Source organism: Chelmon rostratus, chromosome 24 (assembly GCF_017976325.1).
Source record: "Chelmon rostratus isolate fCheRos1 chromosome 24, fCheRos1.pri, whole genome shotgun sequence".
NCBI classification, from domain to species: domain Eukaryota; kingdom Metazoa; phylum Chordata; class Actinopteri; order Chaetodontiformes; family Chaetodontidae; genus Chelmon; species Chelmon rostratus.
The window spans coordinates 14,291,019-14,363,107 of NC_055681.1; the positions used below are offsets into that span (position 1 = coordinate 14,291,019).

The 72,089-nt window shown below is 42.1% G+C and overlaps 2 protein-coding genes, 1 long non-coding RNA gene and 1 pseudogene across 3 annotated transcripts in view; all 4 read right to left on the minus strand.

The window, feature by feature from the left end:
* Window positions 1-11,447: 11,447 nt before the first annotated feature.
* LOC121627584 lies at window positions 11,448-11,992 on the minus strand. Its single transcript, XR_006008078.1, has 3 exons — window positions 11,900-11,992; window positions 11,711-11,809; window positions 11,448-11,596 (listed from the first exon to the last, which is right to left on the minus strand). It is a non-coding gene; the product is annotated as an uncharacterized LOC121627584 (long non-coding RNA).
* Window positions 11,993-12,155: 163 nt separating this feature from the next.
* LOC121627123 lies at window positions 12,156-25,562 on the minus strand. Its single transcript, XM_041965808.1, has 14 exons — window positions 25,428-25,562; window positions 25,232-25,301; window positions 24,961-25,064; window positions 24,597-24,869; window positions 24,334-24,427; window positions 24,137-24,204; window positions 23,815-24,033; window positions 23,649-23,714; window positions 23,402-23,530; window positions 23,132-23,188; window positions 22,934-23,011; window positions 22,339-22,422; window positions 22,026-22,112; window positions 12,156-12,251 (listed from the first exon to the last, which is right to left on the minus strand). Exons 1-14 carry the CDS (start codon window positions 25,560-25,562, stop codon window positions 12,156-12,158), a joined length of 1,560 nt encoding a protein of 519 aa, XP_041821742.1.
* Window positions 25,563-54,899: 29,337 nt separating this feature from the next.
* Window positions 54,900-60,726, minus strand: LOC121627124 (annotated as a pseudogene).
* Window positions 60,727-66,349: 5,623 nt separating this feature from the next.
* LOC121627125 (anosmin-1-like) overlaps window positions 66,350-72,089 on the minus strand; it is a 20,494-nt gene continuing 14,754 nt past the window's right edge. Inside the window, exons 12-13 of the mRNA XM_041965809.1 lie at window positions 71,663-71,804; window positions 66,350-66,674 (exon numbers count right to left, since the gene is read on the minus strand). Of these exons, the coding sequence (XP_041821743.1) occupies window positions 66,622-66,674; window positions 71,663-71,804 (195 nt within the window). The 3' untranslated portion in view covers window positions 66,350-66,621. The remainder of the gene's footprint in view (window positions 66,675-71,662; window positions 71,805-72,089) is intronic.

Consider the following 72,089-nt stretch of genomic DNA (forward strand, 5'->3'; position numbering starts at 1 on the left):
AGTTGCACCTGTTAAACTCTTCCCTTGAAAAGCGGCTTTTTCGCTGTCGGTTTCTTCCGAACAACTTGCGATTGTGTCAAAACCGTAGCTGCTATCAAAAAACCGATTACACTGTGAGATGCGGACAAGTCTGGGCCAGATGTACGTGTGTTTTATGTCCAGATATTCTTTAGAAAAATGACAAAATGGTCGACTTAAAAAGACTCTGCGACTCAGAGAACGGAGTTTGTATTGTATGCAGTGAGATTTGGGTTCGGCGAACCTCCTGAACTAAATCCTCTGGTGAGAGAACCGTACCTCGTATCAGAGTGTACTATAGATCATCGGACTCCCGGAACTTCCTGAGTCCGACCATCATCTCGTTTTATTCCTGACACAACACTTTTCGTTTTATGGCGATCTAAAGACAGAGGCATTTCTGCTTTGCTCACAAAACAGCTCTGAATTTTACTGGACTTAATGGGAGAACAGGAGGGCGCTGGCTGCACAAAACGTCTCACTATTTAAATTCAGTAAGTCTCTCTCGGCTTTTTCGAGGACATCACACGAAAGAGGACAAGTTTGTCTACAAAAGATCCCAAAATTATGTGTCTCCTATTCACCGTTTGGATTTTACGGCAATTTTTAGAAACACATTTCAGGCGATTTCTCACCGGCTGTCTCACTCTAACTTTTGAATTTATCCACTCTAGGGGGAGAAATTCTGAGCATTTTTGTGAGAAACTGATGGTCTTCAGATGGTCGTAGCTCGAAAACCTTAAGAGATATCAAAATGTGCCTGTTTTAATTTTGAGCTGACAAATTTATCTACGTTTTAAACTTTGAATGAAGTCTCTAGGACAAAGTATGGCCGAGCTGCGGACAATTGAAAAAGGCTGAAATTTGAGGAAATTTTCCCCATTCATTTCTTATGGGAAATTTATCGCAGTTGTTCGCGTCTTACGTCGGCCTTCGATGGTCATAGCTCGAAAACCGTAAGATTTATCAAAATGTGCCAAGGGTCATTTGGAGCCGACAAAATTATCTACGTTTTAAAGTTTGAATGACGTCTCTAGGAGAAAGTATGGCAGAGCAGCGGACAATTGAAAAAGGCTGAAATTTGAGGACGTCCCCATTCATTTCTTATGGGAAATTTATCGCAGTTTTTCGCGTCGTAAGAAAAGTAATAGCACACCGATCCCGAACAAACCGCACGTTTTGATATATAATTTGCAAGGGTTTTCTCAAAGCTGCGGGGCGAGTTTAGGGACAAAAATTTGGAGGATGATGAAAATAATAATAACTAGAAAATTCCCCCTGGGAAATTTTGAAAGGGACACGGGGTGCGTTCGAGCCGACAAAATATCTATGTTTTAAAGTTTGAATGAAGTCTCTAGGAGAAAACTATGGCGAAGCAGCGGACAATTGAAAAGGCTGCAATTGAGAAAACGGCAGATATCAGAGGTAGTCAGTCCCCTGATTAATGAATTGCTCTCAGCTGTGTTTCTGTGGCTTTCTCCTTGTCTGTCTCTGTTGATCACCTCAGCTGTCTGTGTCTGCTTCTCTCCTCTGCTTCATGTCTCTGTTAACATGAATTAATGAACTGAATCAATAAACATGAATGGAGCTAATGCTAACGGAGCTAACAGAGCTAACACTAACGGAGCTAACAGCTAACGGTGCGAATAGAGCTAACGGCGCTAACGCTAACAGAGCTAACTGTGCTAACAGAGCTAATAGAGCTAACGGCGTTAACAAGGGGGCGGGGATGGGGTTTTCATTATGCATTTGTCTGTGTGTGGTGTTTATGTATCTGTCATTGTGTGTGACTGCGTATGTGTGTGTCTTCGTCTGTTTGTGTGTGTGTCTGCTTGAACTACACAAGCGCCCAACCAGCTCCTACATGGAGATGTGTATGGTATATGTGTGTCTGAATGTGTGTGTGTGTGTGTTGGTGGTGTGTGCGTGTGTGCCTGTGTAACTTCTGCCCCACCTGCTGATAATTACCTCTGCACCTCTCCCACTGTTTACCTGTTCCTGTTCAGTTTTGACGTGCTGTTTTTAATCACTTTTTAGCTGTTGGTTAGCCGCTTTTGTGTGTGTGTTTTTGTGTGACTACTGTCTCAACATTTTTGCGAAACTGCTTTCTGAAGCTGAGTTTAACTGTTTGTTGGACGGAGATTGTTTTCAAACATGCCCTTGTTTTGACTGAGCTCGTTAAGATAATCACTCTCAGGCTGTTGTCCTGCAGATGTGTGTGCGTGGTTATTGACCGGTGTGTGTGTAAATGACAGTTGCACCTGTTAAACTCTTCCCTTGAAAAGCGGCTTTTTCGCTGTCGGTTTCTTCCGAACAACTTGCGATTGTGTCAAAACCGTAGCTGCTATCAAAAAACCGATTACACTGTGAGATGCGGACAAGTCTGGGCCAGATGTACGTGTGTTTTATGTCCAGATATTCTTTAGAAAAATGACAAAATGGTCGACTTAAAAAGACTCTGCCACTCAGAGAACAGGAGTTTGTATTGTATGCAGTGAGATTTGGGTTCGGCGAACCTCCTGAACTAAATCCTCTGGTGAGAGAACCGTACCTCGTATCAGAGTGTACTATAGATCATCGGACTCCCGAGAACTTCCTGAGTCCGACCATCAGTCGTTTTATTCCTGACACAACAACTTTTCGTTTTATGGCGATCTAAAGACAGGAGGCATTTCTGCTTTGCTCACAAAACAGCTCTGAATTTTAACATGGGACTTAATGGGAGAACAGGAGGGCGCTGGCTGCACAAAACGTCTCACTATTTAAATTCAGTAAGTCTCTCGGCTTTTTCGAGGACATCACACGAAAGGGACAAGTTTGTCTACAAAAGATCCCAAAATTATGCGTGTAGAGTGTAATTTGTGGCCGTAGCGACGAGAAAAAGAGAAGATTTTCAGATCGTTTTTAGACTCTGTGCCACTCTAGCACGCACTCTAGCACGAACATTCGCGCAATACACACCCATTATAATCTCAAAATTTCCCGCCAAACGATCACTGTCATTGAACAGTGACTGATCAAAAACTATAGGACCAATCAAAATGTGGATGAACACACCAATAGACCAGACTTGGTCTACATTTTAAAGTTGAAATGAAGTCTCTCGGTGAATGTATGCCTGAGCTACAGATGTTTGAAAAACTCCAATTTCAATGTTTTTTTTTTCGCCCGTCCCATTCATTTCTTATGGGAAATTTATCGCAGTTTTTCGCGTCTTACGACGCGAAAAACTGCGATAAATTTGAGAAAAGTAATAGCACACCGATCCCGAACAATACGCACGTTTTGATATATAATTTGCGAGGGTTTTCTCAAAGCTGCGGGGCGAGTTAAGGGACGAAACTTGGAGGAAGATGAAAAATAATAAGAAGAAGAAGAAGAAACGCGCGGGATAGTAATAGTGACTCGGGGCTACGCCCCGAGTCACTGGCTCCTGCAGCTATTTCATAGCTGTAGGAGCCAGTGACTCGGACGTTGCCCCGTGTCCCTAATAACTAGAAAATTCCCCCTGGGGAAATTTTGAAAGGGACACGGGGTGTGTTGGAGCCGACAAAATTATCTACGTTTTAAAGTTTGAATGAAGTCTCTAGGACAAAGTATGGCCGAGCAGCGGACAATTGAAAAAGGCTGCAATGTGAGAAAACGGCAGATATCAGAGGTAGTCAGTCCCTGATTAATGAATTGCTCTCAGCTGTGTTTCTGTGGCTTTCTCCTGTCTGTCTCTGTTGATCACCTCAGCTGTCTGTGTCTGCTTCTCTCCTCTGCTTCATGTCTCTGTTAACATGAATTAATGAACTGAATCAATAACATGAATGGAGCTAATGCTAACGGAGCTAACAGAGCTAACACTAACTGAGCTAACAGCTAAAGGTGCGAATATAGCTAACGGCGCTAGCGCTAACAGAGCTAACTGTGCTAACAGAGCTAACAGAGCTAACGGCGTTAACAAGGGGGCGGGGGGATGGGGTTTTCATTATGCATTTGTCTGTGTGTGTGTGTTTATGTATCTGTCATTGTGTGTGACTGCGTATGTGTGTGTCTTCGTCTGTTTGTGTGTGTGTGTCTGCTTGAACTACACAAGCAGCCCAATCTGCTCCTACATGGAGATGTGTCTGGTATATGTGTGTCTGAATGTGTGTGTGTGTGTGTGTGTTGTTTGTGTGCGTGTGTAACTTCTGCCCCACCTGCTGATAATTACCTCTGCACCTCTCCCACTGTTTACCTGTTCCTGTTCAGTTTTGACGTGCTTGTTTTTAATCACTTTTTTAGCTGTTGGTTAGCCCTGCTTGTGTGTGTGTTTGTGTGACTACTGTCTCAACCTTTTTGCGAAACTGCTTTCTGAAGCTGAGTTTAACTGTTTGTTGGACGGAGATTGTTTTCAAACAATGCCCTTGTTTTGACTGAGCTCGTTAAGATAATCACTCTCAGGCTGGTTGTCCTGCAGATGTGTGTGCGTGGGTTATTGACCGGTGTGTGTGTAAATGACAGTTAATGACACACCTGTTAACTCTTCCCTTGAAAAGCGGCTTTTTCGCTGTCGGTTTCTTCCGAACAACTTGCGATTGTGTCAAAACCGTAGCTGCTATCAAAAACCGATTACACTGTGAGATGCGGACAAGTCTGGGCCAGATGTACGTGTGTTTTATGTCCAGATATTCTTTAGAAAAATGACAAAATGGTCGACTTAAAAAGACTCTGCGACTCAGAGAACAGGAGTTTGTATTGTATGCAGTGAGATTTGGGTCGGCGAACCTCCTGAACTAAATCCTCTGGTGAGAGAACCGTACCTCGTATCAGAGTGTACTATAGATCATCGGACTCCCGAGAACTTCCTGAGTCCGAATATCATCTCGTTTTATTCCTGAGACAACAACTTTTCGTTTTATGGCGATGTAAAGACAGGAGGCATTTATGCTTTTCTCACAAAACAGCTCTGAATTTTTACATTGGAGTCAATGGGAGAGCTAGAGGGAGGTGGCTACACAAAAAGCCTCACTATTTAAATTCAGTAAGTCTCTCGGCTTTTTCGAGGACATCACATGAAAGAGGACAAGTTTGTCTACAAAAGATCCCAAAATTATGTGTCTCCTATTCACCGTTTGTATTTTACGGCAATTTTAGAAACACATTTCAGGCGATTTTTCACCGGCTGTCTCACTCTAACTTATGACATCACCACTGTAGAGGGAGAGATTCTGAGCATTTTTGTGAGAAACTTGATGGTCTTCAGATGGTCATAGCTCGAAAACCGTAAGAGATATCAAAAAATGTGCCGGTATTAATTTTGAGCTGACAAATTTATCTACGTTTTAAACTTTGAATGAAGTCTCTAGGACAAAGTATGGCCGAGCTGCGGACAATTGAAAAGGCTGAAATTTGAGGAAATTTCCCCATTCATTTCTTATGGGAAAGTCTTCGCAGTTGTTCGCGTCTTACGTCGGCCTTCGATGGTCATAGTTCGAAAACCGTAAGAGATATCAAAATGTGCCGAGGGTCATTTGGAGCCGACAAAATTATCTACGTTTTAAAGTTCAAATGAAGTCTCTCGGTGAATGTATGCCTGAGCTACAGACGTTTGAAAAACTCCAATTTCCATCTTTTTTTTTTCGCCCGTCCCATTCATTCTTATGGGAAATTTATCGCAGTTTTTCGCGTCTTACGACGCGAAAAACTGCGATAAATTTGAGAAAAGTAATAGCACACCGATCCTGATCAAACCGCACGTTTTGATATATAATTTGCAAGGGTTTTCTCAAAGCTGCGGGGCGAGTTCAGGGACAAAAATTTGGAGGATGATGAAAAATAATAACTAGAAATTCCCCCTGGGAAATTTTGAAAGGGACACGGGGTGTGTTGGAGCCGACAAAATTATCTACGTTTTTAAAGTTTGAATGAAGTCTCTAGGACAAAGTATGGCCGAGCACCGGACAATTGAAAAAGGCTGAAATTTGAGGAAATTTCCCCATTCATTTCTTATGGGAAATTTATCGCAGCTGTTCGCGTCTTACGTCGGCCTTCGATGGTCATAGCTCGAAAACCGTAGAGATATCAAAATGTGCCGAGGGTCATTTGGAGCCGACAAAATTATCTACGTTTTAAAGTTTGAATGAAGTCTCTAGGAGAAACTATGGCGAAGCAGCGGACAATTGAAAAAGGCTGCAATTGAGAAAACGGCAGATATCAGAGGCAGTCAGTCCCTGATTAATGAATTGCTCTCAGCTGTGTTTCTGTGGCTTTCTCCTTGTCTGTCTCTGTTGATCACCTCAGCTGTCTGTGTCTGCTTCTCTCCTCTGCTTCATGTCTCTGTTAACATGAATTAATGAACTGAATCAATAAGCATGAATGGAGTTCATGCTAACAGAGCTAACAGAGCTAACACTAACGGAGCTAACAGCTAACGGCGCGAATAGAGCTAACGGCGCTAACGCTAACAGAGCTAACTGTGCTAACAGAGCTAATAGAGCTACCGGTGTTAACAAGGGGGCGGGGGGATGGGTTTTCATTATGCATTTGTCTGTGTATGTGTGTTTATGTATCTGTCATTGTGTGTGACTGCGTATGTGTGTGTCTTCGTCTGTTTGTGTGTGTGTGTCTGCTTGAACTACACAAGCAGCCCAACCAGCTCCTACATGGAGATGTGTATAGTATATATGTGTCTGAATGTGTGTGTGTGTGTGTGTGTTTGTTTGTGTGCGTGTGTAACTTCTGCCCCACCTGCTGATAATTACCTCTCTACCTCTCCCACTTTTTACCTGTTCCTGTTCAGTTTTGACGTGCTTGTTTTTAATCACTTTTTAGCTGTTGGTTAGCCCTTTTTGTGTGTGCATTTGTGTGACTACTGTCTCAACCTCTTTGGCAAAGAGCTTTGTGAAGCTGAGTTTAACTGCTTGTTGGACGGAGATTGTTTTCAAACAATGCCCTTGTTTTGACTGAGCTCGTTAAGATAATCATTCTCAGGCTTGTTGTCCTGCAGATGTGTGTGCGTGGGTTATTGACCGGTGTGTGTGTAAATGACAGTTACACCTGTTAACTGAAAAGCGGCTTTTTCGCTGTCGGTTTCTTCCGAACAACTTGCGATTGTGTCAAAACCGTAGCTGCTATCAAAAAACGATTACACTGTGAGATGCGGACAAGTCTGGGCCAGATGTACGTGTGTTTTATGTCCAGATATTCTTTAGAAAAATGACAAAATGGTCGACTTAAAAAGACTCTGCGACTCAGAGAACAGGAGTTTGTATTGTATGCAGTGAGATTTGGGTTCGGCGAACCTCCTGAACTAAATCCTCTGGTGAGAGAACCGTACCTCGTATCAGAGTGTACTATAGATCATCGGACTCCCGAGAACTTCCTGAGTCCGACCATCTCCTCGTTTTATTCCTGACACAACAACTTTTCGTTTTATGGCGATCTAAAGACAGGAGGCATTTCTGCTTTGCTCACAAAACAGCTCTGAATTTTAACATGGGACTTAATGGGAGAACAGGAGGCGCTGGCTGCACAAAACGTCTCACTATTTAAATTCAGTAAGTCTCTCGGCTTTTTCGAGGGCATCACACGAAAGAGGACAAGTTTGTCTACAAAATGATCCCAAAATTATGCGTGTAGAGTGTAATTTGTGGCCGTAGCGACGAGAAAAAGAGAAGATTTTCAGATCGTTTTTAGACTCTGTGCCACTCTAGCACGCACTCTAGCACGAACATTCCGCGCAATACACACCCATTATAATCTCAAAATTTCCCGCCAAACGATCACTGTCATTGAACAGTGACTGATCAAAAACTATAGGACCAATCAAAATGTGGATGAACACACCAATAGACCAGACTTGGGTCTACATTTTAAAGTTGAAATGAAGTCTCTCGGTGAATGTATGCCTGAGCTACAGATGTTTGAAAAACTCCAATTTCAATCTTGTTTTTTTCGCCCGTCCCATTCATTTCTTATGGGAAATTTATCGCAGTTTTTCGCGTCTTACGACGCGAAAAACTGCGATAAATTTGAGAAAAGTAATAGCACACCGATCCCGAACAATACGCACGTTTTGATATATAATTTGCGAGGGTTTTCTCAAAGCTGCGGGGCGAGTTTGAGGACGAAAACTTGGAGGAAGATGAAAAATAATAACTAGAAAATTCCCTCTGGGAAATTTTGAAAGGGACACGGGGTGTGTTCGAGCCGACAAAATTATCTACGTTTTAAAGTTTGAATGAAGTCTCTAGGACAAAGTATGGCCGAGCAGCGACAATTGAAAAAGGCTGAAATTTGAGGAAATTTCCCCATTCATTTCTTATGGGAAATTTATCGCAGTTGTTTGCGTCTTACGTCGGCCTTCGATGGTCATAGCTCGAAAACCGTAAGAGATATCAAAATGTGCCGAGGGTCATTTGAGCCGACAAAATTATCTACGTTTTAAAGTTTGAATGAAGTCTCTAGGAGAAACTATGGCGAAGCAGCGGACAATTGAAAAAGGCTGCAATTGAGAAAACGGCAGATATCAGAGGTAGTCAGTCCCTGATTAATGAATTGCTCTCAGCTGTGTTTCTGTGGCTTTCTCCTTGTCTGTCTCTGTTGATCACCTCAGCTGTCTGTGTCTGCTTCTCTCCTCTGCTTCATGTCTCTGTTAACATGAATTAATGAACTGAATCAATAAACATGAATGGAGCTAATGCTACGGAGCTAACAGAGCTAACACTAACGAGCTAACAGCTAACGGTGCGAATAGAGCTAACGGCGCTAACGCTAACAGAGCTAACTGTGCTAACAGAGCTAATAGAGCTAGCGGCGTTAACAAGGGGGCGGGGGGATGGGGTTTTCATTATGCATTTGTCTGTGTGTGTGTGTTTATGTATCTGTCGTTGTGTGTGACTGCGTATGTGTGTGTCTTCGTCTGTTTGTGTGTGTGTGTCTGCTTGAACTACACAAGCAGCCCAACCAGCTCCTACATGGAGATGTGTCTGGTATATGTGTGTCTGAATGTGTGTGTGTGTGTGTGTTTGTTTGTGTGCGTGTGTAACTTCTGCCCCACCTGCTGATAATTACCTCTCTACCTCTCCCACTTTTTACCTGTTCCTGTTCAGTTTTGACGTGCTTGTTTTTAATCACTTTTTAGCTGTTGGTTAGCCCTGCTTGTGTGTGTGTTTGTGTGACTACTTTCTCAACCTTTTTGGCAAAGCGCTTGGTGAAGCTGAGTTTAACTGTTTGTTGGATGGAGATTGTTTTCAAACAATGCCCTTGTTTTGACTGAGCTCGTTAAGATAATCATTCTCAGGCTTGTTGTCCTGCAGATGTGTGTGCGTGGGTTATTGACCGGTGTGTGTGTAAATGACAGTTGCACCTGTTAAACTCCTCCCTTGAAAAGCGGCTTTTTCGCTGTCGGTTTCTTCCGAACAACTTGCGATTGTGTCAAAACCGTAGCTGCTATCAAAAAACCGATTACACTGTGAGATGCGGACAAGTCTGGGCCAGATGTACGTGTGTTTTATGTCCAGATATTCTTTAGAAAAATGACAAAATGGTCGACTTAAAAAGACTCTGCGACTCAGAGAACAGGAGTTTGTATTGTATGCAGTGAGATTTGGGTTCGGCGAACCTCCTGAACTAAATCCTCTGGTGAGAGAACCGTACCTCGTATCAGAGTGTACTATAGATCATCGGACTCCCGAGAACTTCCTGAGTCCGGCCATCTCCTCGTTTATTCCTGACACAACAACTTTTCGTTTTATGGCGATCTAAAGACAGGAGGCATTTCTGCTTTGCTCACAAAACAGCTCTGAATTTTAACATGGGACTTAATGGGAGAACAGGAGGGCGCTGGCTGCACAAAACGTCTCACTATTTAAATTCAGTAAGTCTCTCGGCTTTTTCGAGGACATCACACGAAAGAGGACAAGTTTGTCTACAAACTGAGCCCAAAATTATGCGTGTAGAGTGTAATTTGTGGCCGTAGCGACGAGAAAACGAGAAGATTTTCAGATCGTTTTTAGACTCTGTGCCACTCTAGCACGCACTCTAGCACGAACATTCCGCGCAATACACACCCATTATAATCTCAAAATTTCCCGCCAAACGATCACTGTCATTGAACAGTGACTGATCAAAAACTATAGGACCAATCAAAATGTGGATGAACACACCAATAGACCAGACTTGGGTCTACATTTTAAAGTTGAAATGAAGTCTCTCGGTGAATGTATGCCTGAGCTACAGATGTTTGAAAAACTCCAATTTCAATCTTGTTTTTTTCGCCCGTCCCATTCATTTCTTATGGGAAATTTATCGCAGTTTTTCGCGTCTTACGACGCGAAAAACTGCGATAAATTTGAGAAAAGTAATAGCACACCGATCCCGAACAATACGCACGTTTTGATATATAATTTGCGAGGGTTTTCTCAAAGCTGTGGGACGAGTTTGAGGACGAAAACTTGGAGGAAGATGAAAAATAATAATAAGAAGAAGAAGAAGAAACGCGCGGGATAGTAATAAGTGACTCGGGGCTACGCCCCGAGTCACTGGCTCCTGCAGCTATTTCATAGCTGTAGGAGCCAGTGACTCGGGACGTTGCCCCGTGTCCCTAATAAGAAGAAGAAGAAGAAGAAGAAACGCGCAGGATAGTAATAAGTGACTCGGGGCTACGCCCCGAGTCACTGGCTCCTGCAGCTATTTCATAGCTGTAGGAGCCAGTGACTCGGGACGTTGCCCCGTGTCCCTAATAACTAGAAAATTCCCCCTGGGAAATTTTGAAAGGGACACGGGGGGCTACTGCCGGGGGAAACCATCTCTGTCAATATACAAATGATCATCTTTCACTGAGCAATGATTGAGGGGCTGTAATCACATTAAGTCTTCTGTGTGTGTGTATGTCTGTAATCAAGTTACCTGTATGTGCGTGCATGTGTGTGTAATCACATAAAATTGCCTTTGTTATTGTGTGGGGGAAGGAATGTGCACACTGGTGTGTGTGTGTGTATATCTGCAACTGTATGTGTGTATCTATAACACACACTAAGTGTGTGTGTGTGTGTGTGGACAATAATAATAATACCATTTCTGCCCTATCACCCTCAGATGTTTCAAGTCAAAAAAAAAAAAAATGGAACAAAACTTTGAAGGAGCAACAGAATATTAATAATAACAACAATATTTATTTATACAAAACCTTACAACATCAGACAGATGATCAAAGTGCTTTACAGAGAAATTACGAAAGATACAAAGAAAAAAAACCCCTTTACAGGGAAAAAATGGAATAAAACTTTGAATGAGCAACAGAATAATAACAACAATATGTATTTATATAGAACCTTACAACATCAGACAGATGATCAAAGTTATTTACAGAGAAATTACGAAAGATACAAAGAAAAAAAAACCTTTTACAGGGAAAAAATGGAACAAAACTTTGAAGGAGCAACAGAATAATAATAATAATAATAACAACAATATGTATTTATATAGAACCTTACAACAAGAAATTACAAAAGATACAAAGAAAAAAACAAAAAGGAGCCTCTTTTTGGGGCAAAGGCTCATTTTGAAGAGGGAAGTTTGGCTTCAGGGCAGTGGTCCGCTTCATGTTTCTCTGAAAAATCATACAGTAGACACCAGTAAGGAAAACAGGCATAAATTAACTCACAGTGAACTAATCCAAATAGATGCTACAGTCAGCAAAAGCACCTCTGTAAATGTTTCTTACTTGTGTTCTGCTGGGTTTCTGTCTTCAGCTGTGGCTCTCTAGTCTGTAGGTCGACATCACACGCAGGCATACTCAACAAAGAGGGGTGTGGGAATTCGGCTGCAGTGGTACAAAAAGACAGTTAGGCATGCAACACAACAGTGTACATTAATACAGTAGTTTAGTGTCCTATTGGTAAAGACTACTTACTTGTGTGCTGGGTTGCACTTTCTTCTACAGCTGTCCTTTCAAAGGTATTCTTCCTGGATCTCTGGTCATCTTGGTTGGATCTCTGGTCATCTTGGTTGGATCTCTGGTCATCTTGGTTGGCATCTGCAGCTTAACTGTTGTGTTTGGCATGAAAAAGTAAATAGATAACAAAATCAGTTTTGCCATTGGGAGGAGCGCCTGGATCAGTTGTAGAAAAAAAAACATAATGTCAAGTTCTTTATGTGTGTGAATCGTTTCAAGAAAAAGAAGGAGAGATAATTATCTTGTTGATGGTTGTGGTTGGCATCAGCAGCTTGGTCTGCATCTCCTCTGCTGGGGCTGGCATCCTCCGCTACAAAAAAGCAAGTAGAAGATTAAATACAACTGTTTCAGTGTGACGGTTTTGACTGTAGAGTATCATTTGTTTCATGTTTCACATCAATTCAGAAAGAGAACAACTGAGTGATCCAAAACTGGACTTAACCTAATATTTGCTTTTACCTGAATGTCCTCTTTTGTGGTTCAGCCTCCTCCCTAACATCGCTGTCCCTATCCAGTCTGCATCTGCAGGATTTATCATCACAGCAACTCTGTGGCACTCAAGAAACCTGCTGCAGTTGCAGTTTCCTGTCTTGAACACGGCACTGTCCTTATCATCTTACTGTCTCATATTTCTGACCCAAAATAAATACATAAATAAATACATAAATAAATAAATACAGTTGCACCACTAAGACTTGATTTGTAACATTATGTAACATACAATGATTGTTATTTCCAGCCAACACATACCACCGTGATGTCATCATTAATGTGTACAGAAAAATGGATTCTCATGAAACAAAAAGACAATTAAAAATAAAATTACATGCACCCTTTGAGCATGCTCAGACACTGATACGACATATGGAAAATAAACTTTGGTCAAGCAGCCAGGCAGAAGTGGAGGGACAGCCGTTACCGGACCTGTACAGGCCGTCGGCCGACACCATCACTCTCCACTATCCACTCAGCTACCAGATGCAACATGAAGACATAAGTGTAGCAAAACCCCAGGAATGAATTGTATGTGGTAACCCACATAAAGAAAAACATAAATGTAAATAAAATAAATGCACCCAGAGTACATCCACAAAAGCTAGAAATACATGCATGATCGGCTAGCAAATGTAATTACACACATATATTTTGCAGACAGAAGACAAACATTTAAGACTTAATAAGTGTTGGCTGGATAGGCTATTAGCCAGTCAAAATACAAAACACAGGACTGTGATAGCTATAGTATGTTTGAAGAACACCTGACTGAACACATTTATCAGGTTGTGAAATGTAAATGTGATCAATCAGAGTGTTCTTGTCTGTCGTGGATTCTGTAACTAATTGAGTGTAACCTCTGGATTGAAACAAATCTCTAATACTTTTTTTTCCTTTTGAGAGGAGATCCTCATTGAAGTCACCACAAACAACAATTGGCTAATGATTCATTAAATCCAATGAGTCCAAGAGGCTTTTCAAGTTTGGTAAGAATGTTTGCAAACCAAAATCTGGTGGCTTGTACACAGTCGCTATGAGTAGTTTGACTGGCGCCTCAATCTTTAAAACAACAAATTCCAGGTCTGTAACATCTTGCATGTACCTACGAGCCTCTGCTTGAACATTGCTCTTAGAATACACTGCAACTCCACCTCCAGCTTTTTTTGCCATGTCCACACAGCTGTTGTAAGACACCTGTCTGCTGCGTGTGAACATGGTGTATCCCTCCAGATGGAAAGTTGGGGATACAGAGGACCCTGACAGATGTGTCTCTGTCAAACACAACACATCTGCCAACCTGAGTTCATGATGGGCTTTCAGGTCCACAAAATGAGATGGAAGTCCTTGGGTGTTGTGGTGGATAATAGTCACAGTCTGAAGTGATTGGTCCATTGATTTAAAGTGGTGCAACAGTGGTCTGGCTCTCTGGAAAGATGCATGACTCATATTTTCCAGAGCTGTCGTGATTTGAGGGTCAGAGAATATCTTTTTCTCATCAAAGTCTGTGATGGTGAGACCTTGAAGTGAAGTTGTGCGGCTGAGTGCAACATATGCCATTCCTGGCTCAAACACATGCTTTAAGCTCACAACCGCTGACGTCATTGTCATGCCTTGCACTTTGTGGGCTGTACATGCAAAGGCCAACTTTAGGGGGAACTGACGTCGAACAACTCCTTTCTTGCTGCCAAGTCTCTCCTCAGACCTCTCGATATAGACCAAGTTATCTGAGGGTCCCAGGATCTTTTTGCGGAATGTCTGTCCTGCTGTGGGATTGTCCAGCTGCAGTCCAATCAGCCTCACGGCTTTTGGTGCACTTTGACTCGTCACAATGTGTGAGATTGTTCCAAACGTCCCGTTGACAATCCCATCCTCTACATTGAGATTCCTGGTCAACATAACGCGTACTCCTTGAGCAGCCATTATGTTGTCAGGCAAGTCTCTTCTGTTGCCCTTGATGTTGTTGTCCAGGATCGCCATGTTGCCTGTTCTGGGGTCTTTTCTATAATCCTCAGCTGCAATGTCAATGAAATCCTGGTGAAGAGAGGGCACAGTGACTGTATTGTGACTGTCGACCTCTTTGTTTGTGGCGTAGATGTGTAGCCTATCTGCCGGACAATCCTTTGCGTCAGCCACAGCCTGTGTGAGCAACTCCCTGTCTTCACTGCTCAAAGGATCCTGCTTTTGCTTCACTCTGAGGCGGTTCAGAAGTTCAGCAAAAACTCGATCGTCTTTCTGTCGCATGATCTCTGTCAAGTTGGCCATTTTGAAGTTGTCTCTCCAGAGATCAAACTGATTGTCCTCGTACACACAGAGTGGCTTGGCTCTACTTAAGGGTGGCAGTTGGTAAAAGTCACCTACAGCAAGGACAGACATTCCTCCAAATGGTTTCCTGTTTCCTTTAATCTGCTGAAATCGCCAGTGGACATAGGCAAACAGCTCTTTGGAAACCATGGATATCTCGTCGATGATGAGAATCTCAGCATTGGACAGTGCCGCTCTGACTTCATCGAGTGCATTTCCAAGGCCCTGATATGGTGGCTTTAAGGTCCTTGGGAGCTTGAGGATGGAGTGCAACGTTTTGCCTGAGATGTTGAAGGCTGCTGTGCCAGTGAAGGCGGTCAGCAGCACGGCAGGCTGGGACATGTCGGCTTGGTCCCGGAATCTGGGGAGCTCACGCAGAATCCTAGTTGCCTCCTGATGAATGCACTTGATGACATGTGACTTGCCACATCCAGCTCCTCCAGACACAAAATAATAAAATGGTTCTGGATTGAAGCCCCACAGGCGATGGAGGCACCACTGACGCACACTGTAAAAGATGGATGCCTGTGTCTCATTCAGACCTTGATACAATTTTCTCACAAAGTCTGGACTCAACTGTGGTGCGTCTACTCTTGGCATGGAGTCCCTGCTATATCTTTGGACTTCATAGTCAGGGATGGTGTCTTCTTCATCCTCTGGGGGTATGGCTTCACGCTGGCCGAGACACTCCAACCGGTCCACTTCTACTTCTGGTGCAAAGGTGTTCCAAGCGTTAATAACTGGACCGTACTGCTGATACTGTTGGAATGCTTCGTCAATTTTTTTGCTTTGTCCTTCATATCGCTTCATGTTGTAATCCACGATCTCTCGGACGGGCCTTCCCCACCTATTTGCACATTTGTAAAACTGTTCATATGTTGGATAATCCTCGTCTTTCAGCTCATTATCTGACCTGTGAGGGAAGTAAAGTTTCAGCAGCCGTCTGAAGTACTTCTCTGGTGTTTTCTTCTCTGAGAAGCGAGTGAATCTGATGACTGCTGGTTTGCCTGCAGATCTCTTCGCAATGAACCCTTTGCCATTTTGGAGGGGTATAGCACTTTGGCGTTCTATTGCCTGGCTGTATACTACCCTGTACTCTGATGCGAACTCAGCCAGACACATTCCGTTAAACTGTGGACTAACAGGTCTGTTGATGTATTTGTCTGGCAATCCTGACATCCACACCTCCTCTGAATCTGGTGCCATGCCCTTCAATCTGGTAATGGGATGGCTCATTTTTAGACCATCCTCATCGGTTTGAATAAACACACAAGAGCGGGAGCACTTTTTTAGGGGTAAACTACAAGTGCGAGCCACAGCCTCTTGAGCGCTGACTTCTCTGTGTTTGGCATAAGCCTGCATAATCTGTTTCATCTCGGCAGACTCATTGACGTTGGACTTTTTAATGTCTTTAACAACTGAGTTAAGGAAATCCGTCATCTCGTGCTCTGGTTTGGTGACATATGACATCATATACATTACGCAACTGTAATCATCTATTATGTATTGTATGTCCATGTTGGCGTTCCAAGCTCGGAGCAGGTCTGGATTGTAGGCATTGATCCAGCAGTCGTTTGGATGACGCTTCAGCATTACCACATTGCCACTGCTCAGATGTTGAACGTGTTTCATGTACTCCTCGTGTTTTATGTTGCAACGGTCGAGCAGATCTGACAAGCTTGTGAATGAGGAGTTTGGATCCATGAGCAAGTCTCTAATTGGCTGAAGCTTTGCCTTAGCGTCCTTTTGCAGCTTTGCGACCTTTCTCTTATGCTCCTGTAATTGTTTGGACAAATCTTTGATGTCTTTGTCTTTGCTATCAGAAACAACAGGCATGGTGATCCATGTGTCCGTCATTGGGAGTTTAGGGAAGCCAAATCTGCAGGAAACATTACCTTTTCTACACGACTTTGAGTGTTTCCGGCTGTGCATCTGAACCTCGGATACAATTTTGTGAAGTTCGGGGTCTGTCTTGGGGTCAGGCGTCTTGCACGTTATGTATTTGTCGATGAACTTGTAGATGTTTGATTCAAGATTATCTCCAAACACGGGGGCATCTTTAATCCAGACCAGCATGTGAATGTGTGGGCTTCCCCTGGCTTGAAATTCCACACGATAAAAGTAATCCAATACCTCACCGATGGGCTGTGCTGGTGAGAGGATTAGGTTTGTCATCAGAGCATCTACTCTCTTTTCAAACATGCGCATAACTGTGACAGGGTTGCTGCGCAGAATGTCCCATTTAGCATTCCAGTCGAGCTCTGAAAACTCCACCAGTTCACCCTGCTGAGCTTTAATGACCTCTATGACTTCAGGCCATCTCATCTCAGCAGCAGAGAACGTCAAAAAGAATGTCGGTTTGCCTAATTGTCTGAGCATAGCGTGGACGTCTTTCAGTGTTTTGTTCCAATAAGCTGGAGTGCCTCTGAGGGGTTGCATGAATCGTGTTGCCTCTTTAGTCTGAATGAGTCTTTCCAGCTCTTCTTTGTCTTGGAGCATGGAGTTATTAATTTTGCGACCATCTCTAGTCCTAGATTTTCCTTTGCGCATTTGAATAGACATACTGTTCCTGGCTATGTTTGTCTCTGTAACAAACTGGGCAAAGAAAAGATAGCTTTGGTCTTCGGCAAACCTTGTATCTGCAGAAAGCAGCCTAGCATTGAAGTACATGCTGGGGGACAGTTTGATTGTTCTATCTTCGTCTAAGGTGTTCTGTCCCGTTGGAAACTGCACAGGAAAGGCCATGGCTTCTAGTTTTGGTATGGCGAAGAAACCTACTGGTTTGTTGCCTTGGGCAGGTGCAATACTGAATACACCATCACCATACGAAAGGATTTCCTGTGCAATGTCTGGAGGCTGCATGCAGGTGTCCAGAGCCAGACCAGGTCTCAGCTGCTCCTTATCTTCCTCTGCTTCCTTGGGCTGCTCACTCTGCTCCGTCTGTGCTGCTGCATTGGACTGGTCTGGCTCATTTTGGCTGTTGAACACCTCCTCTAGGTCTATGTCGGTGTCAATATTTTCCCCCGCATCACTGTGCTGCTCTGGCTGCGCGGCAACAACAGTGTTGTGCTGTGAGTCTTCTTTGTCGGCTGACTCATCAGCTTGTAGACTCTCATAAGTGGCACTGTCATCAATAGACACATTTTTATACTCAGAGTGCAGCTGTTTGAGTTTAGCCAGGCCAGCTAGCACATTCTTCATGTTGACAGTGTAGAAGTGCTGGTGGCCTCTGTATCGAATGTGTCTCTTTAGTTTTACTTGCAGTAGCTGTGCTTCAGTGTTGGGCCTTGGGAGACTGTTCACAACTGTTTCCATCTCGGATGGAACACACACAACAGCTCCGTGTACAGCTCTCTGTTGTCCTTTTGGCAGAGCGATTATTTTAGCAAAAGGCAGGATTTTAGCAATGAGCTGCCTTTCAAGCACATTAAGTATAGCCAATTCTGGGGGTATGGGTGCTAACTCTAGATTGTTTGCTACTGCAATGGGTGGCATTCTGCCTCTGTTCAGGTGGTTGTCGCAGTTGTGGCAGATCCACTCCTGAAGTCTCTCTTGTGGAACAGAGCAGGGGGAAGAGCAGTCATCATCACAGAAATGAACATAGTTTCCTGTCAAGCACGCTGCTGCCATCTGAGTGTGTCTGCTATATTTGCCTCTTTTGCATAGCTTGACCTGATTGGGAAACATTGTTCTGTTACAGACAGTGCAAACATATGTGGGTCCATGTCCAATAGTCTCACGGAAGGCTGCTATGGCTGCTTCCATCACAGGATCCATCAGGGGCTGGGGAGGTTCCTGGTGATGGGTAACAATTTGTCTATATTTTCTTTTAATTCTCAGTGCTCTCTGAAACTTGTAATGGATGTAAAGGGCAGTATTTGCAGCCAGTTTGGATTTTCTCTGCTGGCTAATGTGTTGTATGCATCGTAGTCTAAACTCTGGGTCATTATGATATTTTGTCTTAAATTGTTCCTTTTTTTTTTTGCCTGTAGCTCTGGTTGCCAGTGTACCTCTGGGACATGTACATTTTCTTATTTTTCTGGACTTCAAGATTCATGTTGTACCTCTGGGACATGTACATTTTCTTATTTTTCTGGACTTCAAGATTCATGTTGTACCTCTGGGACATGTACATTTTCTTATTTTTCTGGACTTCAAGATTCATGTTGTACCTCTGGGACATGTACATTTTCTTATTTTTCTGGACTTCAAGATTCATGTTGTACCTCTGGGACATGTACATTTTCTTATTTTTCTGGACTTCAAGATTCATGTTGTACCTCTGGGACATGTACATTTTCTTATTTTGTTGGACTTCAAGATTAATGTACCTTTGGGACATGTACATTTTCTTATTTTTTTGGACTTCAAGATTCATGTTGTACCTCTGGGACATGTATTTTTTCTGTTTGCTTGGGAAAGCAGGATCCGTCTTGTACTTGTCTGTGATGTTCTTTTTCTGTTTGCTCCGGAAAGCAGGATCCGTCTTGTACTTGTCTGTGATGTTCTTTTTCTGTTTGCTCCGGAAAGCAGAATCTGTTGCATATTTTCTATTGAGTTTTTCCTTCATTTTTGTTTGAATTTCAGGATCTGCATAATAACGCTTGAATGACATTAGCCGTTTTTTGCGATGATGACTGTCTTGTGCAAATGTGGTTTTTGCAGTCTGCTTTTTTTTTCTTTCTAAATTCTGGACAGCTGGCATACTTGTTCTTCTGACGTAGGATTCTTCTTGTCCTCTTCAGTTCATGAGACAATGGTGCACAGTCATTTTTGTTGTCACTTGCATTCCGCCTTGCTTTTTTTCGTCGCTGTTTACTCAGCTTGGAGACATTTACTGTTTGTGGGACAACTTGTGGGATTGCTGAGGATGTATTAGGGACGTCCAAACATTTGTCACTGATGCGAGCTGTCGGAACCTCTTCTTGCGGTGGGGAGGGGACAATTTCATACTGGGTGTCTTTTGATTGTTCAAAGCGTGCACCGAAACCGACAGCTTCAAATGATACAGGCACAAACTCGTAGCTGGCATAATCTCCACGATTTTTAAACAGTTTGTCCAGGTGGTCAGCCAGGTCACTGAGTTGAGAGAAGGTAATCATGATTGCAGTTCCGTAGTGGTGTGGTAAGCCTGCTGCATTTCTTGTGTGTGAATCAAACACTCCATATCTCCCTGATTTGTCACGGAAAACTGCAATGCACTCTGGAGTTATCAGGATTAAAGCCAGGCTGACTTCTGCTGACAGGCACTCTAGCTGTGTGGCAAGGGACAGCCCCCACTGCTCTCCTCCTGAGCTGGGTGCTTTGGCTTTAAGGGGGCCTAGTCTGGGAACAGACATGTGGACGTCGTACATGTTTGTGTCTGTCAGCACTTGTTTTGGCATTTCCTCTAATGTCAGGTGGTTACTTTGGAATTTTTTGTCCAGAATTAGCTGTTGTTTAATTCCAATATAAAGTGAGTCTCCTGTTGCCAAAACTTTGTCAAGGGCAGTCGTGTTGAACTGACTGCCCTCATTCTGGTAAGCCAGGAAAGTCAGGGACATGCAAGTGCACTGGTGATTTCTGGAGAATTTTTTATATCTGCTGTCACTCTGACTATGACTTGCCCTCACAGTTTGAACTTGTTGTTTCTCTGCCCTGGCTGTGACCTGAAATTATGTTATAAAAAGGATTGTTACCATTAGCATTACTCTGTTTTACATATTATTAGCACTGCTATTATTATTATTGCTGTGATAGTAGTATAAATAATGTATTTTAACTAATTTAATAAAGAAAAAGTAAACTAAGGCTTTCTGTAACATTTTACAAGACCTTAAAGGGACAGTTTGTTGAAGTGGGGTTGTATGAGGTACAAATGGCCATTCAGTATAGTATCTGCAGTACAAAGGTCTCTGCTGAGAACTCACCTGCAACTCACTCACCAGTCCTCCACACAGGCAGGCTCCTTGTCGAGCTGTATCACACTTCAGCTGTTTGGATCAGCAGTGTGAGGAAGAGGTGGAGTGACACAGTATTGAGTGAGTTGCAGGTGAGTTGGTTAGTTACTTTTTTCTCCTCCAGGTGATGCATTGGAAATTTTCACTTTGTATCATACTTTGTATCATTAAACTGGTGTATTATTTTGAGGCAGTGAAAATATGTTGTCCCTCATTCACAAGAGTAAACTGCCTGTGTCTTGGTGCAGCTTGATGTGCCGGTGTTTCTCAGTGGGAAGGTGGGCAGGAGACCTTTCTACTAGGGGTGGGCGATATGGCAAAAACATTCTATCACAATACAGTGAAATTAGTAAACAGTATAATCACAATCTTGATTTTATCATGATTTTTATACATTGATTATAACTATTCTTGTTTTGTTTTTTTTTACTATTTTGCTTGTTACTGTGCAACAGTGCATTCCAATACAGCCCTCAAAAAAATAAAATATAACAGCATTTAGCACAAAGAACCTGAACAGATTTTAATCAGACAGTGAAGATCTGACCGAGTTACCTCATGTGGCTCCTCAGGCTCCTCCACAGGCTGCTACAGCTGATCTCAGCTGTTCTGACTTAAAAAGGCTGGGCCATGCCTCATTCGGCTAAACTCTCAACTCCATACTCAAGTCTGATTCGAAGCTGCCACATCAATGATAATGACAGAGCGCGTGAGCAGATCGTTGTTCTAATCGATCTAATATTGTCATATCGCACACCCCTACTTTCTACTACAGATAATATACTGGATGGCCATTTGTACCTCATACAACCCCACTTCAAAAAAGGTGAACTATCATTTTAAAATGTCAATATATTTAACAGCATGTTCAACAGTTTACTTAAAGACATGTCTGTGTCATTTGATGATAATTAAATTAAGGCATCTTCCACACACACACACACACACACTCTCTCTCTTTTGTCTTGTATAGTCTATAACTTAGCACCAGTAGTAGTAGTCATAGCGGTAGCAGCAGTGCTAGCAGTTTAATAAATGTAATTTCAGCTAACTAAAATAAATAAATGCTTTGTCTAACATGTAACCAGACATAAATATATAAACATATTGAACATATTTTACAAGCACTTTGCATACTTATCTTTAACCCACAAGGCCAGTTGAAGTACTTACCAAAAGAATAATAATGTTCATAAAACCTCTGTTCCAACTTAACGGTGATAAAACATGCCCGTCATTGTTAATTGTGTTTTTGAGTTGAAGTCAACCACACACAGTCACTTTATTTAACCCCAGATGTACCCAAATGTAAATGTCCTGCGTGTCAGCAGGGGAATAGAGAAACTTACTTCATTAGCTGGGGAACGAGAGGTGGAGGGTGCATCACAGTTAAACCAGGGCCAGCTAGCTGATGAGGGAATCGGTGATTGGGCCGCCTATAACAAAACATAATACCAATGAATCTTAAACACATGCGGCAACAGAACTGACTACACTGATACAAAAAGTTGACCAAATTAATTTGAATTAGCCAGTACTATTTGTGAAATGCAGAGAAAGATAATGCTATCAGAGATTTAACATGGACCACAGTTTCATTTAGATGCAGCACATAGTACTGTAAACAATTTTTGTGTGTGGATTGAAGAGGGAAGAAAATACCTTCGCTGGGGAGGGGGGGTCGCAGCCTGTGTCTGTAATGGTCCAGGATGGCACGGTTGGAGAAGGTGTCTTGATCCTGGCCACCTGACAACATATTATAGCACATTCAGTGAAATTGAAGACTTTAATGAAACAATGCACTTTATTAAGATGGAGTGAAATTTACCTTTGCAGCCGGTGAACAGCAGGGCGTTGCTGCATCACCCACACTCAAGGACATTCTGGTTGGGGGTGATCGAACCAGCTGTTGACATGAAAACCAATATCTCAGACAAAGTGGACAGTCTAGTAATGCTTCGGTGAGGACAGTGTGTATTCTGGAAGTGTATGTTGTTTCTGTTAGCTGTGAGGAAAAGTAGCATACGTTGCTCACTGCTGGAGACCTGCGTTGGGGTCTGGCTGTGGTCTCAGGTCGTCTGTCCACCTACACAATGAGAGAAAACATGATACCAATTAGGCTTTAATCATGGTCCAGGATGGCACAGTTGGTGAAGGTGTCTTGATCCTGGCCACCTGACAACATATTATAGCACATTCAGTGAAACTGAAGACTTTAATGAAACAATGCACTTTATTAAAATGGACTGAAATTTACCTTTGCAGCCGGTGAACAGCAGGGGGTTGCTGCATCACCCACACTCAAGGACATTCTGGTTGGGGGTGATCGAACCAGCTGTTGACATGAAAACCAATATCTCAGACAAAGTGGACAGTCTAGTAATGCTTCGGTGAGGACAGTGTGTATTCTGGAAGTGTATGTTGTTTCTGTTAGCTGTGAGGAAAAGTAGCATACGTTGCTCACTGGAGACCTGCGGTGGGGTCTGGCTGTGGCCTCAGGTTGTCTGGCCACCTACACAATGAGAGAAAACATGATATCAATTAGGCTTTAATCATTACAGTTACACAGGTCACCCACTGAATATCCATTAGATATATGTTTGAGAATAGCTTGAATTTGTCCAACTACCATTATTATTTGTATCAATGCACATTTTTAGAAGTCTACGCAGTATGTAAGCCTGAAATAATACATAATTGATAAAATGTGAACCACTCAAATTACCTTCTTGTGCTTTGGAGGGGTCTGGCAGTCCACTGGGCAAGACAGATGAGAAGGAGACACTTCCTCCATAGCACTTAATGCTGTGCTGCTGAACCAGACTGGGTTCAGTGGAAAGAAGCACTCCTCCACCTGTGAAACAAAGAGCAAAATCCACTGACAATATGTCATATCAAATACATAAATTACACAATAATAACCAATTAAGATATTTTAAGAAATATAAAAAACAACAAAAAAACAAACAAACCTGCTGCTGAGCCATCCTGGTCTGGGCTGAACCCTTGGACTTGGAAGGTTCACCAGGCTGGCTCGTCTGAAATGAAAAATAGTATTGCATTGCATTAAACAAATTGTAAACGACTTAAGAAAAATTTTCACGCACTCTCATACACACATTCCACTGTAAAAATTACCTTGCGGCAATGACTGGCTGGCTGCCACTGAAAGGGGTCAGGTGACCGTGGAGCGGGGGCCTCTCCCCTCACAACCAGTTTAGGAGAGAATTTCCTAACTGGTGGTGAAGGCCTGGGAGAGACCTGGGGTGCTGGTGGTGGTGTCTCCAGTTGCTGCATGGTGGCTGACCACAGCAAATGGACGAGGATCCCCATCCCATCATGATCGCTCAGATGGACCTGCAGAAATTACATAACCAAATTCATTTACAGACAAAGTTTTACCCACAAAAAGCAGCTGCTGTCAAACATTTCTTTTTCCACACAAGGACATTCTACTTACACCATCACTGCTCCACAGCTGCAGCCGGTCATGGGGGAAGTACTCCACAGCTGAGAAGTACCGCACACCTAAAAAAATAAAATCATTCAGTATAATCTCCATGCATGTAATTGTGACTTTTTACTCATTACTACACCTCAATGCATATTGCATTTTAAAAACGTAACTCCATTTAATCTAAGAGTCTTTTTACATACCCATGCGTGCTGAAACACGGTGGTATTCCTGACGAAGGAGGTCCTGGTAAGACACTTCACAGTTCAGGCGGGGAGGGAAGTCAACAACAAAAACCTGTAGAAAACAAAAACATGTTCATTTCATCTGTCATCATTTCATCACATCCAATTACAATACATAAACATTATGATTTAAAAGTTAATTCAATCTAATTCGACTAGCTAATGTACTATTGCTAATACTATTAAGAATGAAGATTGAAGCAGGCCATGAAAAAGCTTACGTTGGGCCAGCGGCTGCGAATGCCGATGAGGAGCTTGGTGTAGTCGGCGGCAGCCTCCTCGATGGTCCTGCTGGCTGTCAGGTTGTTGCTAGGCGCCAGAAGACAAACGGCGTCAGGGATCCGAGGAACCACAGCATTCAGCACCTCGGTCCGCAGGGCAGAGGCAGCAGCCCCTGGGGTCGACATGAAGCCAAAGGAAAAGGGTTCCTCTGGCATCTGGACCAAACCATCTACAATGGCTCGTAGATGGGAGTCTCCGACAATCAGAACAAACTGCAACAACAAACATAACTTCTTTAGCAACAAAGTCATCAACCCCTCTCAACATCAGCTGTTTGCTTCATTAACTGGACAACAATAATACCTTCTTGTCAGGAGACTCAGGTGGCATGACCAATTTGTGTCTGTGCCCAGTGAAGGCTGAAACTGGCCATGGCAGCACTCTGTGGCGGTAGCCAGTACCGCGGCCTGTAAGGAAATAAACAAAACAAATAATGTAAAAAGTTAATGAATCAAGCAAACCTGAAAATAAACGTAAACTAACAGAAGCAGTTTATAAGCTTTAACCAACAGAATATGAATTGATGATTAATTACTTTAGTTATAACTTGAAGATAAAATAAGTGGATACTCACGTGCACGAAAGTCGGCACGCACATCATCCAATCTCCAGAACTGTGCACCTGGGAGTGATGTTCCAAAGATCTGAAGATAGATAATCAAGACATTAATCCTAACACAGTCTGGACAGTCTTGCAATGTCTCAATTTATACAAAGTCTGTTGTTCAAAACAAGTTTCTGTGTGTGTGTCGGTTGTGATGAGAACATACGCTGTTAACTGGAGATCGGGAGCAGGGGGGTTGGGTCTCCATGGTCCTTGACCCACCATCCGGTGGGGACTCTGCCTGGTCGAGCTTCCTCCATCGCAGCTTCGCCGCCTGGGAACGCCTCCCCTTCCTCGGCATCCTGCTGGAGACAACTCAGACAAAAGAGCTACTGCACAAAATTAGAGGATTCAAAAATAACTGTCTGCTGTATTATAATATCTAATATGTAAACAGGAAGGATAGAGTAGAGATAAGGTGACAGAGAGAAAGATGTGTTTAGATGTATGTGGAAGATGATGATGAAACTCCAGGAATCTCAACGACGATCTCCAAATGCTGCCAACAAGCGGTTTGTAAATCTCTGACCGTGACCAAAGGGAACCTGCAATAAGAAACAAGCTAGGGGCATTACGGACACTTCTTAGACATCTTTTCATGCTATGTGTGTGTGCACCCACCTAACTTCAGCAAATATACCAGTAGTAAGTATGAACATGCACAAGCAAAAAATGTAATATTTGTAGTATTAACTGTGTTAATTTACCACACTGAAAGTTAGTTTTTAAATCTGATGTCTACTAGTTTGGCCAATAATGAATGAATGAATTTGTTTAAAGGAACATGTCTATAAAAAACACACAGACGCACACCAGAACACACCATTCTCCATTAACAAAAGCATTATATTTACTTATTTGACATAAAACACTTTGCCTCACTAGACAGTCTAAATACTCATTCTACTACAGGGATCAGCAACCTTTGTGACATGGGGTGTGATTTTATTGTATCAATATAGGCCACATATTTTTTGAAGATATGTTCCTGTTATTCACAAAAAACTGGTTCCTATTTCAAAACACTGCTTTTCAGAAACGTGTAGAAAATATGTAGCAACCGCATACTGCACTGGGAACATTTAAAAAAGTATTTATTATATCAGAATGAAACAGCCACGACATTTCAACCACATGTACAAACCCTGGACACAAGTGACAAACAGCCAATCATTGAACAGCTGTGTGGTCTGGTTGCAGCGTCATCTCCAGGTGTGTTCATTAACAACACAACATATATGTATGAGATGAGATGTATGAGAACGTGAGCGCTGCAGGAGCGGAGACTATAAACAAAACGGCACGTCAGTCTGGCCCAACTCTGAAGCAGGTGGTAATAATGAGACCGGCCGCTCTCTTTCAAAATAAATGCACAAAACGTCCCCGGCGGTGAGCCATTTAGGTGGCGGTGCCAGGTGTCGCTGGGCGACGTGCCAAAGGTTGCCGAACCCTGTACCCCTGTACAGCCATCTTAAATCACTGTTTTCTTAAATGGAGTCTGGCAGCTATCACACATAACGGCAACAGGTGACTGTAAATGAGCGCCTGGCCCAACTATTAAGCAGGTGGTAATAATGAGACCGCTCTCTCTCCAGCTCTCCTTTCAAAATAAATGCACAAAACGTTCCCGGCAGTGAGCCATATAGCGGTGCCAGGTGTCGCTGATAATGCGGCGACGTGCCATCTTAAATCACTGTTTTCTTAAATGGAGTCTGGCAGCTATCAAACATCTTAGTCAAAATCGAAAATGACTTATCTGTGTAGAAATCATACGTACAATTGTTTTAAGCAAGCACAATAACTTGAACCAACAGAAGGAAATATGAAAACATAAATTAACCGAGTTTGAGTTCAGACGTTCGCACATTTTCCCGTCGTTTGAGCGGCTGTAATATTCTTGCACAACCAACTGAACATATTTGAATGTTTTTCAGGCAATTGCAGTCGAAACACGATAGAGTCACGTCAAACATAATCCCACAATTTCGGACTAGCAGTGACGTTCTGGTACTGCTGTGTGTTCTAGCTAATGCTCTGACGCTAGCAAGTTAAAAAGACAAAGCGTATTCTTACCTCTGATGCGATCAAAGGGGAAGAGCAGAGCCGCGGAGGGGTTTTATATGACCGCGCCTAACAACAAACTCGCGTGAATCAAACTTACCAATAGGACTCGTCTTGTATTGACTGTCAAATCAGATGATGGATGGCCTGTACACGTCATTCCTGTTTGCCTGACAACAGCTGGAGAACAGTGTTTTACGAACCAGCCGAAATTCTCGTAAATTCTTGGACGTCCCGCAAGATGTGTGTGCGTGCTGTGCGTCGGTAAAACTTAACACAAAGCCCAACAATTAAAAAGCACATGCATGCTCCTGTCCTTGTAGGATTGCGCATACTCCAATGCACAAATACTGAAGGTGAAATAAAGAAACGATCTGTTAGTCTAAGAGTGATCACTAATTTTAATGGCCTATTATTTATGACTTTGTTATTACGCCAGGCTCGCTCCGCCAGCGTGAGCTCGCGCGCCGGAGTAGCGTGAGGTCGCGCGCTGGCAGCAGCAGAATACAGGACTGTGAATTACTGAAGTGTCCTTTGAACATATTTTCTATCAGCAATTATGTGTAAATATTAAAGTTGATGGCGTTCACGCGTGTCTCCCACATAGCCAATTTTCAACCTTCTCAGTGCCAGTGTTTCTGTGGCTTTCTCGTGTCTGTCTCTGTTGATCACCTCAGCTGACGGAGCTAACAGCTAACGGCGCTAATAGAGCTAACGGCGCTAACGCTAACAGAGCTAACGGTGCGAACATTTCTAATAGAGCTAGCAGAGCTAACGGCTCTAATGTTAACGGCAGTAATAGAGCTAACGGAGTTAACAAGGGGGCGGGGGATGGGGTTTTCATTATGCATTTGTCTGTGTGTGTGTCTACATGGAGATGTGTCTGGTATATGTGTCTGAATGTGTATGTGTGTGTGTGTGTTTGTCTGTGTGGATATGTGGGGCTCAGCAGGCTTTAGCTCAGAGGTTGCCATGAAATAGCTGTAGGGGCCAGTGACTCGGTGCATTGCCCCTTGTCCCTAATAATAATAAGAAGAAGAAGAAACGCGCAAGATAACGATAGTGACTCGGGGCAAAGCCCCGAGTCACTATCGTTATCGTCCCGAGTCACTGGCCCCAACAGAAGAAGACAGAACAGAAGAAACACGCAAGATAACGATAGTGACTCGGGGCAAAGCCCCGAGTCACTATCCCCACCTGCTGATAATTATCCCCACCTGCTGATAATTACCTCTCTACCTCTCCCACTTTTTACCTATTCCTGTTCCTGTTTCTTCCGAACAACTTGCGATTGTGTCAAAACCGTAGCTGATATCAAAAAACCGATTACACTGTGAGATGCGGACAAGTCTGGGCCAGATGTACATGTGTTTTATGTCCAGAGAAAACTGACAAAATGGCCGATTTAAAAAGACACTGTCCGGCAGGCTGCGACTCAGAGAACAGGAGTTTGTATTGTATGCAGTGAGATTTGGGTTCGGCGAACCTCCTGAACTAAGTCCTCTGGTGAGAGAACCGTACCTCGTATCAGAGTGTACTATAGATCATCGGACTCCCGAGAACTTCCTGAGTCCGACCAGCTCCTCGTTTTATTCCTGACACAACAACTTTTCGTTTTATGGCGATGTAAAGACAGGAGGCATTTCTGCTTTGCTCACAAAACAGCTCTGAATTTTAACATGGGACTTAATGGGAGAACAGGAGGGCGCTGGCTGCACAAAACGTCTCACTATTTAAATTCAGTAAGTCTCTCGGCTTTTTCGAGGACATCACACGAAAGAGGACAAGTTTGTCTACAAACTGATCGCAAAATTATGCGTGTAGAGTGTAATTTGTGGCCGTAGCGACGAGAAAAAGAGAAGATTTTCAGATCGTTTTTAGACTCTGTGCCACTCTAGCACGCACTCTAGCACGAACATTCCGCGCAATACACACCCATTATAATCTCAAAATTTCCCGCCAAACGATCACTGTCATTGAACAGTGACTGATCAAAAACTATAGGACCAATCAAAATGTGGATGAACACACCAATAGACCAGACTTGGGTCTACATTTTAAAGTTGAAATGAAGTCTCTCGGTGAATGTATGCCTGAGCTACAGATGTTTGAAAAACTCCAATTTCAATCTTGTTTTTTCGGCCGTCCCATTCATTTCTTATGGGAAATTTATCGCAGTTTTTCGCGTCTTACGACGCGAAAACTGCGATAAATTTGAGAAAAGTAATAGCACACCGATCCCGAACAATACGCACGTTTTGATATATAATTTGCGAGGGTTTTCTCAAAGCTGCGGGCGAGTTAAGGGACGAAAATTTGGAGGAAGATGAAAAAATAATAACTAGAAAATTCCCCCTGGGAAATTTTGAAAGGGACACGGGGTGCGTTCGAGCCGACAAATTATCTACGTTTTTAAAGTTTGAATGAAGTCTCTAGGAGAAACTATGGCGAAGCAGCGGACAATTGAAAAAGGCTGCAATTTGAGAAAACGGCAGATATCAGAGGTAGTCAGTCCCTGATTAATGAATTGCTCTCAGCTGTGTTTCTGTGGCTTTCTCCTTGTCTGTCTCTGTTGATCACCTCAGCTGTCTGTGTCTGCTTCTCTCCTCTGCTTCATGTCTCTGTTAACATGAATTAATGAACTGAATCAATAAACATGAATGGAGCTAATGCTGACGGAGCTAACAGAGCTAACACTAACTGAGCTAACAGCTAGCGGTGCGAATAGAGCTAACGGCGCTAACGCTAACAGAGCTAACTGTGCCAACAGAGCTAATAACGGCGTTAACAAGGGGGCGGGGGGATGGGGTTTTCATTATGCATTTGTCTGTGTGTGTGTGTTTATGTATCTGTCGTTGTGTGTGACTGCGTATGTGTGTGTCTTCGTCTGTTTGTGTGTGTGTGTCTGCTTGAACTACACAAGCAGCCCAACCTGCTCCTACATGGAGATGTGTCTGGTATATGTGTGTCTGAATGTGTGTGTGTGTGTGTGTTTGTTTGTGTGCGTGTGTAACTTCTGCCCCACCTGCTGATAATTACCTCTCTACCTCTCCCACTTTTTACCTGTTCCTGTTCAGTTTTGACGTGCTTGTTTTTAATCACTTTTTAGCTGTTGGTTAGCCCTTTTTGTGTGTGTGTTTGTGTGACTACTGTCTCAACCTTTTTGCGAAACTGCTTTCTGAAGCTGAGTTTAACTGTTTGTTGGACGGAGATTGTTTTCAAACAATGCCCTTGTTTTGACTGAGCTCGTTAAGATAATCACTCTCAGGCTGGTTGTCCTGCAGATGTGTGTGCGTGGGTTATTGACCGGTGTGTGTGTAAATGACAGTTGCACCTGTTAAACTCTTCCCTTGAAAAGCGGCTTTTTCGCTGTCGGTTTCTTCCGAACAACTTGCGATTGTGTCAAAACCGTAGCTGCTATCAAAAAACCGATTACACTGTGAGATGCGGACAAGTCTGGGCCAGATGTACGTGTGTTTTATGTCCAGATATTCTTTAGAAAAATGACAAAATGGTCGACTTAAAAAGACTCTGCGACTCAGAGAACAGGAGTTTGTATTGTATGCAGTGAGATTTGGGTTCGGCGAACCTCCTGAACTAAATCCTCTGGTGAGAGAACCGTACCTCGTATCAGAGTGTACTATAGATCATCGGACTCCCGAGAACTTCCTGAGTCCGGCCATCTCCTCGTTTTATTCCTGACACAACAACTTTTCGTTTTATGGCGATCTAAAGACAGGAGGCATTTCTGCTTTGCTCACAAAACAGCTCTGAATTTTAACATGGGACTTAATGGGAGAACAGGAGGGCGCTGGCTGCACAAAACGTCTCACTATTTAAATTCAGTAAGTCTCTCAGCTTTTTCGAGGACATCACACGAAAGAGGACAAGTTTGTCTACAAAATGAGCCCAAAATTATGCGTGTAGAGTGTAATTTGTGGCCGTAGCGACGAGAAAAAGAGAAGATTTTCAGATCGTTTTTAGACTCTGTGCCACTCTAGCACGCACTCTAGCACGAACATTCCGCGCAATACACACCCATTATAATCTCAAAATTTCCCGCCAAACGATCACTGTCATTGAACAGTGACTGATCAAAAACTATAGGACCAATCAAAATGTGGATGAACACACCAATAGACCAGACTTGGGTCTACATTTTAAAGTTGAAATGAAGTCTCTCGGTGAATGTATGCCTGAGCTACAGATGTTTGAAAAACTCCAATTTCAATCTTGTTTTTTTCGCCCGTCCCATTCATTTCTTATGGGAAATTTATCGCAGTTTTTCGCGTCTTACGACGCGAAAAACCGCGATAAATTTGAGAAAAGTAATAGCACACCGATCCCGAACAATACGCACGTTTTGATATATAATTTGCGAGGGTTTTCTCAAAGCTGTGGGACGAGTTTGAGGACGAAAACTTGGAGGAAGATGAAAAATAATAAGAAGAAGAAGAAGAAGAAGAAGAAGAAACGCGCGGGATAGTAATAAGTGACTCGGGGCTACGCCCCGAGTCACTGGCTCCTGCAGCTATTTCATAGCTGTAGGAGCCAGTGACTCGGGACGTTGCCCCGTGTCCCTAACTAGAAAATTCCCCCTGGGAAATTTTGAAAGGGACACGGGGTGCGTTCGAGCCGACAAAATTATCTACGTTTTAAAGTTTGAATGAAGTCTCTAGGACAAAGTATGGCCGAGCAGCGGACAATTGAAAAAGGCTGAAATTTGAGGAAATTTCCCCATTCATTTCTTATGGGAAATTTATCGCAGTTGTTTGCGTCTTACGTCGGCCTTCGATGGTCATAGCTCGAAAACCGTAAGAGATATCAAAATGTGCCGAGGGTCATTTGGAGCCGACAAAATTATCTACGTTTTAAAGTTTGAATGAAGTCTCTAGGAGAAACTATGGCGAAGCAGCGGACAATTGAAAAAGGCTGCAATGTGAGAAAACGGCAGATATCAGAGGTAGTCAGTCCCTGATTAATGAATTGCTCTCAGCTGTGTTTCTGTGGCTTTCTCCTTGTCTGTCTCTGTTGATCACCTCAGCTGTCTGTGTCTGCTTCTCTCCTCTGCTTCATGTCTCTGTTAACATGAATTAATGAACTGAATCAATAAACATGAATGGAGCTAATGCTAACGGAGCTAACACTAACGGAGCGAACAGCTAACCGCGCTAATAGAGCTAACGGCGCAAACGCTAACAGAGCTAACTGTGCTAACAGAGCTAACGGTGCTAACAGAGCTAACAGAGCTAACGGCGTTAACAAGGGGGCGGGGGGATGGGGTTTTCATTATGCATTTGTCTGTGTGTGTGTGTTTATGTATCTGTCATTGTGTGTGACTGCGTATGTGTGTGTCTTCGTCTGTTTGTGTGTGTGTGTCTGCTTGAACTACACAAGCAGCCCAACCTGCTCCTACATGGAGATGTGTCTGGTATATGTGTGTCTGAATGTGTGTGTGTGTTTGTTTGTGTGCGTGTGTAACTTCTGCCCCACCTGCTGATAATTACCTCTCTACCTCTCCCACTTTTTACCTGTTCCTGTTCAGTTTTGACGTGCTGTTTTTAATCACTTTTTAGCTGTTGGTTAGCCCTGCTTGTGTGTGCGTTTGTGTGACTACTTTCTCAACCTTTTTGGCAAAGCGCTTGGTGAAGCTGAGTTTAACTGTTTGTTGGACGGAGATTGTTTTCAAACAATGCCCTTGTTTTGACTGAGCTCGTTAAGATAATCATTCTCAGGCTTGTTGTCCTGCAGATGTGTGTGCGTGGGTTATTGACCGGTGTGTGTGTAAATGACAGTTGCACCTGTTAAACTCCTCCCTTGAAAAGCGGCTTTTTCGCTGTCGGTTTCTTCCGAACAACTTGCGATTGTGTCAAAACCGTAGCTGCTATCAAAAAACCGATTACACTGTGAGATGCGGACAAGTCTGGGCCAGATGTACGTGTGTTTTATGTCCAGATATTCTTTAGAAAAATGACAAAATGGTCGACTTAAAAAGACTCTGCGACTCAGAGAACAGGAGTTTGTATTGTATGCAGTGAGATTTGGGTTCGGCGAACCTCCCGAACTAAATCCTCTGGTGAGAGAACCGTACCTCGTATCAGAGTGTACTATAGATCATCGGACTCCCGAGAACTTCCTGAGTCCGGCCATCTCCTCGTTTTATTCCTGACACAACAACTTTTCGTTTTATGGCGATCTAAAGACAGGAGGCATTTCTGCTTTGCTCACAAAACAGCTCTGAATTTTAACATGGGACTTAATGGGAGAACAGGAGGGCGCTGGCTGCACAAAACGTCTCACTATTTAAATTCAGTAAGTCTCTCGGCTTTTTCGAGGACATCACACGAAAGAGGACAAGTTTGTCTACAAAATGAGCCCAAAATTATGCGTGTAGAGTGTAATTTGTGGCCGTAGCGACGAGAAAAAGAGAAGATTTTCAGATCGTTTTTAGACTCTGTGCCACTCTAGCACGCACTCTAGCACGAACATTCCGCGCAATACACACCCATTATAATCTCAAAATTTCCCGCCAAACGATCACTGTCATTGAACAGTGACTGATCAAAAACTATAGGACCAATCAAAATGTGGATGAACACACCAATAGACCAGACTTGGGTCTACATTTTAAAGTTGAAATGAAGTCTCTCGGTGAATGTATGCCTGAGCTACAGATGTTTGAAAAACTCCAATTTCAATCTTGTTTTTTTCGCCCATCCCATTCATTTCTTATGGGAAATTTATCGCAGTTTTTCGCGTCTTACGACGCGAAAAACTGCGATAAATTTGAGAAAAGTAATAGCACACCGATCCCGAACAATACGCACGTTTTGATATATAATTTGCGAGGGTTTTCTCAAAGCTGTGGGGCGAGTTTGAGGACGAAAACTTGGAGGAAGATGAAAAATAATAACTAGAAAATTCCCCCTGGGAAATTTTGAAAGGGACACGGGGTGTGTTCGAGCCGACAAAATTATCTACGTTTTAAAGTTTGAATGAAGTCTCTAGGACAAAGTATGGCCGAGCAGCGGACAATTGAAAAAGGCTGAAATTTGAGGAAATTTCCCCATTCATTTCTTATGGGAAATTTATCGCAGTTGTTCGCGTCTTACGTCGGCCTTCGATGGTCATAGCTCGAAAACCGTAAGAGATATCAAAATGTGCCGTGGGTCATTTTGAGCCGACAAAATTATCTACGTTTTAAAGTTTGAATGAAGTCTCTAGGAGAAACTATGGCGAAGCAGCGGACAATTGAAAAAGGCTGCAATTGAGAAAACGGCAGATATCAGAGGTAGTCAGTCCCTGATTAATGAATTGCTCTCAGCTGTGTTTCTGTGGCTTTCTCCTTGTCTGTCTCTGTTGATCACCTCAGCTGTCTGTGTCTGCTTCTCTCCTCTGCTTCATGTCTCTGTTAACATGAATTAATGAACTGAATCAATAAACATGAATGGAGCTAATGCTAACGGAGCTAACAGAGCTAACACTAACTGAGCTAACAGCTAAAGGTGCGAATATAGCTAACGGCGCTAGCGCTAACAGAGCTAACTGTGCTAACAGAGCTAACAGAGCTAACGGCGTTAACAAGGGGGCGGGGGGATGGGGTTTTCATTATGCATTTGTCTGTGTGTGTGTGTTTATGTATCTGTCATTGTGTGTGACTGCGTATGTGTGTGTCTTCGTCTGTTTGTGTGTGTCTCTGTGTCTGCTTGAACTACACAAGCAGCCCAACCAGCTCCTACATGGAGATGTGTCTAGCATATATGTGTCTGAATGTGTGTGTGTGACTGTGTGTGTGTTTGTGTGCGTGTGTAACTTCTGCCCCAACCTGCTGATAATTACCTCTGCACCTCTCCCACTGTTTACCTGTTCCTGTTCAGTTTTGACGTGCTTGTTTTTAATCACTTTTTAGCTGTTGGTTAGCCCTTTTTGTGTGTGCATTTGTGTGACTACTGTCTCAACCTCTTTGGCAAAGAGCTTTCTGAAGCTGAGTTTAACTGCTTGTTGGACAGAGATTGTTTTCAAACAATGCCCTTGTTTTGACTGAGCTCGTTAAGATAATCATTCTCAGGCTGGTTGTCCTGCAGATGTGTGTGCGTGGGTTATTGACCGGTGTGTGTGTAAATGACAGTTGCACCTGTTAAACTCTTCCCTTGAAAAGCGGCTTTTTCGCTGTCGGTTTCTTCCGAACAACTTGCGATTGTGTCAAAACCGTAGCTGCTATCAAAAAACCGATTACACTGTGAGATGCGGACAAGTCTGGGCCAGATGTACGTGTGTTTTATGTCCAGATATTCTTTAGAAAAATGACAAAATGGTCGACTTAAAAAGACTCTGCGACTCAGAGAACAGGAGTTTGTATTGTATGCAGTGAGATTTGGGTTCGGCGAACCTCCCGAACTAAATCCTCTGGTGAGAGAACCGTACCTCGTATCAGAGTGTACTATAGATCATCGGACTCCCGAGAACTTCCTGAGTCCGACCATCTCCTCGTTTTATTCCTGAGACAACAACTTTTCGTTTTATGGCGAGCTAAAGACAAGAGGCATTTCTGCTTTGCTCACAAAACAGCTCTGAATTTTAACATGGGACTTAATGGGAGAGCAGGAGGGAGCTGGCTGCACAAAAAGCCTCACTATTTAAATTCAGTAAGTCTCTCAGCTTTTTCGAGGACATCGCATGAAAGAGGACAAGTTTGTCTACAAACTGATCCCAAAATTATGCGTGTAGAGTGTAATTTGTGGCCGTAGCGACGAGAAAAAGAGAAGATTTTAGGATCGTTTTTAGACTCTGTGCCACTCTAGCACGCACTCTAGCGCGAACATTCCGCGCAATACACACCCATTATAATCTCAAAATTTCCCTCCAAACGATCACTGTCATTGAACAGTGACTGATCAAAAACTATAGGACCAATCAAAATGTGGATGAACACACTAATAGACCAGACTTGGGTCTACATTTTAAAGTTGAAATGAAGTCTCTCGGTGAATGTATGCCTGAGCTACAGATGTTTGAAAAACTCCAATTTCAATCTTGTTTTTTTCGCCCGTCCCATTCATTTCTTATGGTCTTACGACGCGAAAAACTGCGATAAATTTGAGAAAAGTAATAGCACACCGATCCCGAACAATACGCACGTTTTGATATATAATTTGCGAGGGTTTTCTCAAAGCTGCGGGGCGAGTTAAGGGACGAAAACTTGGAGGAAGATGAAAAATAAGAAGAAGAAGAAGAAGAAGAAACGTGCGGGATAGTAATAAGTGACTCGGAGCGTGCCCCGTGTCCCTAATAATAATAATAATAAGAAGAAGAAACGCGCGGGATAGTAATATGTGACTCGGGGCGTAGCCCCGTGTCCCTAATAATAAGAAGAAACGCGCGGGATAGTAATAAGTGACTCGGGGCGCAGAGCGTGCCCCGTGTCCCTAATTAATATGATCCATTCTGTGGGAACATGAATGTCCAAAACAACATGGCCTGTTTTTTTTTGTTTTTTGTTTTTTCTATTACAGTGTTTTGCTGGGGGACTTGAACAGTCACATGGGAAACATGGAGAACCCTGGAGGGGGTTGATTGGGAGGAACAGCCTGTCTGATCTGAGCCTGAGCAGTGCTTTGTTTTTTGACTTCTGTTCTAGTCATGGATTGGCCATCATGTTCGATCAAGTCTGGAGAAAGACCCTGTCTATGAGATCACACCTCTAGAAGGCCATGGAGAAAGATTTGGCCTCAAGAAAGTTCTGTCAAACTGTGTGTACAGTGTAGGAAGAAAACTGCTGACCCAGACAGGGGATATTGTCAAGTAGGTGAAATAGCACTTTAAGGAAATCCTGAACTCAGAGGAAGGATCTCTGAGGAAGTCAGAGGTGTAAATGTAGATGAGATTCACCTCGACATGCTGAGGGTTCAACATTCTCGGACTGTCATAGCTTACATGCCTCTTCAGTAGCTTTCCCCTGTAATCATATGCAAAGTCAAGTGAACTTTCTACTTTCCTTGACACAATATACATTTATACATTGCCAAATGATCAAAAATGAATTTACAATTCAAAATTGTAAAATTATACAGATATCAGTGACACAGTAAAATTATGCAGACTGACCCTTGAGACAGGGGCGGGCTCTACAAATGCCGCCATCACGTGGACATTAGAGGGTTTTCAGCTGAATGTGAAGCATTTGGGATGAGAATAAACACCTCCAAATCAGAGGACATGGTTCTCTGCCAGAAAACAGTGGATTGATCCCTTTGGGAGTTCAAGTTCTCAGAGTCTTGTTCATGAATGAGGGCAGTTTTGGTAGTGACCAAAAGAAACAGCTTGTGGATGCGAGTTTTCTCTGTAGGGTGGCTGGGCTCACCCTTCAAGATAGGGTGAGGAGTTCAGACATCTGGTTGAGTTGCTGGGGTTAAGGATGCCTGGACTACCTTGCTCAGCCTGCTGCCACCACAGTTCACCCCTAGTAGTTTCTATTTAAATAGTGAAACAATATTAAAATTTTACCATAACACCAGGCAAATTATCTAGTCTTGTTTCACCCTAAAGACGTCAGAATCACTGCCGTAGCCACTGTGATATCACAAGGAATCTTGACATTTTTTTTTATATACAGTGACATAGGTTTACAGATTTCTGAAAGATTTTACAAAAAAAAAAAAAAAAGCAACAGTTCATGACAACACAACACACAACATTTATATAATGCTGTCATACTATGTCCTAATGCTACTGTTATAATCATACAGTCATTTCTATGTCTCTGCATGTGTCTTGTGATATATCATGTGTTGGAAAATCATACTGGTTCAGCTACATCTGAAGACAGTAAGAACTTTATAAACCCAAACTAGGTGTTTTTTTATTTCTGGCATTCTGTGACACCTTATATGTGCACACAGAGAACAAATAATCAGCGAACATACAGTATGTCTGTCTGATTAACTAAGGGGTCTTAACCTCAGTGTATTGAGGATGTTGTGTACAGAGAGACAAAGACACGGGTGAACAGGATTGGAGAGGTCTGCACAGGGCAGGGCACATTCCATCAAATGAAAGTAGAAATTCCTTTCTCATTTCAAGGTCTTCTTGCTCATTAGGAGCCAAGAATTCCTCATCAAAAATCTGCTCACTTCACTACTCAATCAGTAAAGACAGAGACAGGACGTTAGCACCAAAGCAACACCTAAGTGTCATACAATCAATGAAATCATGATATGTGGAGCACTACAATATTTCTCCCAGCATTACAAGAGCTGGAGCACCATGTTGGATTGTTATCATTACTTATGGTTGTCGACATGATCACAAAACACTCAATTAATGCTTTAGAGAGAAAGGAGGGATGTGTTAGTGTCTCCAACAGATGTGTGCGATCAGATTAAAATGCAGAGTCATAATCAAAAGATTGCATTTCTAACCAATATATAGACATAAAACATTTCCTGCTCTGCCCCATGCTGGCCCCGGCACAGCAGGTCCCCATCTCATACCAATTCCTTTAAATGCATTATGATCACGGCCCATTTCAAGTAAAAAACATCATATCACATCACTTTTGATGTTTAACACACCAAAAATCCAGTTTTTTTTCTTCCAGAATGAGCCGTCTCGACCAAAGCCAACTTCTGTGAGCGTTCGGGGAGGGGGCACTTCTGAACACTCTGAGCTGAGAGTTTAATGGATGATGACCTGACCTTTGTCCTAAACCATCCCCAACCTCATCCACACACCCCAATACACCCCATAATTGTTCTTTTTTAATGAAGAGGGGGAATTGGCCCTGCTTTGCTCTGCACCGTGGTTTGTCTGAAGTGTCAGTATGTTTTTACGGAACTCAAGACTTTTTTTTAGCTCGGTTTGAATCCAGTTCTCCTGTTTGATTAATATAACTTCACATCCGTATAAATGATTGGTTCAGTGACAGTATTTTTAAGCCAACTCTTTTTTTGAGGGGTTTAATTTGAATAGGAGTTTCCTTTATAAATTTGTTGGGATTTAGATGGATGGATGGATGGATGGATGGATGGATGGATAGATAGATAGATAGATAGATAGATAGATAGATAGATAGATAGATAGATAGATAGATAGATAGATAGATACTTTGATTAGTTTGATTACACACATATATTCTGCTAATAGTTAGATTACATGCATATGTTTACATTAATGGTAGTTGGATCCTGATATGTTGATCTTATTCATATTTTCTGCTGATGGATTGTGTGACTGAATAATCAACAGAAATTCTACTTCTCCTGGTTAAGTTTTTCCTTTATTATTCATAGAAGTGATTTAGATGAGGAGTGATTCTTTGTGTGCAAAATATATCTAAGGCCAGTGTGCGCTAGAACAGGAGGTTTTGAGATAGAGGCCTGGCATGGGAGACATCTTGGGTCCCTCGACTTAAGATAGAACAGGTAGGCGTCAGGGATAAGGGTGTCTCTAGATTTGTTCTTGCAAACAGGTTGCTGGGCTGGTGACGTTGGATTCTCAAAGATGACCAAGCAGAGGAGAGAGAGCGCCCGACAGCAACGAGGAGGAGCCGACGACTGTTTCAGCATTTCCTCATGTTCTCTCTATAAAATTTAATTGCTTCATTCAAAGAACCCAGAGGACCAGAGAGATTTTTTGAGACACGTCCTCGACAATAGATAGATAGATACTTTATTCATCTCCAAAGAGAAATTTGCAGTTCCAGCATCTCAAAGGGAGGAAACACAAGGGCATGCAAAAAAGACCAACTTTCAAGTAAGGTGGCAAAAATACAATACAGAATGCAAACTAACAATATAAGAAAAAATAGTGAAATAAAAATATAGAACTAAGCTAAACTAGACTTTAGATGGGAGTAATCTCTCCTGTCTCCTCCACTGCAATTGGACTCCAAACATCCAAACATTGGCATTCTGTATTGCAATGCTATCTTTGTGTTTGGCTGAATTCATTTTTTCCACAAGTTCTAAAAAGAGTTTTGGTCTATTGCTTTTTCAGTTGTGACTAATTTGTCATCTATATGTTGATCCTGTTTCGGTTGGTTTTTCTTGTTTCGTGTGGTATTCAGGGTCATGGTGTTTCTTGATCAGCAGGTTTCTGAAATGCGTTCTGAAAAAAGAACATTCACTGTCAAACCGTTGTTCTTTTTCTTGTTTTTGTTGTTCCTGAATATAGGACTCACATCATTTGTGGCTGGATTTATCTTTTTTTATCAGGTATTGGTTAGAAAGTTATTGAGCATGTCTTGGATGATCAAGGTTGTTCAATGCATTGGTGTAATTACTGAGACCTGTTATCGTGTTTCAATATTGTTGATGCTATTTATAAATTCATGACTAGTTTTCAGACCACAAGTTGAAGAATTAAGTCCCTGAATATTTCAATTACTACCTGAAAAGGGTGCCATTCTCTCATATATATGTAGTGTTTCACAGTATTCAAGATACAAACACATCTAAATAAAAACCTGTACTAAACTAAATTGTAACTGTACAAATTGTCCTGTTAATTAACTTTATATCAACCTAATATTGACTTTGTGACTTTACTCTCTCTCTCAAGTCTGTCATTGTATTGTTTTAGATGTAAAAAAAATTCTTTGGTCTGTAATTTGGTTGCTCTGTTCGGTACACACTCAACATCTATTGCATGTGTGTGTCCAAGAAGATGGATCAAATGACAACTGTTCCTCAGCAATATGCTTTTTCAAGAGCAGCATCTGTCCCCTGACGTCTGACCTGTCAATATATGGGGTGGTCTTCAACACCTGTTCAACACCTGGCATGCTTCTTACAGGCAAATGTTTTACACTGGCTTTAATTTCTGCGAACAGTAAGTGCTGCACCTCTGACAGTAAAATGGTGAAAATGTTAAAAGAAAAAAAAGAGTTTACAGAGGTGGCATTGACATTTTACATTTTGTCAGTTATTTGCTTAACTGCTGTTAAGGTTTGTCTATACTTCACCTCTGGTAAGCTGCAGAAGTTAGTGGAATTTTGTGGCCTGCTAAAGTAGGATTATTAGTGTTGTGACGTTCACGAACGAACTGGTTCTTTTGAACGTCTCGTTAACATGAACGATGGGAACCGAGTCGCAGCTGGGAACCGTTCTTTTTTTTTTTTTCCGGGTTACATGGGGAGGAGCGCTGCCCAGCTGCGCGCTGCTTATTATGCAAATAGCATCACACCACCTTGTGCACGCTGCCTTCACGTGAGTGCGCCAGTAACAAAAAAAAGCAAAGCACTGTCAAAGCAGAGAGATATGGCGCCACCCTGTGGAATATTTACAAATAATCCAGATCAGACTTTAAAAATCTAATCCACACATGTCAAATAACATTATAATCAATATTTCAGAATAATTTAAACTCATATTGGTGGGATATCTAAATTCATTCCTCCCAGTGATTATTTCCAAGATATAACGAGTTAAGGCCAGACTGCCTTCTTAAAACTTAATATCAAAATGAGCCAGTTTTTTGAACGGCTCTTTGAAAGGAACAGCTCACCAAGATCCGGCTCCCCTCAAAGATCCGCGGTCATCTGTTGTGACCACTGATGTATTAGGTGGTCAGTTAGCAGCTTTAACAATGTTGTGCAATTTTCAAAAGGACACTCTTTTCTAACAATCAGACCTTTTGAGCCTGTGAGCTGCATTATCAAAGTTGCACATTTGGTACAACACACAAATATGGGGTCTGCGTCCTTGCAAAACCAACCTGAAGAAACTCTTTCTACAACACCTGTCAGGGCAAATGAGATTGTAGTAGGTAGAGGAAGTCCCACCTTCTCCTGCGCAATTAGTCAGCAATTAAACAGTCCGAAAGGAGTGAGCTCACTCCCTGCCCCCACTTACAAAGCTTGTTTCTGCGTTGTGCCTATTTAGCTTGCCAACTAGTCACACTCCAGTTTAGCTAACTGCTATTCCCATATCTTTTTGGTATTAGACTAATGGCTGACCCATTTAGGATGTGAAGAGGAATAACTCCAGAAAAGAAGAAAGACTCGCACACCGAGGTGGCCAACATATCAGCCATTCCTGAGAGCTTGTGGTTTTACCCTCTCTGAGATGGATAAACACTTGCCTAGTATGTCAGCCGAGTATCATGCCCAAGCATGTGGCAGCACACGCCGGTCCACTTGAGATACCGTGTCACTGTCACCGCTTGATGATCCCAGCCATGAAACTGTCACGCCTGCATGAAAGTGCACTGCCAGCAGGGGGCGACAATTTTCTCAGCACCAAAAGCCACCCGCGGACGAAGGGAAGCATTTAGTTCACTCCCACCCCCCTCGGCGCGAGGTAAGATGAAGCTGCATGACTGATGAAATGTATTTTTAAAACTATAAATGGCTTTTGTTAAACAATGTTTAGGTTCCCTTGGGGTGTAGTTATTGGTAGTTGTCAGTTGAGAGCTGCAGGCGATTGACGTTTGATGAAATTCAATGAGAAACTTAAGTCCATTAGCATTTAGGTTTACAGCTAGCTGAAAGCTAGTTTCAGTGAAAGGAGCTGTGTTAGCATTCCTGGGTTGATCTTATTTCTGACCAGTCTTACAGCATAAATCATCAATATATTGCAGTCAGATCAATCTTACGATCCTCCAAAACCTCCTGGAGTCTGTCTGTCTGCATTTCTCTCTGGAGAACTTGCTGAGGACCTGCTGCCTTGAAGTAAGTCTTGATACTCTACCATATTTTTTATATTTGTCACCTTAATCTCTGTCCAAAACACTGAGTGCCTGCCAGACAAAGACAACACAAAAAATGAGGCTAAAGGGTCTGGGGGAAAAACTAAACAAATATTCAATAACACATGAAATACACTAGGAACTATGGAGAACTCTAACAAGAGACATGGCATGGGAAGGAAACAGACAAAGACAAGACTAGAGAAAACAGACACAACTAGGAAATCACACACAAGGAACGTGGCTTGACTTGAGACGTAGACAACACTAAAGAAACACACTTACATAGACTGTGGCGTGGATAAAGACAAGAAACAAACTTACAGGAACTGTGGCATACTAAAGACAAAGACAAAACTAGAAACACACTTACATAGACTTTGGGAAGGCTTGGTAACATGGACAATACAAAAGACGCAGGACAAACATTTGCATGAATGCAGCAAAAGCAAGAACAAAGACAAACCAAGAAGACACTCACATGAAACACAGCACGGACATGAACAACGATGACACAACAGCGAACACTCACTAGGGCTATGGCATAAATTCTCAAAACAGCAAGGGAAACGCAGACAACGACCCGACAAAGACAGGGGAAAAGACACGGACTTATATACACAAGGAGGGATCACTAATGACACACAGGTGAAACACATCAGACAATGACAAGGGCGGGAAAACACAGGAAGTAAAGCAAACGAAGAAACATAACATGAACCTTCAAAATAAAACAGGACGTGACAAAACCCAGACAAAGACAACACACAAGGGGAATCGTCAACAAAAAAACGGCATGCACAGCACGGGTCATGACATGAAGGAAATCCAGGTTAGGTAGTTTTCTTTCAATAAAGCTGACAACCCCACAAAAATAATGATAATGTACATTATTACTGCAGCATGGATCAATGTGGTGTGCCTATTAGAAATTGCAGTAGCAGACCCATTTCAGGCCACAACTGTGTCTCATCTGATGAAATGACATGTCTGTGAGGGAGCTTCACAGACATGTCATGTGATATTTGTTCTGCTTCACATTTTGAGGAATATATGTGAAACTTCCCCAGTGATTGAAAATTCATATAATTGCTTCCCTTTGGAAATGCTGAATCAGCGTATGTCAAACTCCCACTTTCAAGCTGTACTTTGATCATGTCAGTAGACAGCCTGGAGAACATCCACCATAAGCAACAACAGTTGTCATGTGGCTTGTGTAAAATGTAAGACTTGCGTTGCATTAAAAAGGCACTCGACATAGTATTTTACTTCCATAAAGTGGAAAGGAATAGTGAGAGTCAAAGCAGCAGAGGCCCAGATATCCTGACTTTTAGTCCTTGATGTCAGACTCCAAAAACACTGCATCCTACATTTCCCATGATGCAACACAGTGGTTAATATGCTCCTCCCCATGTCTTTCAAACCCCTCGCTTCCAGTTTGTAATATAGGATTTTGTTGTATCAGTGCTCAAGTCCAATATAACCCTGGTGACATCACGATGACATCATTAGGGTTGTTCTCTCACCCTTGACGAATCTGCTCTATGAGCAGTACACACAAACAAAACACTTTTGTTATTTTATTTAGGGAGAAAATGGTCCTGATTGATGTCCTGAATTTCAGTCTGTTGCCAGCATTGTTCACATCTGCTGTTCAACCACAAGATGGCAGTATTAATCCATACTGAGACGCTCACATGGGGCTCCAGTTCATCACTAACCCAGGTTCTGATCCAACACACTAGTTAACCAGGTCCTGTGTTTGTCACGGCTCCGCTGTGGACATTTTTGAGGGGACTCAGCTGATGTCACTTTTCATACATGGCTGGAGAGCAGTTTAGCCTGAAGCTGTTCAAAGCTTGTGATGCTGTCTTTTACAACACAAAAAACTCCCAGTGGGTCACCTTAGGGCAATTGGTTACCATAATGTATATCATAATATACCCGATCTGTTTGCACTCACATGGCCAATCCCCACTGACTTGTCCAATAAGACTGGATGTATTATTACAGAGCAAATCCATCTTATATGGCACCTGAATGCAATGCAATACCTGAAAGTACACAACATACATGCATACAGCTTGAGCTAAAACACTGCACCGGTGCAGCCAAGTACACTTAAGGAGAAAATGATGTACAGCATTACATCAAGAAATACAAGTTCTGATGCTGAGAGGCCAATAACATCAGGATGTTTCACAAACTATCAGCACTGTATGTTAATGAATACAGTTTACAGACTTTTACTGAGTGATTAAATATAGTTCAGAGGTTGTGGCTGAGGTGTGAAAGTTCAATGAGGTGATTCCTCTGAATGACACCCTAGTTGTTGTTTCTTAAATAACCCTTACGCTAACCCTTACCCTAAATGCATGAAGACATTCAACTTAATAATGTGGATTTGATTCATTGTTATTAAAACATGTTTTTATTTTTTACCACCTGTTAGTGTTTCTCTGCAGCCACAGGACATGTATGGGGAACATGCACCATAAATATTCTCACAGGGACCATTGCAAAACAATTTGACTTTTGTTACTGGGGGTATTATGGTATAATTTCATAAATCTCTGAAGTTTATGAAGAAGAAAGAGAAGAAACTCATTAAACACAATATCATTGATGACCTAAAACCTATAGAAGTGACCCCTTAAGTCCTTCTTTGCTTCTCGTTTGTTTTTTTTCTTCCTCTTTTTCTTCTTCTCTTTTTTCTTTTCTCTTATGTTGTTTTATCTTGATTATGTCTTCTTTCTTTTAATGTATATGTTCTACCTCACTATGTTACGTGTGTGGTTCTATGCAAAAGCCCCATCTTTTTCTGTTCATGACTCTATACCACAGTGTACCCTACTCTGCTGTGTATTTCTGTATATATTGCAAATAAATAAAAAAAAGGTCCAGACAGGAAGTGAGTGCTTTTTAAAGAGATTTCACTCGTTTGTTTTGTCTCACATCTATCATCACATCAGTTTCTTCGCTGAGTCTATAAATACTTACTTTTTCAGACAGATACTGGTCCTTTACGTGAGTATTTTTATGTCCTGCAACTTTATACTTCAATTCCACTGCAATTCAGAGGCAAATATTGTACTTTTTACTCTACTACATTTATTAGCTAGTTACTTTGCAGATTTACATGATAAATCAACAAATGAATTGTAATGTATTGGTATAGGTTAAGATACAGTAAGATACAACTTTATACATACAATAATACAATAATATTCAGTACATTATTCTGAAAGGGGTCATTCTGCATGACGAGTAACTTTACTTTTGGCACTTTAAGTATATTTTGATGCTTATGCTACAAACTAATTAACTGTTTGAATGAACAACAATTAACAACAGATTATTTCTACACTGTGGTATTGCTACTTTTATCTAAATTAATGATCTGGATTCTTTGTCCACCACTCATACTCCAGTCCTTTACTTAAGAAGAATACCAGCACAACAAAGTAAAAATACTCACACCATGAGTTCTGTAAATACAGCAAAAAGTGCTTCAAGTATCTAAAGTGAATGTACACCCTCAGAAAATGGCCCCTGGGACTGATATTTCATTAAATGTGTATTATTTAATTTTAACAGGCCTACCGATACATCTGGTCAAGGTGGTGAAGTTTCACCTGCTATGTATGGAGTTAGGTAGTCACCTGGTGGACTTACTTTCTGTCAAAATATCTTCCTGATGTAGGATATGAATTCTTGTACTCTCAGCCTTTCTTTCACTTCCACCCTCTACCACCACCAGAGGTCCCCATTTACCCAGAAATCTTTCCATTTTGCTTTCTTTAGAAATGACAATGAAATGAGTTTTGAAATATTTCTTGTTTCCTTCTGACAGTTGAATAATGCTGGCACAAAAACAGGAGTTTAAGGATTTGTATTCAATAGAAATCCCTGTTATACATCTGTTTTTGAGAGTTTTCACAGTAAAATATTGAATTCAAGTTGTTTCTCTGTAAATCAGTGTGTTGAATTTACTCTCTCTCAAACCATAACCTCATCTTTAAGTTTTTATCCAAAGTCTTACAGTACCATTTGTTTGTAATATACACATTTGTATATTGTATCACCTGTTATCACCTCTCCTTGGACTGGAGTATTTTTACAGTGTGGTATCAGTACTTTTACTTCAGTAAAGGGTCTTAACACTTTCTCCACCGCTGCACATGAGTGTGTGTGTGTGTGTGTGATGTGTGTGACTGTGTTGGCATACCTCTTGCAGGTCCTGGTCTTCTGCATCTTAAACAGCAGCTGATCCTCCACTGGACACCTGTAGCTCATGTCCATTGTGGCTGCCATCACCCGAGGCTCCACGTCCAGAGATCGTATCTGGTCCAGCACGGAGATGAGGAACTCATTAGCGTCCTGCAGAGAAACACACACAGTCAGACAAAGGAACTCATACACAGAGGAGAACCTATCAGCACACGGTGAAACAATATTACAACATTAAACCAGCTTACGTACTTTCTGTTCGAAATCCTTGAACTCCGGGTTCCAGACAGAGGCCGCCTACTTGAACTTAATGATGAGGATAAATTTGTGAATCAAATCACTGGAAAAGTGAGACGCTTTGATGTCCATGAATAATCTGGAGAGGAGAATAAAAGGGTCAGAGGCTTTGTCTCTTTTGTTGTTGTTCATGAGACAACTTGAAAATAAACTGAGTGGTTGTTTCTACCTCACCTACCTCATGAGTTCAGCCTCAGGGAGCAAACTCCACACCTGATACGGTTTGTGAACATGTTAGTGTCCGTATGTGCTGAACCGTTTCATCCTGCAAGGAGTAGGTAAGAAGGAAAGATGGCGACACCTTGTGGCGACTTGGTTAAAGTACAGCCTGCAGGCAGCCGCAGCGTTCTTGATGGAGGCGGTTACAAGCAGTTTAGATTACAACGTACTTTATTTAGCTGCCGCACATGACAAACAGTTTTCACTTAGATATCACAACATTTTACAGAACATCATACATTTCTATCATCACATTTCATTTAGTTACAGCTCACTTTCGTAACAAACAGATTTGGAATGTGCTATGTGACACTTCAGTAAAGCCACAGTCATGTTCACGATATTTGTATATTTCACATTAACTCGTGAAGTTTCTCCCAAATTTGCACCGTTAGTTATTTGTCCTGATAAATTTGAAGTAATCTGACCCCAGTTTATGATACACAAACAACCCTGAAGGCAGTATTAACACAACATCTTGCTCAGTGCAGCCTTCGTTCAGTATCCTGATTCATCTGTACATTTTGCAGTAGGAAAAGATCCCATGTGATTCCCATTTGATTGATTGATTCCAATTTTTCCAGGACGCATCACTTCAACCAATGCACTTTTGAAAAAAAACAAAAACAAGACACAAGGCTGAGGCTCCACTGACTGGCCATTTCTCATCCATTAATGAGCAGTTTAACACCATGCACTCACTGTCACTGCCAACAGTAAAATTCATTGTTTATATTGTTTATTGCCTCACCATTCTTTTTATATGTTGTTCATTTTTATGTTTTTGCACTATTTAACTTATTGTTCAACCTTTTGTTTTTTTTTTTCAAAAGTGCATTCTTTTTAAGGCGAAGTCAACTTCCATATATGGGCATAGGGCATACTTGACACAGTGACATCACTGTCACTGTCTATACTTTGGCACCCCAGAGCCAAGAAGCCAGTCCCTCACTTTTGGTGTATTGACTAGTTTCATTAAGAGACAGTTTAGCTTTTTTTTTGAGAACATCAGATCATCAGTGCAGAACAACATTAACCACAATGGCAAGAAGACAGGACAGTGGCAGATGGGTAAACACCTCGAACCAGAGACTGCGGCATCCTTTTGCCCATTCTGCTCAGGAGTGGCCTCTGGAAGACAGAAGGACCTTGCGGGAGAAACTCTCCAGCGCAGAGGAGGAGAACAAAAAGTTAAAGGCCGATCTCCGGAATGCCATCAAGGGGATCGGCGAGAGGGACGAATGGATCGGCTATTTGCAAAAACACCAATCTGAAGCGCACACATGAGGAAGCCATCGAAAGCTGGAACCACGAGCGCAGGGCGCTACAGGAGGACCTGAAAAAGAGAGCTGAGGAGTTGGTCTCTCTTAATCAGAACCTCCTCAAAGACGAACCTGAGAGGATGAGAGCCTCTGTAGAAGAGCTCGAAGCCTCCAGTGGAGCGACAGCCCTGAATGAGAAGTGGCAGGCAGAAGTGAGCCAGCTGAAAGAGGTCCTCGTGCAGAAAGACAAACAGATCAGCAGGGCCACCAAGAAAAGACGAGCTCGAACCAATGCTTACATCGTCACCTTGGCCCAGCTGACTGACGCAGAGTCGGCTCTAAATCAGAGCAAAGCGACCTGCGAAGAACTACGAGAGCGGCTGGCAGCAAAAGAGAGAGAGGAGAGCTTTAGAAAGGAGCTCTCAGACGACAGAGACAAGTGCAAAGAGGAGCTGTCCACACTGTCAGAGAGTTGGGCCACGAAGAGCAGAGCAGTGGGAAAAAGAAAAGAAAGAGCTGGAACGGATGCTGCTGGTCAAAGACAAAATATGGGCCCACGAAGAGGCAGCAAGGAACGAAGACATCCAACAACCGACGCAAGAAAACATCCAACTCACGACGAAGAAGAAGACAAAGAAGAAGAGCAGCAGGAGGTTATTTTTCGAAATTTGATGACCCTCCTTATCATGAATTACCTTTACATTTTTTTCAACAACAAAATGAAATGTAACTCCAAAGAAGAAATCATTTCGATAAAATAAACAAATTTAAACTAAACCCAATACAAATTGTATTTGACTTGATGGAATTAGGTGGTGGCAAAAGTGTCTTGTTTGTGTAGATAGGATTGTTAACAGCCTGAAATAAAGCTATTGGACTTGTAGCAGAAAAAACAAAGTGTGTCTTATAATTATAAAGAGGAAGAAAAAGGTCAGATGTGACTACATTATATTCCAGTGGTTTTTTTGGTGTGTTGAGAACAGCGGTGATTGACAGCCCGGCTGACCAAATCAGCACGAGTGCAGGTTAATGACAGCATCTGTGTGATTGGCTGTATGCACATTTTAGAGCAGAGATCACAGTCTTTCAGCTGAAACACATGCACACTGCTTAGGTCGCAACCAAATCGACATGATTGAGTTACTTTCATTGCAACTGGATGGAGGTCAGAATTCAAAATGAATGAAAGTCGCATGTATATTTCCTGAGGAAATTGCCGAGTTTTAATGTTGACTGCACTTTTATGAGAATGTTTTATTCTTGTTTTATTGAGTCTGTTCTGACATTTTCTTTTATTTGCTGGCACGGCTTACTTTCCCTCAAGAACAAAAACAGACTGCAGGGAATAGTGAGAGTGTGCAGCAAAATTGCAGGCATTGACCTCAATGATCTTGCTGACATGTACAAGCTCAGGACCCTGAATAAGGCCCGCTCGATTCTCACTGACGAGTGTCACCCTTTGGTTGGTGAGTTTGTGCTGCTCCTGTCAGGCCGCAGGTTCATCCTGCCAAGATGCAGGACCAACAGACTTAAGTACTCTTTTGTCCCTGCTGCCATAGGTCTTCTGAACAAGTGACTGATTAATGTACTGTCCCATCTATTATTTTCTCTGTGCAATATGTTGTTGTTTTTGTGATTGTTGCCTGTTTTTGTTACTGCTGGCTGTAGAGCAATTTGCCCCACGGGGACAATAAAGACTCCTTGAACCTTGAACCTTGAAAGTTTTAAGATGAGATTCAAAAGAAGCCAGAGAATTTCATCGTGTTGAGGGTCTGATAGCAGAAGCCCATCACCCTCAGTCATAAACCGAGACCTGTGAGGAAGCAGCATTTCTGCAAAGGCCCACAAATAAAGCAGAAATAGTCACTAAAAGGTGATGTTAACTGTAAATTGACTGGCTGTTGGAGGCATACAGCCATGAGGTGGCAATTCCAAGTTTGTTCTGTTGTGATCAGCACAGAACCCGATGTTAGAAGCTTCTAGATGGGCTTCCCTGTGGCTTGAAATACACGATAGCTGAGGAATTTCATTTATTTTCCTTTTCTTTAATATAACAGCTCCTTTTTGTAACATAATTATTCATGGACGGACCTGTGGTGATGATGAAATCTCTTTTTAAAACTAGGAGCAATTGTACTCAGTTAAGAGTAGAAAGTGTGTGTTACATACGGAAGCAAATCAAATATTACTTTAACAATAATAATGGTAATTAAAAAAAAGATTGCTTCATATGGCTTTTCACTGTACTGTATAATGAACTAAGTGGCATACCACGCTCAACACTGTATATTATAACATTGGGCAGCTCATGTGTCTAGTTTAAAAAAAAAAAATCTTTGTGTCTGTTTAGTGTTTTGTGCAGTGAGCAGACAAAAAACTATCACTGAGAATTCAGCCTGCTGCTCCAATTATGGAAAAGTCATTGAGCTTCAATAACATCTGAAGGGACTGGTGTGCACCCAATGATGGATATGCAAAAGAAAAGCAGTGAGAAAAGAGTGAGACTACAAAAAAGATGAAAATTACAAAACACAAACTAGCACTTTGTTTTGAATCCTTACTGCTGGGGGCAAAATGGTGCTCCTGGGATGGACAGAACAAAGGCTGACATGTGCACAAGAACAGTCTGCGTCAGAATTAGCAGAGTGTATTAGAGATCGACAGATATGGGTGTTTCAGTACCAATACTGATTATTAGCAGTTACAGAGGCTGATAATCGATATTTGGAGCCGATATTCATTTGCAGTAAAAGTGTAAAAATTGGTGTAAAAATGTTCAATAATACAAACACTGAACTTGATTTAAATGCCTAAAGCATGTTTATTTAACCGAACAAATAGAAAACGAATAGCTCCAGAAGTGCATGGAGTTCAGTCAGAAGCATTTCTTATAAAGTTGAATAAAAACTTGGATAAATAGCTACCTGAAATGTTTCCACAGTAAATAAAGTAACAATTAAATATAACTGCAATGACTTCTCTCTGTTTTAAGTTCAAACTCAATGAAAAGTACATGGAGTTAACAAGCTCAGCAGTAACTCTTGTAAAGTTAAATTAAAACTGATGTAATCGCTCCCTGAATTTTATACACAGTAAATCAAGAAAATGTATGAAATGTGAAGAAACAATCTTTTCTCTGATAAATACCTTTCGTTTGAACTCCGTGTCCGGGGCCGCACTCCGTGTGTCTGATACAGAAGTTATCGGCCCAACAGAAGCCCTCTTTGCAGCGGCAGACCCTGTTGCTGACCGCCGTACACTCCTTCTCCACCTCCTGGTTCTCATAGCAGAAGTTGTTGCAGTACAGACACCTGGGCAGGTAGTTCCACGGCTCGGTGTAGAGTTCGCCTTTGCAGGGCGCGCACCTGTTGGCCGTGGCGGCTGTGCAGTGCGTGGCCATGTACATTTGGTACAGTGGACGGGTCCTGGCGCTCATAGGTGGGAGCGGATTCCTCCACCGAAGCATCGCAGAGGCACCGCTAAGAGGAGCTGAAGAGAGGACCGCCATTACTGCTCTCTGTGTTTTAAAACAACTATTACTGCTGTTGGCTTCATTACAGCGGAGCTTTTCCAACACGTGTGCTTGTTTCTTTCTAAGACAAACTGCAACAATAACTGTTCAGCATCCACTAGACATTAAGGCCTTAGTATTAATTTGTGGACAGAGGTGAGCCTAAATTAGAGCTGTTCTACTGAAGATGTGATTTTTTTTAATGTCTCCATGTGTTCAAACCAAACAGACAGTACTGGCACCAGCTGTAAGACAATAATAAAGTTCATGAGTTATAAAGTTTTTCTCAGTTTTCCAGTATGAACTATAAATCAAAAAGCAACAAACATTTTCCCTTCACTCATATAGATTCTGTTTCTTTGTTTCTGTAATGTTTTCTTATCATAAAAGGTGAAAAAAAATACTGATCAAAATCTTGACTGATTTATCTGTTGATAATTTGAAGAATTTCCAAGTTATTTTTATCAAACATCATTAAAAACCACATATGATCACCTCTGTCTCTGGCGTTGTCATCTTCAACATATACAGAGCACTGTTACATGGAATACTCACCATGCTGATGATGTGCATGTTGTCACTTCTGTTGAAGAGGGCTGGACAGCTTCCATTTTTAGAGCGTGTGGACATCTGTGTGGTTTGCGGATACTGAGTTGTAAAACCCTCTCTCTCAAAAAGGTCAAAAAACTTCCACATGCAGAGTTAAGCAGAATTTTGGATGGGAAAACTAAGTGAAGGTGGCAAAAAGCAGCATTTTGTTGGGATCCAATGCAGAGAAATTGAATTGTGTTGGCAAGTTTTACTTTTCTCGTCCCTGTAACAAGAAACCGATATGTCCACTCCACAAAATCAGCATCACCATCGTTGGAGGATCTCAGTTTCCTCAGGGAGTAGAGTCTGCTCATCCCCTTCTTTTACACAGTCTCAGTGTTGGATTTCCAGTCCAGTCTGTTGTCAATCACCACTCCAAGGCATTTGTAGTCCTCCACCTCCTCCAGCACCTCCCCTCTGATCCGTAGTGGCTGTGAAGGCGTCTTCTTCCTCCTGAAGTCGATCACCATCTCTCTGGTCTTGCTGATGTTCAGCCTCAGGTGGTTCTGTTCGGACCACTCAACAAAGTTGTCTATCAGTGTCCTGTACTCCCCCTCCTCTCCCTCTCTTATACACCCGACAACAGCTGAGTCATCAGAGAACTTCTGCAGGCGATATGACTCAGAGTTGTACTTAAAGTCAGTGGTGTATAAGGTGAAGAGGAAGGGAGAAAGCACAGTCCCCTGTGGAGCTCCTGTATCACTGACCACCACATCAGACAGCCCGCTGCCCAGACGGACAAACTGTGGCCGGCCTGTCAATAGTCAGCAATCCAGGAGATCAGTGAGTCGTTAACGCCCATCCCCCGCAGCTTCTCCCCCAATAGCAGAGGTTGAATGGTGTTGAAGGCACTGGAGAAATCAAAGAATGTGGTCCTTAGAGTGCCTCCTCCACCATCAAGATGCATATGGGCTCGTTGCAGCAGGTAAATGACAGCGTCATCCACTCCTAAATGGGGCTGATAGGCAAACTGCAGGGGGTCCAGGAATGTCTTCACCTGTCGACTCAGCTGGGCTAGGACCAGTGTCTCCAGGACTTTCATCACATTGGATGTGAGGGCGACTGGGTCAGATGGCCTCGGCTTCTTGGGGACTGGAACCAGGCAGGACGTCTTCCACAGCTTCGGGACTTTCTCCTGACTCAGGCTCAGGTTGAACAGATGTTCCAGTACAGGAGACAGCTGGCGAGCACAGGTCTTCAGGATCCTAGGTGTGATGCCATGACTGCAACACATGTCTCCCTCTTTAGGTCTCTCCAGATATTTTTGTCTCTTTGTACTAAGTGCAGTCAAGTAAAACGAGGAAAATGCCCCCACAAAAGATAAACATATATATATGTATATGAAACCAAAATCATCATTAGTATCTGGCCTGTGACAATTCTGTTTTCAGTTCACTTTGTGTGTTTTCGTTTGGTCGGACTAATCATGAAACTCTGATCATTTAAAAGAAGTGCTTCAAATTTAGTAAAATGAACGCAAAACCCACAAATATTGTGTCATAATCTTTGAATTATGTGAGGTAAAGTAAATGTACATTGCTCTGTAATGCCACTAAATCCATATTCTATCCTCATTTCCCCATGCTCACATTAAGTTTGTATGAATGAAAAGCTTGATCAACTTAAAAACTGGATTGTTTAATTGAGTAGTAATTTAGCTAAATTAGAATTTATCTGGAGAAATCAACAATGCTACCAAGATATATTAAAGCTCGTGACTCAGAGGTTTAGAAACTGTAAAATGTATTAAATTACGTTTTTGGGAAATAACTTGAAAAATGAATCATTCTAAACTTTCCAGGTCCTGTCCTTGCATGAGCAGGCAGGCCATCATGACCGATCCCATGCTCGTATTGAAGCACAGGAGGGGGCTGTACTATAAAATAGGAGATAGGAGATTAATACAGGCCAGACTCTAACTATCCTATAACGAGTTTTCAATGCCTGTGGGAACATTATGGGGATGATGCAGACAGAGGTGATGTCATAAAATCTGCTCAAATAAATTGATCAGGAACCTCACTCAACCCTCAAATCGACCGGCAGCCAACTCTTACTGGAATTCACTTTATGGGGAAAAAAACTGGAGAGGGGTCTGGCTGGTTGGCGAGAAACTGCTCATTCACAACAAAGTCAAAGAAGTATCACACAAAATCTGCCATAATGTATACCTGGCAAAAAAAAACGCTGGAGGGATTTAAACTGGACATAGATTACAACTGCGACTTCTGCCATACAGAGCCAGAAACCATCATCCACCTCTTTTGTCAGTACAGTAAGAACCTCTGGACTTATATACAAAACTTAATACATAACAAAACCGGTCACAGGATCAGCCTCCAGGAAAGCCACATCCTCTTTCACGTTGAAAACCCCTCCATACCTCACGACCTTTCCCTCCTGTTACAGACGATCATCATGCTGGGCAAATTTCATATTCACAAAACAAAATGGACAAAGAAAAAGCCGAATGGAAAACACTTTGAAAATGAACTCAAACAATACTTCAACACAAAAATGACTTCTTCAAACAAGAAAGCCATAAAATTTCAAATTTGTTTATTAACCTGTTCGAGCAGCCCCCCTAGTGTTTAGATTACTTAAGTTCACCCTCTTTCGATCACAACTGAATATGATTTGTTTCCCCACATATGCTCATACTGCCTTTACATGACTCCTTGTGTTTACACTGGTATTTCAATCAGTTGATTTTTGCATTTTCTGTTTTTTTATGTTCACTCTCAGTTGACACTCTGTATAACCACCTTGTGTTTTTTTTTCAATAAAACTTTATTGAATGCTGAACAGGACAATACAGTTCAACAGAAAAGGGTTTTGCCAGGGGGCCACATACAAGTAAAACACAGAAAACTATTAAGAAGATTACACAAATGCACAGTCTTAACAGCCTTGGTGTTATTTGTCCTGATAGATTTGAAGTAATCTGACCCAAGTTAATGATGCAAATTTTTGCCACGGGCATCCTGTGCATACTGAAGAATCCTGAGAGGAAAGCTCTGGACATCTCAACTGAGAAAGGAATTGTACCGCGTGAGTTTGAAATCCAAACTGTGGTGTAACTTGTCATCAATTGTGACAATAGAGTGTTATTATTATATGATGATGATGGTGGTGATTATTATTATTATTATTATTATTATTACAGTTATAACCAACTGTACAAAGCACACATCTCCATTTGCAAGATCCTCGCAGGTGCCACACATCGTATCGTGGTAGATCGAGCCGGGCAGGAGCACTATCTGTCCGCTTGCGCATTCCTGGTGATTTACGCACGAATCCAGCGCGGAAGATGAGTTGGAGAATAAGCCCTCGACACATTCTTCACAAACAGTGTTGCTTTGTGATGTACCTAAAGAAAACAACAGCGCAGTTGGGATCATTACAATGCTTTTAAAATGCCGTTGTGGCTGCGGAGAGCCTGCTTCGTGGATTTCCACTTTAACTTTAAATACAGTTGTTTCGGGGCTGCTACTCTTGTAAAACATTAAGCTACCGAGACTTTGATTATTACGTTTCTTTGTTTCTAAGATGAAATGTGAAAAGAAACGGTCTTTTCTCTGATAAATACCTTTCGTTTGAACTCCGTGTCCGGGGCCGCACTCCGTGTGTCTGATACAGACAGAAGCAGAAGCCCTCTTTGCAGCGGCAGACCCTGTTGCTGACCGCCGTACACTCCTTCTCCAACTCCTGGTTCTCCTAGCAGAAGTTGTTGCTGTACAGTCACCTGGGCAGGTAGTTCCACGGCTCGGTGTAGAGTTCGCCTTTGCACGGCGCGCACCTGGTTGCCATGGTGGCTGTGCAGTGCGCGGCCATGTGCGTGCCAGGTGGACATTTGGCACAGATGAGGGTCTCCCCGGTGGACGGGTCCTGGCGCTCGTAGGTGGGAACGGATTCCTCCACCAAAGCATCGCAGAGGACACCGGAGAGGAGGAGCGGCACCGCTAAGAGGAGCTGAAGAAGGACCGCCATTACTGCTCTCTGTGTTTTAATACAACTATTACTGCTGCTGGCTTTACTACAGCTGACTGGATTGGCTAGTAGTTAGGACAGCCCACAATACTACTCTGACTTGTACAAATACTAATGTGGTTCATAGAAGAATGCTAATATCACAGCAAGATGATCAAAAGCAGCAATATCACTGTGTGACACTGGAGCCAACAGATGATCACTGATATAACCTCAGTATGAGCTTTTCCAACACGTGTGCTTGTCTCTTTCTAAGACAAACTGCAACAATGACTGTCCAGCATCTACTAGAGACTCAGATTTTCACATTAAGGCCTTAGTATTAATTTGTGGACAGAGGTGTGTCAGGAAGTCGGGGACTAAGGGAGACTATGGGTTGAACCCAGATGCAGACACACGGGGCGTAGATTCAACATAAACAAATTTATTAAACACAGGACACGAAAACCCAAGACAACCAAAACTCAGGGGACTATTGACTGACACACAAGGGAACAGAGTTCACACAACGACAAAGCAACACAGGGAATGAAAACACATGAACACAAGACACAACAGAGCTAGGGACAAGACTATGAATAACTATCAACGAATAAAATAAAGAACAGAAAACGCTCCCGAAGGCGGAAAACACAAAGGCTATGAAAACAGAACTGACTACTGAAAGAACTAGATAAGAAAAAACAACTCAAAATACCCTGCTAAAAACGGAGGAACAGGAATCTAAATAACAAAAGAAATCAAACAGAAAGTCGCTCTTAACGGGAAAAAACAAATCGGCTAAACTATAAACTATGAAAGAAAAACAGAAACTAGGAAATTAAAGTTACAAAACAAAAAACACTCACGAAGAGGAAATAATGGCTTACGAATGAATGCTGTGGCTGTGGCAAAGGGCAGGGGAAAAGACAGGCTTGGGTGAATCAACAAATGGACAAAGACACACTCACAGAAAACACGGCACGGACAAGAACAAAGATATTACAACGAAGAAACACTTACTATGGGGGTTATGGCTATGACTATGGAAAAAGGCGATGGCTAAGACTATGACTGTGGCTATGGTAATGGCTAGGGAAACGCAGACAGCAAGCTGACACAGACAGCACATGGACAAACACTTTCTAAAGGAGTGGGGGAACGGCAAGGAAATTACAGACAAATACAAAACTACGAAACACTTACATGGACAGGACCAAAGACAACATCAAGGAGAGAGGCTCACACTGAAAATGGAACACGGCACAGACAAGGACAAAGAAACGCAACAAAGAACACTCACTATGAGACTGAGGCCATGGCTATGGCAACGGCAATGGACCCGAAAGACTGGGGGGAAGACACGGACTTAAATACACCAGGAGGAAACACTAATGACACACAGGTGGAACTAATCAGACAATCACACAGGAGGCAACACCTTGTGGCGACTTGGTTAAAGTAAATGTGAGCGCAGTAGTGCAGTTGTGCAAAATGAAAGTGTGCAACAGTCTGTTTGTCCACACTAAAGTCCAGCATATAGTTGTGTGTGTGATTCAATTGCCCACTGCTTCGCCATACTTACTCTTTGTTCTTTAAAGTCGCTACAGTATTTATAAAAGGAAAAAAAACATTTGTCAGGGTGGGGGAGAGATTGTGATTGCTGCAGAGTTTTATAGTGCATACAGTGCAGGATTGAGCATTGAAAGATTGTCTATTTCAGCCTCAAACGAATGAAATCGTCGTCAGTGAACATTTTTGCCACTTGACAGGTATGTCAGTCAACATTTGATGCATGATGCACTGTAGCTGCTGCGTGTGCCATGACCCCAATTTGGGTCTTATTTTCATAGTTTTGTCCATGAGTTAAATCACTATTAATAATGTTGTACTAGCCGATTTAATAGCTGAGATCAGAGCAGCCAGTGACATGGTCAGACAGTTTGTTTGCCATGGTATGTTCCTGTGGGTGTCATGGTGACCACTTTGGTATGGTCCTGTGACAGAAACATGTTGGTTGCCATGGCAACCACTATTTAATTTTTTTATGATCTTGTTTCTAACATGGGGGTTGCGATGCAAATTTGGTTGACATGTCCATGCTCATTGTCAATAAAGGCAATCTCGAATCTTGATCTCCGAGGCTCAGCAGTCTTATTTTTATTGCTTGAGTCATGACACACTAAATTGTTGAACTAGTTATCAAATTCTGTCAAGCAAATTATACCTTTATCAGTTTTTCCTGGAAATGTCTCCTAAATGAACAATTATGTGGCCAGACAGACAGGAACGTCTGGTTGTGCCAGAATTATTTACCTTTGTTCAGTTACAATATGTTCTGTTATATTGTTCACTTTGTGCACAGCTCTACCAAAGGCTGTTTCTTATGGTTGTTCTAAATAAGTGACTGCTGTGTATTTTTCTGTTGCACAATGCTGCAGAATTGCAAAGCACATATATAGTAAAAATGTGAAATGTACGTATTCAGCGTCTTGTACTCGCTTACTCCCCCTAACTACAGCAATGTGTGTAAAGTGTTTAAATGTGTTAATAATTAAATTGTGTTCGATAGAGTCGAACGCTTTATGGAAGTCCAGAAACAACATGAAACCATCATCCTTAATTAGGCGATTAAGGATGCATCATGTGTATCATTTTCTAGCCCCCATATAGAGCTAGAAAATGATACACACGCTATTCACCACTAACCTCGTTTTATTCCAATTGAAATTCATTTAGTCAAGGCTTCAAACCAGAAATCAGAAATCTTTTCCATTAGTGCAATGAGGAAAAATGCATCGGATGGAGGTCAGAGTGGTCTAACTTTTTGAAGTGTGACAATTCTGGATGTATTTAGAGGGAGTGTTGATATTGGTTTGGACAAAACTGCATTTAAACAAGTCAGCGGCATCTGAAAGACAGTCAGGCAGCAGGTTAATCATTTATAATGTTAACGTATATGGTCGTTTTTCCCGTATTAATAATGTCTCCCTCTCTGCTGTTTATTTGGTCTGTTTAAATGAGTGGCAGTATGGCGTTAGCTTACTGAGAAAAGGCAGCTAATCGTGTAGCAAAGCTGAGACAAACCTGAGTGAAATGTGATTAATAAATCATTGAAAGTTGACAGTGGAGTGTGTCGGTGTAAAAGCGCCTCTCGGGTGGAAACCTGTCAGTATGTGTCGCCCCCCAGTGGCTGCACCTGCTCTCTGCACCCACTCGCCCCATTTTTCATTTCTGAGTGACATAAACACAGAACAGACTTCTTTCTGCTGCCAGAGGCCGTTCAAATACCTGCAGCAGGAGGGAGCGTCATCACAACACGTCTGAGGAGTTTGTCAGTCCTTCATTTTATATTTGTTCCATGAACATCTTATCGTCTACATACACACAACATAAGGGCACAGGCTGCCATTTACAAACTCATACAGACAAACTTAATCTCATTTGAAGTTTCATGTGAAACACTTCATACAGTACAGTACTGATTAGGAGATAGAAGTATGGAAACACTAGTGTAGGTGGGGCATTATCACAGGAAAGACATTAAAGGAAGCAAACAGTTTTTGACTGTGTCAGAGTGGCAGCGTTGCAGGCAGCATTTGGACAGGAAGAAACTGTTCAGAGAAAAACTTACCCATGAAGATCTATGGGCTGAGCTGTACTAAGGTGAGCATGAATACACTGTGTGGAAATAAATAGGTCACGGCACTCAAACAAGGTACTGGACATCACTTTTATTCTTTACCGAGAACACACACTCTCCATTTCTCCCTCTGTAGCTTGAACATTTTCTTTGATAGATGATGTGTTTACTGATTATTTTGACGTTGTATTTTCTTCACTGACAACATTATTTTGTGAGTTGGTTCATACAGGGCCTTTCTGGACAGTTTTATAATGTATATACAAAAGAAGAGACAATGAAAAACAAAAATAACAACACTGCTTCCTGTTCAGCAGGATTCACACCATTTACACCAGTGTCAAATTTTAAACACTAGGTTTTATTAAAGGTGATATCAGAGTTTCTCAATTGCCAAAACAAAGATATAAATACAGAAAAAAAAAACAAATAAAAAGTGCAGATTCTGTTGAGGTCATCATTTTAAGACCTTTGTAAAGCCTCACCAGTGAGCATAACATGAAGTTGGCATGTCTATAACAGCTGAACGTGGTGATTTCCATGCTGCTCTTCACAAATTGATCGAGATCTGATGCTTTTGTGCGTTGATTCAATGCTGAGTGCAGCCAAACTCGATAGCCTCTTTTCTGTCCGGAAAATGCCGACATGCAAAAACAGTAAGCTGCATCTTTTGATTGTGGGTTTTCTAACCAGGGATGAAGTTTGTAGCAGTCGCTGCGGGAGCTTCTTCCGGCTCCTCCTTGGGGGGGTCTGAGGGAAACTGCCTCTCGTTGGCTGCGCTAGTACCTCAAACCTGGACTTGGATACGTCTAGAGGATGGAGGGGGGGAAAGATTCAAAGTGCATTACATCTGAACTAATTATACAATATAACTAGCAAAAACGTAATCAATTATAACCATCAGACTGTGTTAACATACACTAGCAGTTTAGCCTGGTGAATCAACAGAGGCTTTTGTAGCCTACTTTACACCGAAAACGGCAGACCTAGCTAACATTACACGTATAGTTAGCAAAACAGCGTTCTTCAACTTCATTGTTATCATCTTAAAATCAGCATTGCAACTATACTGGTGTGCTTTAACTATAACTACATTTCTTAACAGATAGACATATGGATAGTTGCTCAGTTTTTACCTCTTTCCTCCGGTGTCTTCTTTCCTCGCGACTCCTGGCTCCCTCGGTTTTTCAAAACAAATCAGTCTCTTACTGCGCATGCGCTGCAGCAGCCGCTGCGGCCTCATCTCCTGCTGCATTCAGCACAGTCAGACATTGGAGTTCCTTAATCGTAAATTTCAAATTCGTCGCGGCCACTTTTCTAATGCGTTACCCTGAGCGCTGCTTATCAATCAGTGTGAGATTAAAAACAGGTGTTATAACCTGTTCAGAGAGTTGTCAGTGGTGCAGTCCTTTTGTTTACGTTTGAAAAAAGAGTGCAATTTTCAATTTAAACATCAACAAAAAAAACTGTACAGATCAAGGCAAAGATGACAGCAAAGATCAAGGCAAAATGCCGATGACGTCATTAGGTCGCTGTATGAATAAACAGCTGTTCAGGTGGATCATCGCTAGTAACACTGTGAACAAGGGAGAGAAGTACAAATCTGTGAGACAACATCATTTATTTAAGACATATTCTACCAGCCAAAGAAAATGAAGATTAAAAGAGACATGGAGAGAGCAATCCTTCCAAGACCACGCAGGTCTTGGAGGGATTGTGGTAAAGATGTTTGCAAGCCCGCAAATACGCTCGTCTGTAACAGCATAACGAAGGAGGGAAAGGACACGAAGAGAGAGCTGGAGAGGCAAGAAACATTCTGCAAACCAGAACCTCTCAACACTGCAAAGACCAACACTCAGGCAGGAAATAGTGCCAAGAGAAGGAAGAAGAAGAGACACTGTCAAGTAGATCATAAGGAGGTGCAAGTAACGCAGAAAATCAGTAAGAACAACATCACAGCTGAGCTCCAGGCAGAGAAGCAGAAGAACAAGGCTCTCCAAGAAGAACTGGACAGAATTGGCGTGGTCAGACAGCAGGGTGAGAGCCTTCGCCGTCAGCTGGAGAAGGAACGCCAGCAGAAGGAGCTCCTTCAGAAAGATTTGCAAGAGCTCCAACAAACATATGCAGTCAGCCAGCAGAAGTTCACTGCTGAGCTAAAGGAGGAGAAGGAGAAGAACAAGCATCTCATAGAAGAACTGAAGAGAACAACCATTGTCAGACAGCAGGCTGAAAGCCTTCGCTGTCAGCTGGAGAAGGAACTCCAGCAGAAGGAGCTCCTTCAGAAAGATTACCAAGAGCTCCAACAAATATATGCAGCCAGCCAGCAGAAGTTCACTGCTGAGCTAAAGGAGGAGAAGGAGAAGAACAAGCATCTCCAGGAAGAACTGAAGAAGATCTATGTGGTGGGCCAAAAGATTGAAGCTGATCTCATCACCACGAGACAGCAGGCTGACACCCTTCAGTGTTCCCTCGACAAGGAAATCAAGTCTCACGCAGACACAGTGTCAGAGGGCTGGCGTGTGATCAACGCCTTGAGGGCTGAACAGGACGCTCTTCGCCAAAAGATGGCGGAGGGGACGAATCTGTGGCAGCAACATGTCTTTCAGAGGGAGAGATCGTTCGGGAAAGAAGTGGGGGAGCTGAAAACACAGCTCAGCGCTCAGATCTCACTCAACCTTGAGCTTTCCACCGAGCTCCAGGCGGAGAGAGAAGACGGGCGACCTCCCCGGAAAAAGGCCAGGCGTGAGGAGAAGCCTGAGAATGAAGCACAAAGGGATCCCTCCCTAATGCACCCGCTTTCAAACCCATGAAAGAAGCTCAAGGCGCTGAGGAGAAGCCGTCAGCCACCACTGCTACATCCACCCTGAAATCCATGGAGGAGGATGAAGATGATGATGATAAGAAGCTCCCAGAGACAACAAAATCCACAAACCACAGAAGAAGGAGACAAATCAGAAAGGACAGGAGAGAAATAATCAATAATAAATCAATAATCAATAAATCAATAAACAACCAAAAAAACTGTAAAGAAAATTAGATTCCTGCAATATTATTTGTTTTATATTATATTATTTAATATATTTGTTCGTATATTTGTTCATTTATTTGTATAGCTGTGATAAAGCTTTCATTTATGAAGAACTCGGTTATTTGAGTTTGTGCGTATACAGCACTGCGGACAAGTCTGGGCCAGACGTACGTGTGTTTTATGTCCAGATATTCTTTCGAAAAATGACTAAATGGTCGATTTAAAAAGACACTGTCCGGCAGGCTGCGACTCAGAGAACTCCCGAGACCTTCCTGAGTCCAAAGAAGAAGAAGAAGAAGAAGAAGAAGAAGAAGAAGAAGAAACGTGCGGGATAGTAATAAGTGACTCGCGACGTTGCCCGTGTCCCTAATTATAATGCTATTATCTATTATCTTATTACACTGGGGTACACCTTCTTTTCACATTACTCTTGCAGTCACAGTATAAAGAAAATCATGTTTTGCTTCCTTTTTATAAAGTGAAAAATTCATTTTCAATCCCAGTAAAGGACGCAGAGTTTGTCTGGAGCTTGAGGGGACAGTAGAAACGGGTGAACCACATCAGATGAGTGGATCTGGATTTTCTTTCAACCAAGTTATCACAGCCGTACAGAGTATTGGTAGGCGTCCTCTGTACCAACTCAAAATTGCATCACTGGGTGAGGCTTAAGGCTTGGCTAATCTAAATGATAACCTATTACACAACTCTTTTTAAATGCTGAGTTGTACTCAAAATGACAAACGTATCTTCATATGCAACGGTGAACTGCTCTTTCATCTATACTCTTTCCACTGAGTGACTTAACTTTCATACAAAATATCTATTCTAGCCTGTTCTATTCTGCTGTCACTGTGGTAAATATATTTAGGTTGGTCAGTGGAAAACCTGGAAATGGTCATAAATCCTTGGTAAAGATGATTTTTACGCTCCAGGCTGAGTTATTCCTTATACAAATGGACTCCCTGCACTGTTTGTCTGTCTGTAGCCTTTTCCAGTAGAAGCTCCATCTTTGTTTTAGAGGCTACTTTATCATGGAGACACATTATATTAGAGCTTCATTATCATATGCAGAGAACTAGGGAGACTAAACATAGCTTTTCCTAACACTACACTTTAACACACCTGAGTACAACAGTAACTATGGACTATATTATTTATGTCTGTGACAAGCACACAGAAAAACTTGAGGAAAAAAAGGCTGATGAGGCAGCAGAGCGAAAAAAGATGGAATAATAAGAAAATAAAAATGGCACGGTACACATGTGGACATGGAATTTATCTTTAGTTAAAAAACATCTTTGTACAGGGTCTCTAGAATTTACAAAAGGCTGAGCACACATACAGTACAGAAGTAGAACGTTTACGGTAGACACTCATCCAGACACAAATATACCACAACTAATAAATACAGACAAATATTTTATACAGCATTTACAGAATACAAGGGAGCTACATATTACATATTAAATAACAAATCTCATCAGTGAATCATTTGCAGGAATTTGTTTTTCAGGTTTTAAAATATACTGAAGGTACCACTCAATAACACTGACAACATTCTGGGCGTTTGCATGCAGCTCCATCTAAACAACTTTATCATGGCATAGCGAGGAATTAGGGCTGGGTATCAAACCTAAATACGTCTTTGAGTAGAGAGTAAATTCTGTCAGCAGAATATGGAATACAATAGCACTAAGTTGGCTCTAGATGCATAACCAGATTCACAGGATTGCTTAATTATTCTTTTGTAAGATTGAGATTGTAATTTCATTAGTTTATGCTATATTTTATTAACCCTCTTGTTTTGTTGCTGTTGTACTCTCATCCTCATTGTTTCTAGTCACACAGACATCAGCGCCGTACATGTGAAGTATCATCTTCGTATTCAATTTGCAACAGTTCCAATGGTGATGCCGATGGGAAGTCCTTTGTTTGCAGCTATGGGTGATTAGGACTTCTTTCTAAGGTCTACCATACCTTTGGTGTCATTGTAGCATTAATGAATTTCGAGGTTTCTGTTCTCTTTGATGCACACAACTGCATTTTTATGGACTGTGCTGATAACACCAATCATAAATAAGGTCTACGAGACCTTGAATAGAAATTTTGCATAATTGTCTGCAGAGGACTTCTGAAAAGCTATTCAAATTCAAAACCACATTTTCAAGCAGTTCAGATGAAATAAAGATAAAGATAAAGAATGTTAAATGTACTTAAATGAGCTGTTAAGGAGGCCCCTGGGTCCCTAGGACTCCAAACAGAACAGGTAAAGGAAAACTTGTGAGATGACCATAAAAGCCTAATCTAACATTAAGCCACATAAGAACAATGGCTGCTGCTTTACTTATATTACATAGGTCAAGACAGAAGCACATTGCTCTGGCAAGTCCATTATCATCTGATATAACATTTAATGCATTTTTTGAAGAAACTACTTTTGGTGTAAAAGCTGTTGTCAGTGTTTAGGTTCTGGCTCCAAACTTCATGGATTAGCCCGAAGCCTGGCATGGCTCTCAGCAGAGTACATTTTTAAAATATGTTCTACCCATACACAGATATATAGGTAATGGTATAGCTAATGTGTCTGCATGCCATTATGATGTATGAAGTGGTGAGATTTATCTCTTAGCTGGGAGTCAGTAATACAGTATGTGCTACAGCATCTGCAGCAGCTTTAACGGAAAAAGCCCAGTCCTTTGTAAGATACTGCAGGGAGGGATTAAAATTGCTGCTACTTGTTATGGAGAAGTCATCATGAAGCTGGCGAGGCTACACTTGTCATTAGTTTTCACCGCTCTGTGGATTCTTGATCATCTTGAGTTTGGGAGACTTGGTTCATGCAAGATGATTGGCTGCCTAGCCTCACTGCCTCTCAATGATTGGTTGTTTATGTTGATGGTTCCTCTGCCTGGGTCCTGAAAGGGAAAGTAAAAACTTGATTGGTTAACAGTTTATCTTCTAAAATCCAGAGCACAGAACTTCATGTTTTAAGGCCAACTTGTGCATCTTGCCATGCAGGACATTAAATAATCAAGTTACAATTTGTTTGTGTGACAATAAACCAAACAAGGACTTTTGAATCCTTGTTGGTGCATTTTACCTTCCTCACCCACACAGGTGTTTTCTGTTAGTCTGGCTGTTTGGGCCTCAGGTCAGAATGAAGCTGGGCAGAGCTGGGAATGTCATAAAACTCTAGATTCTTACAATGATTTAAGTAGCATAAGTTGTCCAACAATAACCAGTACAACAAAGCTAACAGGGGCATATGTCAATCAAGCACTGTATGTGCCCACACAGTCCTGAGAAGAGATCTAATCAGGTATGACAAGTCAAAAAGTCAAGAAAAAAGAACAAAACAGCCATATTCTTGTGTTTGCTATCCATTCCAAGGTCAAGGTAACTTTATTGATACCCGTAGGTAGATTTGTTTTGCAGTCTGGAGAGGGCATCTCAAACATTATACACAACATTCAGAAACACAGGACACATACAGGAGACAGATTAGCAGCAGACATTGACAGGTACTCCCAGCAGCTCACTGATCATGGTTAAAAGACTAAAATAAATAAATAAAATAAATAAAAGTCATTAAATATCACAAAAAATGCCAATATAAGACCTGTTAAGAGCATGCTAAGAAAACATAAGAGCATGATCCAAGGGACAGTAAAACAATGATAAATAAATAAGTAAATAAATAAGTAAGCAAGTTAAGACCACATTAAAATAGGACAGACCTCCTATTTAAAAGAGAAACCGCAGCAGGAACAAAGCTGTTCCTGCAGCGAGTGGTCCTAACTCTCGGGACTATGAGTCTCCTTTTTGACCGTAGCAGCTGGAACTCACTTGCCAGGGGATGGGAGTCGTCAGTGGAGATGGAGCTGGCCAGTCGCTGTACCTGCCTAGTATACAGCGACTGTAGGCACAGCTGTGACTCCCCAATGAGCCGACCAGACCATTTAATAATCTGGTTCAGTGAGTTCCTTTCTTTTAAGGGCAGGTTTCCAAACCATGACACAAGTGAAAAAGTTAAAACCGACTCAATAAAAGCACGATAAAAAAGTGTCATCATGGTCATATCAATGTGGAAGCGGGACAACTTCCGCAGACAGAATAGACGCTGGTGTCCCTTCCTGCTCACAGCTTCACAATTCAATTTAAAATTCAAAGTGGAGTCGATGATAGTCCCAAGATACTTATAAGATTGCACTTGCTCAATGGCTTGTCTCTTGATTGTGATGAGTTCAGGTGTATTGGCATTTTTCCTAAAATCAATGGCCATGTCTTTTGTCTTGGCTTCATTGACCTGTAGGTGTGAGTCCTCACACCACTTGACAAAGTTGTCAACGACAGGGCCGTGACTGTTTTCTGTTCCTTGGAGCAGGCTAACAATAACCGAATCATCTGCGTATTTTAAAATGAAACGGTTCTTAAAATTGCTCTGACATATATTAGTGTACAGTATAAATAACAAGGGTGAGAGCACGCACCCTTGTGGTGAGCCAGTGGAGGAGCACACCTTGTCAGATAAAAAGCCATTAACTCTGACCCTCTGTGTCCTGTTTGTTAAAAAATCTCAAATCCAGCCCACAAGGTTATTGCTCAAGTTAAAATGCTCTAAAAGTCTCTGTGTTAAAATGTGCGGTTGAATTGTGTAAAAAGCAGAGGAGAAGTCAATGAATAGAAGACGTGCGTGACACCCACTCCCTTCGAGGTGTTTAAAAAGCCAGTTAAAGAGAGTGAGTGTGGCATCCTCTACTCCCCCTTTCGGCCTGTAGGCGAACTGCAATTGATCGATTGCATTCTCTGTGTTTTTGAGAATTTCTAGACGAACTAGTTTTTCAAAGACTTTCATAATTATTGAAGTCAGAGCCACCGGCCTAAAATCATTCAGTGTCTTGGGGTGACTGGATTTGGGGATTCCTGCGTATAATTTGAAGAGTTACATGAGTGCTGGAGCCTGTCACAGCTTGCATTTAGTTGGGACAGGTCACCACCAAGACAGGGCAGACAGAGACAGATAGTCATTCACATCTTTTTGCTATTTAGAGTCTTTAAAAGTAGAATGTGTAAAAACTGGCCACTTGTCGACTGCTCTTTCCTATAGCTATCTTTGGTTTAGGTACCTGGCTCAGGTAGCCATGCAGCCAGTGGCCCTATTAGCTCGCAGGAGTCGGCCCCAACTGAGAGCTCAGAGCACTGGGGGATTGTTGGTGTTTACCAACGGGCAACAGAACTGGGGTCCGTTTCACAAAGCAGGTTCAACAAACTGTGAGTGTAACCCTGAACTCTGAGTTGATCTACTCTGAGATAGGAAACTCTGAGTTTTCGATTCCACAACAGCAGAGTTGAGTTAGTTTGATTAACTCAGAGTAGGTTCACCTCGAGTTAAGCGCGTGCGCCGCAACTTTAAAAAAGACAGCATCAATGGAACCCCGATTTGAGGAGTCACCATGGCAACGGGGAAGCGGAAGGCTGCCTACTTCACGCCACTGGAAATTAGACATTTTAATGCGCTCATACTGCGAATATGAACACGTTTTTAGACAGAAGTCCAACACCGCTGCAGCTGCAAAGGAGAGGGAGACGGCGTGGGAGAACATTGCTGCTCGGGTCAATGCGTGAGTATAAATGTAGTCCTTTGAAATCACAATAATATTACAGGGCAAAACTGCTTGAATGGTTGCCTATTAATTTATTTCATTTAGGTGCAATCCCGCAGGGGAGAAGCGCACTTGGCAGCAGCTTAAAATGAAATATAAAAACATTGTTCAAACAGGTAAGACCTCTGCATGATCTCATGGAGGTAGCTCCCTCATTTTGATCATGTTTTACATTGTAAAGTAAATATTAAGTGGCTCCCTTTCATTGTAAAATTGGGTATATTGTGTATATTGTGTTCATATAATGTTTTTTTTTTGTTAACGAATGAAATAAAATTTAAAAATGAAAAAAGTGTTCTCATCTATATCATGTTATGTTTAATAATTAAGCCTATATTTAAACTGACACAGACTTTTACTCAGCTAACAGAAAGAAGGCAGATGCACGAAGAACGGGTGGTGGCCTAAAACCGATAACTGTCTGGAAAAGCAAGAACATCGTGGTCTGATAACTATCTCCCGACGAATATTTAATTCTCTGCGCAGTATCGCTGCACCTTCATCCACGGGATCATGATCAAAAGATGTTAACATGCCATGTTAACGAAAAAAGTCACCACCTACTGTGCCTAATGGACTTCCCACTGACTGATATTTTTAATGATTTTTTTTAATAACAGACGGCAGAACTATGCCAAAACTCGTCTGCCGACTGAATGAATGAATGAGGAAATGAATGCGGTGTGTGGTTGAAAGAGGGCGGAGACACAGAGAAACTCGAGGTTCCTTGAGTAAAACCTGGTCCCGACCAGGTTAGGTTCATAGAGTCAGTTACTGCGGTAACTGACTCAGAGTTTAACTTACCTCTGTCTCTGAAACAGGCTTGAGTTACCCCTCTTTCTCTGGTTTGACTTACCTTCCTATGTGAAACGGAAAACTCAGAGTTTCCCTCATTTCAGGGTTAACATACTCAGAGTTTACAGTAAACCTGCTTTGTGAAACGGACCTCTGGGCTCAACAGGATCTCAGTAAACATCGCCTGGAAAAACAGCGCCAACGTGATTGACAGTATCTCCAACCAGAAGTCTGATTCTGGTACAGATGAAGACACAGTAAGCTGGAGTAGGATCAGCGAGAGAAAGGTAGGTCATCACCACCAGGTAAAAGCAATGTCTAGCCCTGAAATATTTTTCCATCTATTTTCTAACATATCATCTATAAATAATATTTTCATGGAATACAGCCTTCGAGACCGAAGGACCGAAGTGCCGAGGCGACTGACAGGGGCTCCAACCATGTCTGGGGACGATGACGACACGGCAGGAGAGCTGTGGTCTGGAACAGCAGCAAGTGGAGGGTCTTTAAATAACATCAGAACTGTTACTTTTTCATGTTCTGTTTTTCTGGCCGTATCTTACCCATTGTATCTTTAACAGGGGGCAATAGGTTTTCATTGGGAAACCTAGAGTGCTTTTAATTTTACAACAGGTACACAAGTGTGCCTGCTAGCACACTGCTAGTTTGTGCAAGAGAAAAGAGCAAACAGGACAAATCTCGGTGTCATCCTAGATTCAGATCTAAGATTTAAGTCCTGCGTCAGCAAGATGACTTCACAACTTTACAAACATAGAAAAAGCATGAACATTTAGAAATATAAAACTGATTTATGCTTTTATTTCAAGGTCAATTTTCTGGAGGACATGGTTAGCTATCAAAACAGCCCTCCCAAAAAAACACTGAGGGTCCGTGTCATCCGGTTTCCTTTCTTCCACATCCTTTGTCTCTTTTCTGCTGGACCTTGTCTTGGGCCAGACAGCCTCCAGACACTTGACCAGTCAGCTGTCATAAAACCAGACAGTTCCCTTCCTGAACCCACCCCCGGAAGCGTGGCTCACGCTGGTGTCATGCTTCTAAGCAACCCAGCTCGTCATCCTCACTACTGCCTTGCTCATCGTCCTCAGCATGGTGGAGGTCCTGCCTGTCCTCCTGAGTGGCTCTGCCCTTCTGCTCTGCCTTCCAGTCACCTTTGACACCTGCTTCACCTTTCGGCTCTACCTCCCTTCTCCTATATTGCTTCTGTCCTGCCACCAGGCTGCCTGAGTGAGGTCTCCAGCCCCATCCCTGTCCAGCCCTCCATTCTTTAGCTCCCAGCCACTTGAACCTTGGTTTTAATTCTACAATATAACATTTTTTTAGGTTGTGAATGTGGAATACTTGAGTTATATAAGGACAACATCTGATTCATGCTGCCCTGTTCTCTTCTGTGTTTTTATCTTTAATTTCTCTTATTCCTTCCTTACTGTATTTCCCGGTGCTTTGGTGTCCTGGTGTCTGGAAGGCTCGGCTGGTTGCAGGACCTTCACCCTCAGCTGTGATGGCCTGGACTTCCAGCCTGTAGAGACTGGCGGGGTGCAGGCCCGACACGATCAGAACATTATCATCCTGAAAGAGAAAGGACAAAGGAGTTTAAATGCTCAAGGTTTTGAATTTTTTGGCCAGCCCACTGGACTCTGAGATTTGCCTGCAAGAAAAATACAAATCTGACTCAGATATGGATTAAAATATTTGGAGTGCTAGTCGTGAATTAACACTAAAAAGGAAACAAACTGACAATGGAAATTTGACACACATGCAATCGACAAAATGTAAAGAACTAAATGAGAGTTTAGAAGGAAAATGACAAAGTTCTTTTTTATTAAATGTAAAATTTTGGCCTGTTTATCTGTA

What these genes read in the sequence shown, in the direction of transcription:
- LOC121627123 (XM_041965808.1), bottom strand. Translation starts at nt 25,562, where the DNA reads ATGCCGAGGAAGGGGAGGCGTTCCCAGGCGGCGAAGCTGCGATGGAGG. An exon ending in CCCGATCTCCAGTTAACAGC is followed by an intron (nt 25,302 to 25,427) that starts GTATGTTCTCAT and finishes ATCTATCTTCAG; the next exon opens with ATCTTTGGAACATCACTCCC. An exon ending in GCAGGTCTCCAGTGAGCAAC is followed by an intron (nt 23,012 to 23,131) that starts GTATGCTACTTT and finishes TCATGTCAACAG; the next exon opens with CTGGTTCGATCACCCCCAAC.